General features: G+C 44.6%; 1 protein-coding gene across 1 annotated transcript; it reads left to right on the top strand.

The window, feature by feature from the left end:
• Positions 1–5,765: 5,765 nt before the first annotated feature.
• Positions 5,766–49,210, top strand: SEC14L1 (SEC14 like lipid binding 1). The gene is made up of 16 exons (XM_030961907.1): positions 5,766–5,878; positions 7,702–7,793; positions 29,902–30,051; positions 30,854–30,985; positions 33,383–33,511; positions 33,760–33,994; positions 34,670–34,779; positions 35,508–35,697; positions 38,668–38,756; positions 40,287–40,357; positions 41,854–42,025; positions 42,345–42,479; positions 44,085–44,219; positions 44,695–44,946; positions 45,913–46,091; positions 46,563–49,210. The coding sequence occupies exons 2-16, from the start codon at positions 7,731–7,733 to the stop codon at positions 46,666–46,668; spliced, it is 2,148 nt and encodes a 715-aa protein (XP_030817767.1). The 5' UTR covers positions 5,766–5,878; positions 7,702–7,730; the 3' UTR covers positions 46,669–49,210.
• Positions 49,211–59,461: the final 10,251 nt, after the last annotated feature.

The following is a 59,461-nucleotide window of genomic DNA, read 5'->3' as shown; positions in this document are numbered from 1 at the left end:
CAACTTGTCCTGACAGAGCTCCACTGAAAGGTGCTGTGTTTGCCCACAGGGAGCAGACCCAGCTCTAGTGGAGTCAGCGTGTCCTTTAAATGAAAATAGATTTGTGCAATACTTTTAATATAAATAACTGTTTCTTATTACTCCTCTTGCATTAAAAGAAATAGTAATTATCAACATGTTAGAGGCAAACAGGGACAAAGTCTCTACCTGGTGAGTGACCCAGCAGCTTGATTCAGGGCTTGTTGAAGCAGCTGAGAGTATTTGTACTGTCAGACTCATTAGAAAGAGGGATGGTAAACAGCTTTTGTTTTTATTTTTATAGGAAATTTACTCATCGTTTCTGTGAGCCTTTGGCTGAGACTCCTATTTTTCTAAGAAATGAGTGATCAGATGCTGGCAGTGCTTTAAGTCATTTAAAGAGACAACTGGAAACAGGCTGTTCCCTGGAAGGCAGGTACCAGACAGCTCCCAGGCACACGGACACAAGGGCTGTTTGCAAAGGCAACTAGAAAAGTTGGGCATTCTCAGCAGCCCAGTGAACCCTTCCTCACTCACAACTCCAGCTCCCTGTATTATGAGCTTTACATCTTCAGCATCAATATAACACCTCAGCAAATTAATTATTATCCAAGTGTTTTTCCTTTTATTCCCTTTACTGTAAAAAATGTCTTGGGGATGAGTTCTCTTTAACCTGTGCCACCTCCTGATGTCTACGGGATGAAATAACCCAGTGGGAGCCCCAGAGGGTGTCCCCTGCTTCTCACAAGCCCCCAAGAAAACAGTGCTATCAGGATTTTAGGTGTTAAAAACATCCAACACAGGTATTGCAATAAATGTTGGATCTGATTCTTCACCCAGAGTATCCACTGCACAGCTCCTCACATTTCATTATCTCTGTATGAGCAGCCCCCCCTGCACCACCTGCTCACTTTTGTTTTAACATTGCAGGCTCCTGAACAGCACAGACTCGAGGCAGGGAGCCTTGGATGAGTCCAGGCTTTGCAGGGAGAGCTTGGGAATGAGGGCTGGGACACGTGCCATGCTCATCCCAACTCATCTATTTTATGAATCAGGACTTGGTCCTATTTGCTAATGTTTGTCTGCGTAACCTTTGCTGCCAATGGGCCGGTGCTCTGATGTCAGCTGCTGGACTCCGAGCACTGGCAGCTGGTGTCCCTGGCCAGCTCCCAGGCTACAATTCAATTTTCCTACCAGTCACTTGAGAAGACAGGAAAAAACATGTTTCTGCCTGTTTGTTGCATCAAGAAATAAAGGGCTCCAGTCTACAAGGTCATTTAAGGCTTTTCTATGGGAAAGCTCAGATAAATCAAATAGTGGTATGAAGTTCATACACCTTCACTTATGGTGCAATAAACTACAGTAAACTAAGCCTGGTTTAGTCCTGAATAAAAATCTCATCATGGAATGTAAAACCCTCTAGGTATTGTACATTAACATCCCCTCTCTGAACACAGGCCAGTCTGGAGATATTTTACCCTTATCTCAATCTGGTGAATAGTGGAAAACTACTGCAGAACTAAAAGGCAGGAATACCTGGAAATAAGGGAACCACCCAGGAAGCGAGGAGCTCTGCTCTCCTTTCTCATACTGACTTACTGTGAGACTTATCCTGTGGCATTTTGTGAGCCTCAGTATTTATACTGCATATTGGGATTATTAGTGTCTTCCCTGCCATTATAAAGGGCTTTAAGATCTCCAGAGATAAGTGGAAAAATTTTTCCTGCTGTTCACTGTTTCCCCCGTACGGGCTGTCCAGGGAGCTTACAAAAATATGTACAACTGCAGTGGATGGGCACATCCAGGTCTGTGTCTGGAGGGCTGAACCTGGGGGTCACAGTTACTTTTAAGAGAAGAGGGATGAAGGAGTTCACACATCCTCACACCCAGCTTTACCAGTTTGTCTCTCCCTAGACTGACAAGGGAAAGCAAAAATGGTGACAACTAGTGAAATACCCGTGATGCATTAAATAAAAACTCTGTACAAACCAGAATCAATGTCCCCAGGGCACAGCTCTGTTCCATTAACTGTTTGTCACTTATCATGCTTATTATTATTTCCATCATGCTGGCAGTGTTAGCATTTGGGACCATTTCCATGGCTTTGAAGTTTAGGAAGCAGGTATTTATTTCAATGCAGCCAGTAGTACATAAAAAATTCCACTGACTCAGACGGGACTGATTATGAGGGAATGGCTCTTGAAGCACTTCAGTGTGTCTGAACCCAAACTCTCATCCCTTTTCCACTTATTTTAATAAATGTACAGCTTAGCAGCAAGACCTTGAGTGAACACATTCTTTCTTGTCATGAACTGCTGACAATCTCCTGTCTTTAGTACAGCAGCTCTGAAGATGAGATTTGATGGACAATAAGAAATCAGGATGGCTTCACTTTTCTTCACTGCCTGGGATGTAAACAAAAGAAACCAGAGCAAGTTCCTGCCTGCTGAAATTCCAGGAGCTTGAGCTGCATTCCAGCACGGCTGAGAGGCATTTTGAATATTTTCTCATATGCATCAGCTCCCAAGCAACTGCACTTTCAGTTAGTTCTTATTAATAGTACAGGATGGACTACCAATAGTTGTCATTAATTTCCATGGCAATATTGCCTGAATCAAGATAACTCAGTTGCTTCGAGTTGTGTAACTAAAGCTCATAACGTGAAGGAATGCAGTCCAGGGAAAGTGCTCAGATGGAGGGAAGTGACCGCCCTTGCATAATCTCCCTAAGGCCAAACTTCCCTTCATATCTAGCAGCCTGTGTTCCTAATTTTCTGAAAATATGGAAGGGTTTGCACTTTCAGCCTGTGTCCTCTGAGCTTCAGTCTCCAGCATGCCTCACAGCTTTCCTGAAACATTTCACCCACACATTTATTCATTATATTCCTCCTAACGATGTGTGGCTGGAGCTTCCATAAGAGAAGATGTAACAGGAAAATAAACAACAGTAGAAAAATGTAAACTTATATTACTTTCCTCTTCTTTGTCTATCTTGCTAAGATTGTTGTTTCTGCAGAAAACAGCTGAGACTAAGATTGATTTAGACATTAAATGATGGATTTTCACTCTTATCAATAAACTCCAAATATTTTTAAAAGTCCAAATAAAGCTTTTCTGATTACCTGGTCATTGGGTGAAGTAGAATAGAGACAGTCAGTAAGAATTAAAACATTGCCCAGAATCTAAAGAGGGAAATGTTATGAACAAAAAGGAATCTGAGTGGGCGTAAATTCCTCGCCCTGCTATGCCAGTAGGATTATATCTCAGGCTTTCAGAGCAGGAAAAGGATGTTGCAGGCATAATGGCATGGAATATCAATCAGATAACTAAATCTAATTACAGTTAACTCATTAATTCCAGCTATATGAAGGCAGCTGGCCAAGTGCCACAACAGAAATGAGATTCAGAGGAACAATTTCTCAACATGAAACAACTTCTTGTAAGGACTAGTTCAGATCAGACAAGGGGCTATGCTTGACTAACTTTAAAAGACACAAGGTCTGTATAAGAAAGAATGGCAGCTTAATCCCTCATTTGTGGTAACCACAAATTCAGCTTTCCTAGGGAAAGAATTGCATCAAAATGTCAGGATATGACTCTGAATTCTAGTAGATTTATATTCTAAGGGAGTGAGCCATTAATAAAAGATGTTGTGGGTAAACAACATTTCTCAGTAGTGCTGCTGAAGGGAGCAGAGACACGAGTTCCTAACTTTCAAGTCCTTATTTTAACACCGTTTGTGATACTCTGGTACTGTAAAAAGCACAATTGTACTTCTTGCTTTTAGTACATCACAGCTAAACCACTCATGGTGTGAGACAGAGTTCTTTGAGGCGTCCCAGACTGCAAATACCCTGAGCTGGGTGAATACTGGCTGATTAAGAAGAGGCGGAAAGATGCTCCAGCAGTGACTGAGGTGGGTCCCTGCACTCCCACTGCCCCATGGCCCTGGAGTATCGTCTGTGCCATCGCCCTAAGCTGACCTTGGCCCTGATAGTGCCTCAAACCCACCCAGAACCTCCCAGAGCCCTGCACTGAGGGAGCCACGAGGGGTGTGGGACCACAGGATGCTCAGGGAGCTGAGGGCATGGGAGGTACCTGCAGGAGGTGTCACGTCCTGCTGCCCATGCCCTCCTGCACCCATGGTGTGTGTCTGTGACTCTGTGTGTTTGGGTGTGGGAACCCAGGACATCCCTCTGGCTGTCCAGGACAGCCAGGACCCTGCCAGGGGGCTCAGAAGCCCTGGCACAGAGCCCCAAACACCTGTGGGTTTGATTATGACCCATGGAGCAAATTACCAACCTTAGATGAAGATCAGCAAGCCACAACAGTTTAAGTCGAATAATAGTGAAGTTATCACGGGGTGAAAAAGTAGATTTTGGGGGTTCAGGAGGCAAGATGGAGGGATCTGGGTATGTCCAGCCTTTCTTCTTCTTCTTGTCCTCCATCTTCTGCTGTGATATTGGCACTTTTAGATTGGTTTAGAGTAGAAGCTTACTGTCTAACATAGGTGATAGGTATTGGAAAGGAATTGTAAACATTGTACACGTCGTTTTTAGTATAAAGACATAACACCGCCCCGGGGGCAGGCAGAGTGCCTGGAACTGTCCTGCTGGATGGACCTCGGCAGCACAGGAGAAAAAATTTTTATAAATAAGACAGAGTAAACAACTTTGAGACCAAAAACTGAAGAGCTCTGACTCATTCTTCAAGCGCTCGGGCTGAGAAAAGAGATGTTTAACATTCTCAGGGTCACAGGGACCAGCAAAAGATCCTGAGATTTGGGGGGCACTCTGCCCCTCTGCTCCACCCAGGTGAGACCCCACCTGGAACACTCTGGGGCTCCTGCACAGGACATGGACCTGGGATGATTGGACCATGATGACTGGAGGGTTGGAGTAGTTCTGATACGAGGAAAGGCTGGGAGAATTGGGATTGTTCAGCCTGGAGAAGACTTCAGGATGAGCTAATTGCAGCCTTCCAGTACAGAATCACAGAATCAATCTGCGTAGTTGGAAGGGACCCACCAGGATTATTGAGTCCAACTCTTGGCCCTGGACAGGACACCCCAAGAATCCCACCATGTGACAGCATTGTCCAAATGCTCCTTGAGCTCAAACAGGCTTGGTGCTATGACCAAGGTCCTATAGCCTGTTCAGTGCTCAGCCACCCTTTTGGTGAAAAACTGTTCCTTATATCCAACCTAAGCCTCCCTCACTCAGCTTCCTGCTGTTCATGAAGGGACCCTGCTAGAAAGATGGGGGAAAGAGTATTTACCAGGGCAGGACAAGGGGGAATGGCCCCACACAGACAGAGAGGAGGTTTAGATCTGTTTAGTCATCATTGTTGGAGGTGTTTAGGAAAGGACTGGAAGTGGCATTTAGTGCCATGGTCTAATTGGCAAGGTAGTGTTAGGTCATAGGTTGGACTCAGTGATCTCAAGGGTCTTTTCCATCCTAACTGATCCGGTGATTAGAGATTTGGAAGAAATTCTTTGTGAGGATGGCGAGGTAGTGGAACGGAGCAGCTGTGACTCTGGGAGTGCTCAAGGCCAAGCCGGACAGCGTTGGAACCAACCTCCTCTAGTGCAAGCTGTCCCTTACACCCACGGCAGGGCTGAAAGTCGACGATTTATACGAACCCCCTCGCCCGCACCACTCCTCCCTCACGGCCGCCGGCCGCCCCGCACCGCCCACCGCGCATGCGCTCCGCCCGTCCCCGCCCCCCGGCAGCCCCGCGCAGGCGCCGGGCCCGCCCCCGCCCGGCACCGCGAACGACGGGCGGCGGCGCGCGCGCGCCCCTCCCGCACAGGACTGCGCTGCCCCGGCGGCATGAGGGGAGAGCGCGGCCGGCTCCGAGCGGTAAGCACGGCGCCGAGCCCCCCGGGGCCCCCGCCCTGCCCCGCGTCCCCCTGCCCCGCCGCCCTGCCCCGCGGCAACTTTCCCATTGTCCGCCCGCTCCCCGCCGGTTCCTCTCAGCGCTGGCTGCGGCGAGCCCCGAGGAGCGGTCGGCGCTGCCCGTGGCGGACGAGGGGTGGTGGTGATGATGATGATGGTGGTGGTGATGATGATGATGGTGGTGGTACGGGTGGTGGTGATGGTGATGGTGGGGCGGGGATCGCGGTCCTTCTGTGGGTCACGGCGGCGCCGCGGCCGCTGCGCTCCGGCCGCCCCGGGCAGGCGGCTCTGGCCGGGTCCCTCCGGGGCAGCGCGGGGCTGTCACAGGTGTCCCGTCTCCTCCTGGAGTGTCCCGGGTCTGTCACAGGTGTCCCGTCCTCTCCCGGAGTCTCCCGGAGTGCTACGGGGCAATGCGGGGCTGTCACAGGTGTCCCGTCCCCTCCCGGAGTGTCGCGGGGCTGTCAGCGGTCTCCCTCCATCCCGTCCCCTCCCGGGGTGTCCCGGAGCCCTCCGGGGCGCCGCAAGGCTGTCACCGGTGTCCCTTCTCCTCTCGGGGTGTCCCGGTCGCTGCGGGGCTGTCCCGGATCGCCCCGGGAGCGCTCAGGGCTGTCACCGGTGTCCCCCCATCCCGTCCCCTCCCGGGTCGTCTCGGTTCCGCGGAGTTTCTTTGTTGTGTAACTCTTTTTGTCCGGGGATTAGAGAGGGTTTGCGGCTGTTTGTGCTGATTCAGGTGGTTTTTTATAAAAAGAAAAATTGCGGGGTAATCATGGGTAAATTCTTCTCGGGGCTGGGATGCCGGAGAACTTTCCTGTGGCTCGGGGGGTTGTTCTTGGCTCGGGCCGGGGCCGGGGAGCCGCCGAGCCGCGCTGCCCCAGCCCCGGGGCCGGGAGCGCTCCCGCAGCGCCTTCCGGACAGAAAAGCGAAGCGAACTTGCTGTAGCAAACTCATCTCTTGCTGTAGCAAACTCATTTCTCGCTAAAATGAGGCTGGCTCGCAGCCCGCGATTCATATGCGAGTGCTACTGCCAGGATTTTTCAATAAACGTAATTGCAGTCGAGAGAGTTCGGGTCAAGCACTTTGCTGGGTAGAGCAGGCACGAAGGCTTTGGAGTAATTCCTCTCCGTGTTGCCAGTGAATCTTTTCTGGCTGCATAGTGGAATTTTTCTCGAAGTTTTTTCCCCCAGCTATCTCATAAGTTTTCCTCAAAAGTTTCAGTTTTATTTGAGATGATCAAGGAATGCCGTTGATCCATCAGTGGGCTATTGTAATCCATTTTCTTTCCTTCTTTCTTGCAAACAAGCACTTTTAACACTTATTTTTTTAATTTCTTTTTTTGCTTTCTGTATTTCTTTCTTTTTTTTTTTTGTTTCCCCTAGTCCCTGCTCTGAACAGGGCAGCCCACATACTGTGCTGGGGGACTGGGAAATGCTTCTCTGCCTGTCGCTGGGATGTGTCAGTGTTTGGTTCTCAGCAGCAGCAGCACAGGAAATGTCACCATCCTGACAAAGAGTCATAAAATATGTCGAAGATTTGTTACTAAAAGTGGACTAAAAATGTGCTAATTTTATCTTGTCTTTGGAAGAAGTGATAAGTCATTTCTGACAGAAATATATATATATACATAGAGCTTTTCAGGGCCCCTGTTGGGTCTTAAAAGAGGTTGTCAAGGAATTGTGAAGGATTTCCTGTGGAATTGCTAGCGTGGTACCACGCACAGACTAATTGTAAGAGAAAATTGAAAATGGCTTCCTACGTCTGACAGATGGTTTTTAAAATTTCTTTTTCAGGTTTGAGTTGATCTCACTAAACTGCAGCCATGGTGCAGAAGTACCAGTCCCCCGTACGGGTGTATAAACACCCTTTTGAGTTAATTATGGCTGTAAGTATTAATTTTTGCTGCAATTTCCTTCTTGACAGTTCCTTGTGTTGCTGAGTGCTTGCTGGGTTTTGTTTGATAGGTACTGTAGAACATACAAAGCTGAAAACAAAATGCAAAATATGAGAGCTGTGTGTTTCAATGGTTTCTTCTCTGCCTAGAGTATTTTCTTAACATAATGTGCTCTCCTTTTCTGCCAAAGTTTAGACAGTGATTACAGATGTATTTGGAAGTTAGTGCAAAAGTAGGAGTGAAGTGTGCTGGGAGTTGATTACTGGGGGCAGACTCTTCTAGAACAGGAGGAAATGTCATGTACACTGATTAAAACATTCTTATGGTCGTATCTTCATCAGTGTAGAGTTTATTGGATTAGAGAGCAAAAAGCAAGCCATGAAAGCAAGGATATGCCTGAATGAAAAGGGAGAAAGGACACTGGAAACATTTTGAGGGAAGGGAAGAAAAAACTTGGTAGGGAGGCCAGAGAGATGAACAAAAAGCCTTTTGGGTGCATGTTGCTAATTGGTGTGATAGTGGTACAAATAGTAATGGAAAGAAAGAAATTTAATTAGGTTCCCTTTTTTTTTTCTCTCTCTCCCTCCCTTTCCTTTTAGAAAACAGAGCAGAAGTAGGTATTTGACATTTTAAAGTATATTCAGTTGAAACCACAGCTGTGGGGCTCTTCAGAGTTACAGAGAGCAATTAAGGAGCTTTTCCCTGATAAAAACAGTTAAAAGTGAACCGTAATCTAAATAATAATTGTTTGATTTCACTTGCTGAAAATACTATGTTTAATGGCTTCAGAGAGAGTTTTAATAGTGCTCATAGTGTAAATATTTAGATAGATCACGTGGGTTGGAGTGCAGGGTTCCTTACAGAATTGATCCTTTGCAGTCACAGGGCAAAAAAGGATTAGATCACTCTACAGGGAATACTTGCATTTCTTTTTATCTTACTCCTAAGGCTGCCTCCAGTGTTGCACATGTAGGTCTTGCTCTTGCAGACACTTCAAGGCAGAGCTGTTATTTTGCTGAGCAGTGAAGAAGCCAACTGTGATCTGTGTAAGGTTTTTTATTACTTCAGTAGCTCTGACAGCTGGGCTTCAGGTGGTCTCAGTGAAATTTGATGGTGTCTGTAACTTTAGCCTTCAGTGAAGTTATATTGGCTCTTAGATCAGTCAGCCAAAATTAGTTTCTTAAATGGAATTCCCTGGTTGTTTGCTAAGCTGATGAGTCTTTACCTTGCTGCTGAATTGAAGGCAAAAATTCTTCCCGAGTTATTTCTTCAAGGATATTTTGAGTCAAAATGCTGATATCAGAATTGTCCACAAGGCTTTGCTGGGTTTAATTAGAAACACTTCTGACTATTAGTATTAACTGAGAGTTCTCAAACTGTTCTGTGTCTTGGGGATAATATCTGAAGAATAATATTTAACAAATATAAAGTCTTCCCTTACATTAAAGCTTTTCTTTAGAAAGCCAGAGGCTATAGTAGGTATGTAACTAGGATAAAATAATAGTTAAAAATTAAAAGTGAACTAAGAGGAGAAGAATGCTTATAAAAAGGAGCAGCCAGACAGGATCCTTTCAGAGACTGGAAGTTTAGCTGAGCAATAAGACATCTGATTTATTTAGTCTGTGTCAGAACACTGGGTTATCACTTGTACTTGTTCAGAATGTGAGCACTGGATGAACATCCTCCCTCTGCCATGTTGCTGCTGTTACTGATTTTTAAAACTTGTAAAATTCCTGCTGGTGATCCATCAAAACTGTCCATGCATTTTGTGAAGTGTGTGGAGGAGCCCATGAGCCAAATTCTGTGAGGAGTATAAACAGTAAATGCAAGCTTGATGGTTTTGTTACTGTTTTGTTACTGTTTCCTCTTGGTTGAACAGTGATTGCATAAGTTGATGAAGTGTTTCTGGGAGGAATACTTGTGTCAAATTCTGTGCTCGCTAAAGTGGAAGCACTACATTGCATATTCTCAACAAAAAAAAGTGCTATAATGTTATTTTAACAGTGCCAGCAGCTCTTCTGAAACGAGGAACAGCCTGGCATATACCAGGCTTGAATTTAAAGCACCCACAAAATGACTTAACATTATGTTGTGTTTGATTTTCCTTTGACCCTCTCTTTATTTGCACCTAGCCCTTGAGAGAATGTGTCCTCAAACAGAGGATTAAACCCACACCCAGAGATACTCATCTGTCAGTAAAAAAATCTCTGGAGAAAACTTTGGTCAGTGTGGCAGCAGTGTGCTGAATTGTCTTAACAAAAAATCACCGTTTCAAGCCTGGCTCTTATGTGAGGTCTCTTCTTTGTGTTCAGGTGCTGAGTACTTCTAAAAATTTTCTTTGTCCTCCCTTCCCTGGGCATTCTGTGGAACTCCAGAGGTAATTCTCTCTCTGGCAGTAATGAAGTTCACCAGTGTCAGTGAATCCCATGTGCACTGGGAAGATTCCCTGGATGATACGTGTTGCAATTGCAAATTGGAACTCATTAAGTCAAACTAATATTTAGCCTTCATATAGAGAAATCAGCATGAATTCTTCTGTTCTGGAAGGCACTGGGAGAATGCCACTTGCAGAGTGGGTCATTTATAGTGCAAATATCCGTTTTTCCCACTTCCCCTTTCCTGGGTTTCCAAGAGGTACTTGAGGGAGAATGGAGCACAATCAGCATTCCATTCATGCAGCTCTAGTGTGCTCCCAGGGAACTTTGTTCTCTGCTAAGGGTGACTGCAGCTCTATATTAAGACAAAAAACTAAATTTAATTCCACTTTGATCAAAGCCACGATTGTCAAAACAAAAGTGTTTTGCAGGCAATAATGATACAAAGACTTCTAAAATAGACAAGAGTCAAAATTCTTTTCCTGAGTTAAATTGATGTTGAAGATAAGTTTCTCTGTTATGCTTCCTCCACTGAAATCTAATACTCGTGTGCTGAACCCTAACATGTTTCTATGACAATATCCTTAAGGCATGACCCCTTATCTCCCAGCTGGGGATTGGTGAGGAGCTCTGAGAGAGTTGGACATCCATTGCTTCAAAGCTTCCTACCTTCCCTCAGCATTCAAGTCCAGCTGTGTAAAATCTAATATCAGCTACTTCCCTTGAAAATTTCCTTCTACTGGCAAGTTGTGTGGTTCCAGATAATGCTTAAGATGCAAATCTTTTAATGGAACCATTTCCTAAACTTGAAAAGATTCTAGAATCATAGGCTAGAAATTACCACACTTTAGTCTGACACACCTAACCCAGGCCAGATGATTTCACCAAATAGTTTCCAAAGCTGACATGATGATTTTTGGCTGCTCTGTGGAATATCTGTCATAATTAACGTATTGGAATCTCTGTGTGTTAGTGGATATGTATTTCAAAAAACAACCAGAGCAGCAGCTTGCACAGCTGTTCAGGAGACTGAATAGAATTTTGCTTCTCCTCCTGTTCAGAGTTTACGTAATGCTGGAAGCAGCTGAAATGTGGAAAAATGGCTGTTTACTTAGACTCACTTGTCAAGTTACCAAGGTTAAATATACTGGAGAAAAACTGAGAAGCTGCTTTTATAAAACTTCTAAAGATTACAGATTCAATTTTTTTTTAATATTAGCTTAAAGAGGTTTACATTTAAAGTAATACAGGGACTTTGCTGAATAAGTAGTTCTTAATATTAAAAGGCAGTTAAGAACTTGAATCTTCCCTAACACACATAAGGCTAAAATTAACTTTGGAGATTCACAGCTCATTTTCAGTCTGACATACTTTAGATAATTCCCCTTGAGTTTAATTTCCAAAGTAAATTTAAATAATGAATAATCACTTGCAATGGTATTTCAAGGGTGGAATTTATGCAAATGGAAAATAAATAAGATATTTGAAAAAGCACAGATTGGATTGAACCATTGACCAGCGGGATTTTTCTTTTTAAGTTTCTGAAAGCTCTGTGGAAAATATATTGCTCTTCAGCCCATTTAGAAAATGTCCTATTTACAGTCAAAATCACTTAGCTTCAGAAATAATGTGAATTTTAAAAAAATCGATCTCTCATTTTGCCACTGTTCTGATGGAATATCTGAACTATCTCAAGCATGAATCTTTCCTAGTAAGTATAATGTGTAGTGCCTTTGATTATATTATCATTTTAACGGTTCAAATTTGCTGCTTTGGACATCAGGCTGACTCTCTTTGGCTTTATAGATCTAAAAAATAGTTCTTAAGGTGTATCTCGTGAATTAAAGTATCCCTAAATTACAGGTAAGTAATAAGATTGTAAATTGGATAAATACGCTTCAGTGATAAGAGTAGATTAGAAAAAAAAATCTGTTTTTCCACATTGACAAATCAAAGTATTATCCCTTGATCTAGGTTGTAATGAGCTTCCTGATCAGCAGTTCATTATTATTTCACTATAAAAGTTATTACTTTAAAAAGTCATTTAAAAAAAATTCAAACTGTATCAAGCTAAGTGCCACACCTGCTCATAAACACTCACCATTTTTATTCCTTCCAGTCTCATTTTGTTTTCTTGGAAAAAATGCATTTCACACATCATGTGACGAGCGGTTGAGAGGCTGGTGAGGAAAAGGAAGCTCTTCTGCAAGTGCTTTTGAAAGCACAAAGTAGGCTTTAACTATATAGAGAAGTATTCCATTCCCCTGATGCAGAGTACTTTGCTGAGAATTTGTCCTGGATACTTAAATCCTGGAGAAGGGAATAAACTTGGATGTTTGCTCCCAAAACCTCTGGGCTGTTTTCCCTTGTGCTGTTGAACTCCCTGAGTCTCATCTGCTTTGCTTCCTGTCTTTGAAAAAGCTGAGTTGAAAACTCTGCCTTATTTGCTGTTGGAAATGTGTTGGTAAACTGTGGTGGAGCAGAACCTTGTGTGGAATTTCTGAATTTATATTAAATACCTGCAGTTTCACTGCTGCTTGATGATGGTGCTGTTAGACACAATGTAAGAAGAAATGATTATTTGGTCACTTGTTTGGAATGAGCTGTGGGTAACAAATGGCAGAGTTCACTTAAGTACTATGGAAAAATATTGACTCAGCAGCCAGCTAACAGTGCAATTCATGTGTTATTTTGTGTTATTTTGTGACCTGCTTAGCTATTTCCATGCTTGGCTTCCTGGTTGTTTTTTTGCGGGGGGGCAAGCACATGACCTGACTGTAGCTGACAGCTGCAGTTCTCTTGTTCACCAAAAGCTTTGAGTCAGTTTTTAACAAGTCCTTTACACTTTAAAGGCTAAGCCACCACTGCTGTCACACTCTGAAAGGTGTCAGAGAAAGGAAAATATGTATCAAAACAGTTCTTGTGTTTTGTTCTGAAAGCACTCCAAGCTTTTCACCCCTGCAGGTAGGTGTTTCAGCTCTGCTGTGAAGTGCTGCTTCAGGATCTGTTGATCCATCCAAGTGATGCTGCCTTTGAGTTAAAACTCCTAAATATGTTGGAATCTGGCAGAAAGGAAGTGGTCACACATCCTGCAGAGTCCTGGACACCCAGGGTTCTACAGTTACAGTCTGGAGAAGGTATAATAACTTCATGCTCATAGTCTAATCTGTGGTTAGTACAAAGGATGTGTAAAAGCCTTCAAAACCTTGTGGGAAAGAGATAGGGTGAATTTTTGGGGGATTGATTAAAAAAAAAAACATATCCAGTGAGAAGCCAGAGGTTGCTTAGAGATCAGAATGAGGTGTTTCCATATTGTTGGGCAGTCTGTGCTGCCCAAGGACTTCCCATAAATCACTTTCAGTCAGAGTCCAGAATCTGGAGCCCAGAATTGAGGGGATATTTGTTGTAACCAGGATTGCTTTTGCTTTGAACTTGGTTTGGAGTCAGTATGTTCCTGGAGGGAGGCCAGGGATGGAATCTTTAAGCTCTTGCTTTCTGAATGTAAAATGAATCTTCCGAGAATATGCAAGGAAAGCTGTTAATTAGCTCAAGTTGAAATTAATTACAGGTTGGTCTTAAATGGTCTATTTCCTTTTCTCCCAAGTGAATTTGTCTTGCAGTTTTTTCATGTAGTTTAAAAATACTGTGCATGTATTCTAAATTAAGAACTAGGATGTTGAGCTGAATTATTTAACACTTTATTTCGTTTTTGTGATAGAGTTAAGACAGGTCAGGTTAGCAGCTCATGTAAAATATTAAGTAAGGCCTGTTACAGGTAGTTTAATAATTTGACTTTCTCACAGTCAAACTGCAGCTGGTTTCAGCCATCAGCAGTCAGTCAGTGTGTGAGATCAGAGCCCTGCCAGGGGCCCACTGGTGCTGGTGGCAGCGTGGTTGGGAGGACAGCCTGGCATCCTCTGGGCTCCACTCCAGCAGCGCTGCCAAAAGAGCACCAGCCAGCAGTGGGCCATCACAATTTGAGATCAGCTCTCAAGTTCTTGGCTTTTCTCTGCATGGCTTTTGCTCAAGTTATGCTGATTTCAGCCCAGTTCACAAAGTTTTTCAGCTTGTGACCTTTTTCTTCTAAGGGTCAGAGAAATATCACCAAAATGTGGTTTCCCACTGTAGCTGAGCTGATGCACCAGGCCAGCCTAGGGACACAGGCTGGGCCAGAGCTGTCCTGGAGAAAAGGAAGATAAATTCCTTGTCAAGCCCATTTCCTTACTGGGTGCCCTTAGGTGCTCATCCCCTGTGCTGTGGGTGAGCTGCTGGCAGCTGGCTGCAGGAAACAGGAGTCAGCAGGGCATCTGGCACTGGGGCTGCACTCTGGGAGCCCTCAATTCCGTTGGGAAATAATTAGGGATCTGCAGTTTGAAAAATGCAGAAGCTGCTTGTTGTAACACTGAATGAAGGGGCCATTAGAAACCTGATTCAGCAGCCTTCAGGTATTATTTAGCAGGGCAAAGTACTTGCAGATTGCACTTAATGGTTTGGAGTTGTGCATTCTGTGAGTTGCTTTGGCATAAAGGGGGCTCTATCCTTGCTTCAGAAAAATGAAAATTAAAAATTTCTACGTTGTATGCTGGAACAATCACATGTGAATGGACTGGCTGCCTGTCTTGCTTTGTGTTCATGTATAAAACTTCATGTTTGAGCATTTTCTATCTTGGATTTCTCTTGGATTTTATTTTATTATAATTAGTTTTGGGTTCTATATATATGCAAATTTGAAAATAAAAATATAACTGGGCTACCAGCTTTATCTCTGGCAACAGCAGAGGGATTGTGGGAGGGAGCAAAGAGAAGCTACTCTTTTGCATTAAAAATGAATTTTTATTTAAACTGTTTTAATTATTCTCAATTATACATGTTTGGGCTCTCTTAAATAACTGTTTCAAGGTTTTGTCACAGATTGATGAAGTTAAATATCTAAATCTGTAGGGTTATGGATTACTGGATAATTACAGCTGTTTTCATTTGGTTGGTATTTATGCTCTTATAACTTGAGTACAGTTGCTTTTTGGAATATATGCAGATCAATTTGTGCAGGAGTTGAAAGGTGCACTGCAAACCTCACCATCTCAGCCTGTCTAATAACTTTCTGCCGTGCCCACTGCTGCTGTAGTATTAGATCATATCTCTGTGACAATAACAGATCTCATTTTGTGAAAATCAGTATTTCCCTGGTGATGGTCAGGGTGGCAACGTGCCACTTAGAGTTGTTTATGCCACGGCAGAAGGGAGCAGCTTCCTGATGAGAGCACTTCCTTTCTTGTGTGCATTGTGTCCCTTCGTTTAGTGTAAAATTCAAATGCCACAGACATTAGGTCCAGTTCAGGCATACCAGGCAGCAGGAGCCTTTCCAGAGGATGTTTTTTTCAGGTTATTTCATTCAGTGTGTGAATTATACTGTATAATTTGCAAAACTGTTTTTGCTGTGCAATTCATTGGCTTGTAGATAAGTTCTTCATTACTGAATTCAAGGCACTATGAAATTACTTCTTTCTATTGAAGTGTTTCATGGTGTGTGTGGTGCAGCCACCGAAGTTGTAATGAACAAGATTTAAAGCAATTTCACTTGAACTTGTTTGTTCTGTGTTGACTAAACCAATTCATGCTTTTGTTTGCTTTTCTTTGCTGTAAAGGAGCGTGAAGAACAAAGAACTGATTGTCTATAATCTCTGACATTTAATTTCTTTTTAGGGAAGAATCAAATGACTCTTGACTATTTTTTTATTATTATTATTATTATTATTGGCTTATCTTTTGAAGCTAGGTGGTGTTTTCTGTCTGTGTTTTATTGGGGTGCAGAAGCTGTACCATGCCAGTGATGGATCTTGTGCTGGTATTACCTGGTTATTGAGATATCTGAATGATGAATTTGGATTTTTATTCTGTCTCTTAATGAGAAGCTCGGATCTGGATTGCACCATGAGACCTCTCAAGGTGGTGCTGCCTTTCAGGCAGTGGCCAAGGGCAGTATCTGCCTCCAGGGGAGGGGATAGGAATGAGATAAACATATGGTAACACTCTCTTGGGATACTCTCTCATCCTCCAGCGATGTGTCTTGACAGCCCTTCTGGTCCAGAATGTGCCGTTGTCAGGAATAACATCTCATGTGCTTGATTTCTTGTGCTCCCAATCCTTTCTGGAGCCCCGTGAACTCTGTGCTGACACCCTCCAGCAGGAGCTGGTGCTTCGTGACACTCTGTCAGGAGATGGATCCTTTCCCTGGAGCCTGGCAGAGCGTGCTCAGCCTCGCACCTCCTGCTCCTCGTGTCAGCAGAGGCAGCCCAGCCTGGCTCAGGCCTTCCCAGGTCTGCCAGGTACCTCCCTCAGGTCATAAATTACTCATTTTCATGGTGCTGCTCTTAGTTAGTTCAGTAGTTTATGATTTCACATGAGGAATTGCTGCTCTGTACTCTTGGTTTTCCGCCATCAGTTTTTTTTACCTTTTTGAGAGTCTCCTGATACATCAGACATGGATGGAAGGTATTTTTTGTTACACTTCCTAGCTTGAGATAGCTAGTGTGCAAGCTCCAGACAAAAATCATGCTGCATTTTGCTGGCATTCCATTGACTTTAGTGAACAGTCAAAACTTATTAATTTGTTTGTTTAACATAATATGGCTGCTTTCTACCTGGCTGTTGATATTTTGGTGATCCAAAAGCCAAACCAAGGCATTGCTATTTATCTATTTATTTAATTTTGTGTTCTTCTGCTGAAGCTCACTGTACTGACAGTCCTGGAAGAGGGAGATCACTGGTGCAGTGCTGAGAGGCCGATTGCCTCTGGGCCAAATGAAAACCTGGTGGGTGAAGTCTGAGGCAATGAAGTCAAACCTGTTCCACTGAACCTTCATGGGGGGGGTAAAGTCTGGAGAGTTTTTTCCTTGTGCTGGTACAAGTCTTTAACCTCTCAGGCAATGGTTTAATGAGGAATTCTGCACCCACACTGTAGCAGTGCTGTAGTCATCCTGTCCTCCTCCACTCATAAATTAGATTTTGTCTGCACAGTAATAATTTTATTTAAAATAGCCTAACATACTCCAGATGTTAAACACGTTGTAACAGACCTTCTTATTGAAAGTGTCTGTGATTCTAAGACCAAACAAGTGACGAATACTAATTATAGGACTCATAAAAGTGAGGCTTAAGCGTGGTACAATAGAGCAGCAAGGAATATTTGACTGTTCTAAAAATAGATCCTCAGTGGACACAGTGAGATTGCAGCTGAATTGTAAAAAACTGACTGCAGAGGAACCAAACACGCAATTTTGTTAACTGGAAAAGGAAAAAGGGGAAGCCAAGCACCAAATTCTGCTTTCAGTGTGACAATACCCCGTGCCTGTGAAATGCCTGTTGGCAGCACAGAGCAGTGCTTGTGATTGTTCAGCTGCTGTAGGACAAGGAATGGTAATTAAAGAAACGGTAGGACAAGCTTAATGATTTACAGTTGTTTTTATGTGTGTCTCTTAAAAAAATTTCACAGGGAGATATGTTCCTGTGTTATGTAAAGGGCTGTGTATTGCCAGTGTTGCACAGAATTAGGAAGTGCTTGGGAATAGCTCCCATTCCTCAGTAATCACATGTCAGTCTCCAGGCACTGAAGCTTTCCTGGCCTGTCGCCAGCCTTTGCTGTGATGCTCTTTTGGAGGTCAGGTTCTTCTCCAGAGTGCTTTAACCTTGAGCCAAAACAGTCGTGTCCTGTGCAATTGGGGTCAGAAGCCAAGTTTCCTCTCAGAGGAACTACTGAAGTTGACTTTAATTGCAGGGCACATTCTGTCAGACAAAGTGTTGTGCCCGGAGCTACGTGGCTTCTGGGCCAGACTGATTTCCATCTGTCTTGCTGGGAACACGGGCAGGGCAGGCATTTTTCTCTGAATATAAATAGTGTCACAAATGTGTTTGATACAAACAAGTTACAGTGACATTGCAGGTCCATCTGGGATTGCTGTGGCCCCCACGAGGCCAGGTAAGGGCTCTGTGGGGTGAAGAGGAGCTTGGAGCAGCCCAGCTGTGAAGTCTGTCCTCGGTATTCCACCTTCAGTCTAGACCAGAGCAATGCCAGTTGTTTTCTAACCAGCAATTTGATCTTGGTCTCTCAGTCATAAGCCAGCCTAACCTGAATGGTCAGGCTTTCCCAGCTTACTCCAAAGGAAAGGCAGATTAAAATGATTTTATTTGCATTCAGCATGGTTGTTGGGTTTTCTGTCCTTAACCTTTTGTTTTTCTTGAGGAAGGAGTGGTACTTGCCCAACTTCTCTATTCCAGCTTCTCGTTTTAGAGGTTTGTGTTTCAGGGTTGTGCAGAGGCTGCAGTTGAAGTTTGTCTTGCTCACTCTTCAGTGGAGGGGCACTTGGGCACTTTGGGCTCTCTGGACTTCCCAAAGGGAGGAGGAGAATTAAGGATTCTCTTGTGTGTGCCTGGAAGGCAAAACAGGTGTAACTCAAATTCCTACACAGGCTGTCCACTTTCTCCTCTGTCCTGCCCTCACATTAAGGTGTCTTCTGAAGATGGACATTTAGGTTCCCATACAAGAATCAATTATTACACAATTCCACCCGTGCAAATTTATTTAAGCAAACCACAGATGACTCAGATCTGTTTTAGAGTAACCACTCTTCAAATTAAAGTCATGTTGAGGCATGTCTGTGGTTACTGAAGATCATCTTTTACAGATAGAAGATGGAATGTTAACCCTTTTCTTCAGGTTGCATCCTTTATCCCAAATTTATTCTACCTGCTGAATTGGTGTACCTTTTGCCATCAAAACTTTGAATAAAATTGCATTAAATCATCAAAACTTTAATTTTTATCTGGAAGAAGATGGAATCTGTGTGTAGCAGAGTGGTTTTCAAGTAGTCCTGAGCCAGTTCCTTCCAGTGTCATTCCATGCAACATGAGGCCACTGTAATTTTGCTGGTAAAACTTCTCTGAGCACTTTTCTGAAATGAAAATGCCCAGATGTTGAATGGAAGGGAGCACTGGGGGGGATAGAGTAGAAAGAGCCTGCATGGGTGGCTTGACTGGTCCCACCCTGATGAGAATTGAGGTTTCTGTGTCTGGCTGTTTCCTTCTGCTGCAGAAAGAGGCTCTTTGCTTGTTCTGCTAAGTTGGTGACCACAGCTGAATAACCCAGCAGTGAACTACCAGTAAAATTCCACTTACCTAGAACAGAACCTCTGCTGAATCTCCTGCTTTATTTATAAGGCCTAAATTATTTTAATGAAATATTAAAGTATTAAAATAACTTTAGGCATGCTTGAAAACCCTGAACACTGAGGCTGAGATTCTTTAGCTCTGTAGCCAACACATTTATGCTGCCATACAGAGGGAGTTTGCTGCAGACCTTCCTGTCCCCCAGAAACTCCTTTTTCTGCTCCTGTTTTTGCCTTTGCTTCTATCCCCTTCCTTACTTTTGGTTTTGGGCAGTCTTAAGTGAATCTGTGCTATTTTTAGTATAACTCAGATTTGTCAAGAATGCTTAATGAACATATGTTGTCAAGTATTTCCTTGGACAGGCTGAGAGTTTTACTGATATTTAATTGCAGGTGCTGTCTAAATGGAGCATTTTTTCAATAAGCTGCCTCTGAAATCCTCTTGATTTCTGATTTGTGTGCTGGTAGAAAAACAAGCATTTCTTTGCTTCACATTTATTTTGCAGAGAATGTAATCTAAAATTCTGAAATGTGTGTAAACTTTTTAAATCACTACAAGGAAATGTGCTTTCCCCCCCCTGAAATTGTTACTATCTTTTTGGTAGTAGGCAGGGTTTGATGTTAACTTAACAGCAGTAGAAAATCAGTTCTAAATCCTGCTCCTGAAAGTGAGGCTAATATGCATAATCCCATCTAGTTGATTCTTAGCCTGAATTTTTCCAAAACATTCTGTGCAAACAGAGGTGAATTTGTTGCTGTGTCCTGTAATTGACAACTGAGATAATGTCCCAAAGTCCTCATGGTTTGGGGTCGTGTTTTGTGCAATAAGAATGTTTTGGTTTCAGTAGGACTCCTGCTTTCTCTGTGTGATGACCTTAAAGGAAAGAAGTTTAAACACAAGCAAGACAAACTAAAATGGGTACCAAATTTTGGGAAGATGGTGTGGATGCTGTGCTGAGTTTCCTTGGAGATGTGTCCAGTTTCAGGGACATTTTGCAGTGACCTGGAGGATGCAATGAGCAGTGTGGTATTTTCAGGGCAGTGCTGGGTTAATGGTTGGACTCAATGGTCTTTAAGTCTTTTCCAACCAGAATGAGTTTATGATTCCAAGTGCATTCCACCTCAAAGCCAGGTTACAAGAACTGGCCTGCAGGGTTGCCTTTAGAGCTGTTTAAAATGCCAAGCTATGCATTTGGTCTGGATTTGGAATGTAATTAAAGTCAATAAGTGATCAACACTGTAACCATGGAAATGCTGCCTGAACCACAGAGAGGAACAGAAATGCCAGTATTTGTGTGTTGGTGCAGTTGCTTTCTCTTGGAAGTGCTTTGTAGCAGTTCAACACATGAAAGGTCCTGCTATCAGAAATCCAGGGTGGTGTGTGATGTGTAAGCAGCACTCTGTGAGCTGCAGTTTCCTTTATAACACCATTTCAGTGATATTTCATTATTTTTGTGTGTATCAGCTATGGTTTTGCCTGAAATTTAACATGAAGCTGTTCCTTTTGCACTGCAGAAAACTTGGAAAAGATAAAATAGGTGTGAAGTAGCCTGGATTGTGTCTGCAGAGCTGTGTGGAGATAAAGCTCTGTTCTGGCTCTGTTCTGAAAGGTTGTTTTGCTTCCCCATGCACATCCCTGGTGTTCTGGATGAGTGGTGGTAAGTGCTGTTTGAAGCCAGGAACCGAGAAAAAAATTGTCTCTACATTTTTATGGCCTCAGAGTAACTTAGCGGAGCCAAAGCACAAGGAGAACTTCTGTGCTGTTTCCTGTCTCCATAGAGATTTTAAATTTACTGAATCAAAGCCCTTCATGCAAGATCACAAAGCAGTTATTGAATTTGAGTTTAGTCTGTATACTGGGTTATTTTGTAGTGGTTATGGGCAAAGTCCTCATTGTTTTCAGGAATTTGCAGAGTGGATGTGAAGCTGAGAGGTTTCTTGCTGTGTTTTTCTAGGATTTGAGCAGCAAATTGCCTGCTTGGCACGTGGGTAGGGCTGTTAACCTGTTTGGTAGAAGAAATAGATATTGTTTGTTCAGTGGTGACATCCACTGAAGACAGGATCACTTTAACAGGTAGAGTCTATTTGAAATGTGCAAGAAACTTAACTGGGTATTTACTTAACTTGAAAGTACTGTGGGCTTCTAGTACAGCTTCTAATATGTAAAAATGGACAGAGCAGAGTTACCCTCTTCTTTTTATAGGAAGTAATAAAATCTGAGGCTTTATATAGTTAAGCTAGGGATGAATTTAAATGTGTTGGAATAAATCTGCTCATCCTTTCTTCCTCTTTCTTTATGGACATTCACAAGGCACAAGTGGGTTGTTCATAGCAGTGTAGAGCCTGAAATCCTTTCCAGTGAAACCTGACTATATCAAGAGAACCCCTTAAACAAGTATAGGCACCAAGAGAAGATGAGGACAAGTAGAGATTATGCTTTTCTGTACACTTAATAAAACCTTTTCTTCCATGCAGGACTCTTGAGTGCCAGAGGAGCTGTTGAGGGCAAGAATTAATGGCTTTGGTAAATGCCAGGAAAAGAAATGTTTTCTTATTCACCTCATTTTCCTCAACTCCTGCTTTCATGGAGAATTGCTCAGGAATTTCATTTCCATTCCACAGAAGGAGAGGTGAGCTGAGGAGGCTCAATTTGCTGGCTGCTAAGCCAGTTTTTCTTTCAGATGCTTTCTTGAGACAAGGATTCTGAAAAGAACAAGTCCTTGTAGCACTTCATGATTGAACAAAGCCCAAGGAAGCCCTGGTGGTGTTAACGAAAAGGTTTTGCAATGACCTTCAGTGTTTGTTGGGTGTAAGAGCAGCTTAGAGCACAGGTTATTTAACATCTGTGGGTGTTGGGAGCCCAGGGAGTGCCTAGAGACTCTGCAGGGTTCTGTAAAGCCTGGGAGGTCAGGTCAGGACTCATTCAGTGTGGGAAGTCTCCCTGGATCTTCTGAGAAGAAGAGATGCAAACCTGGGCTGTAAATTTGAGCATCACTTCAGTGCAGTGTCATAAATACAGCGTTTGAAGAATCTGAATATCATGCTGCAGTAAGTTTTTGAACCATTGACAATTTCTCTTCCCAGATACTCAACCTGAAAGCTCTGATCTCTGCCTTGGAGAACATCCAAGGTTGTTTTCAAAGATTGCTTCTCTTGCTGTTTGAGAAATAATTAACCTTCAATTACAACTCATGAACAACATCTGTGCAAAGTAGGTTCTTGTTAGTACTTGTCTGATTTGTATAATAATGTGTTTGTGTGGTATATTAAAAAAAAAAAAAGACAAATCCCAGAACTTCAAAAACAAAAAAGCCATTGTAATTGTAGTCTAAGGATTTGATGCATAATTATATAAAACCTTTACAGCCTCCTTTATGAAAATTTTAGACTAACTCCATTGTTTATGAACTTTAAGGTAGGAAAGCAAAGCAGAAGAAGCTGGGCCATTTTGCCAATTACTTGGGAATGCTTTGCTTTAGAAGACTGGATATGAACAGTGCTGTAAACTTACACTCTTAATGCACTAAAAATCAATTAGAAAGTTCCAGGTCACTTCTTACACTCATGTAGTAAATAGGAACTCTTTAGCCTCTAAAACGGAGCAGAATGTTTGTCTTACTGATATTGACTTGTCCTATTGATTTTTCGGTGTAACTTAGAGAAGCGTTATTTATTTTATCTTGGGTACACTTAATAGGCATCATTAATACTGAGATGGCCAAATTTCATTGTACCAGGGAGCAGAACAGAGGGTGGAGACAATCTATTGTGTGTTTGAATGACTTGTGCCATTCCAGAATAAAATGCTTGTTTTGGACTGTAATGGAGGGGAGGATACAAGAGGAGCAAAGTAAAATAAGCTCAGGATGCAGTTGTAGAAAAGTGTGATGGGAAGAAAGGAGAATTGTGCAAATTTTGTTTTCCTGTAGCTTAGAGTAAGGGTCCACTCTCATTTGCCAGGAGAATGTCAGCTCTCATTTTGGGAATCCTTTGGAATGCATCCCAGCACACGGAGCAGCTGTGCCCTCAGATCTGCCTGCAGAGCCAGCTCTCTGCTCCTCACACCCTGCCCAAGGACAGCTCTGCTTGGAAAGGCAGGATTTTCCTCTCTTCTGTGGAATTCTGCTCTGCATGGAGTGGAAGAGCTTTTTCCTGTTGCAAAATGAATGTATTTAAACAAAGGTATATTTGAGTGTGGGGCATTGGGATTTAGTTTCTCTTTTAACAAACCAAGATGAAACAGAGCCTTCCTTTTTAATGAATGCTTACTGCCTGCTTCATCTGTCTTAATCCTTAAAATCTCTGCAGTAGCTCTCCTTCAGGTGAAGAGTTATAATTTTTAATTCAAATTGCTTCCACACAAGGTATTTCCTGATGTACTTTCTAATTGCTTATTCCAGTTCAGTGATAAATTGTTAAGCAAACATTTTGTTTGTTGATCTTGCTCTGATAGCCAGCAGTTCACCATTGGTGAATCTTGCTGGAAAAGCTATAGTGTATTTGTTCTAGTTCTATTTGAACACTTTTAAAGTAGAAATTGCAATGGAAGGCTTAAATTCTTTTTTTTTTCCCTTTTAAAGTAAGTCATAGTGTTCTTTACACTCTGACTGGTCATATCTTGATGGCATAGACTGTGCTGAGATGTACAGAGAAGTCAAAGGACTGTTAAACAACCTCATATTTGTTGAGGACCAGAAATGGTACATAAAGGAAATTTTTGTTTAGATGATAGCCAACCATTCATGGACAGGTTGTCTGTAGTCCCCACAAGCCTCAGCTGTGGTCTGTGTAACTAAAGCCTTCTCCATCTTTTCCAGAGAGAGTTCTAGAACTGAGTGCTTGCCAAGCAGCCTTTGTTTCCCAGCAATAAGAGAATAACTCCTCTCTTTGTAAATGAGAACATTTAATGAAGTGAAAACACAACAGAGAGAAAAACCACTTAAGCCTCCTGAGCAAGGGCTGCTGTGGAGAGCTGCTCTGAGGGGAAGGTCCCTGCACCAAGGCAAGGGGAGCAGGGCCTGCCTGGGACCCTGAATGTGTCCTTGGAGTGTGGAGGTGTTTGAGGGTCCCCAGGATGAGGGAAGAGATGAGAATCTTGACTCCATGTTTCAGAAGGCTGTATTTTATGATATTATATTATATTAAAAGAAAATGATATACTAAAACGATACTAAAGAAAGAGAAAGGAGACATCAGAAGGCTAGAAGAGAATGAATAACAAAATCTTGTGACTGACCAGAGAGTCTGACACAGCTGGACCAAGTAAAAATAATCCACATGGAACCAATCAAAGATGCACCTGTTGGTAAACCACCTTCAGACCACATTCCACAGCAATCAGATAGTTATTGTTTACATTTCTTTTTTTTTTCCTGAGGCTTTGCAGCTTCTCAGGAGAAAAATCCTCGCGAAAGGATTTTCATGAACTATGTCAGTGACACTTGGAGGACTTGTCCCTGCAGAGCTGGTTTCATAGAGGAGTCTCTTTCCAGAGAGCTGACTGCCTGTGTGTTAAAGATGTTTGTGCTTCCCCAACGTGCAGTTTGCTTCACGTTCCCTCTTCCCAGTGCCTGGGAGTGTTACCTTACCAAAACCCCTATTTCTGGAGCTCTTTGAGGTGTATCCACTGGAACCATCTGCTCTCTTGCCTGCACGCCCCCGAGCTGATCACTCCCATGTGAGCTAACATCCCTCAGAGCCATGGAGATCACACTGCTTTGTTCAAGTCTCACGATTTTTATGCTGCTTTGAACAAGTGTCATGATTTTTATACATATGTATGGCTTGTGAAGGGAGTGATGGAGAGCTCTGAACAGCAGAATACAGGGCATGAGAAGTTATTTGCTGATCTGTGAGAGTTCATCCAGAATTGTTTCTTTTCAAGTTCAGCTGCCAAGAATTTGAAAGCTCTTGGTTGTCCTGCTGTGGGTTACTGCTTTTCCTATTGATCTGCAGTGCTCTAATGCAAAGGGAGGAGGGGATACAGTGATATAGAGATATAATCTCTATGTGCAGCATCCCAAAAAACTCCCTTCCTTTTCAAACCAGGACATGCAGGAATCATCAGGCTCCGGGCATGCAGCCTCTGGAGCCAGGGCAGCATCCTGCCTGAGTGACCCTTCTTGTTTCTTGTGTTTGTGAATAATTCAGAAACTCCACACACTGGAAGTGGATAGGGGAGCACAGTGAACTTTGCTATGCACTTGGATGTTGGTACCCACACATGGTTAGGCTCTGCAGGCAGAAATTAAAATTAGAACTGAGTGCTGCAGAAGAGATTGGACTGCCAGGATGAATCTGTTCATGGCTTGAGGTGCCCTTGGAGAATGTGCTGCTGCTCTTGGAATGTTGCTTGGCCAGTAATTTTGGACAGAAAGCATCAAAAAGAAATAAAACATCTTAACGGCTTGATTCATGCCATTGAGCTGTTAAAGCACTCAATATGCTTAATTTCCTAAATGGTAATTGAAATTCCTCTCTATTTCACCAGGTTAAAATTTCTGTTTGGAGGATTCACCTACTAGAGCAGCACAGCATAAGATTACTTGGAATAATTTTTTTTTTCCTCTTTAAAGTGTACAAGTTAGTTTTGAGTTATTTAATGGAAATACTAAATAATCTCTGTCCTGGAAGGCAGGAGACTGGGAATATATTAATCTGGCCAGAGAAGCTGAGTAATTTTATTTGCATGAATGACTGACTCTCCCTACTGAGGACTGAGCACATGCTTATTATCAAGGTATTTTATTAACCCTAGGCATGGTTTGAGAAGCAAAAAGCCAGAAATCTTTGAAAACTGGGTTGGGGGTCATACCTAAGTGCTGTTTTAAAGGTGGTATTTTGAAAGGAACTTGTTATTCCTGATACTAGAATTCCAAAATCTAAGACTGTGGCAGCAAGTACAATTCCCTTGGCTATGAACAACGACTGCAATGGGTTTAAAATAGTCTGACTTCTGAATTGCTTTCATGTCTTCACACTCAGCTGAAATACTAGCAAGGATAAAAGTGGAATAAATCCTGTTATTTTGACTCTACTCTGAGCATGAGTTGCTAAGGGAAGCAGTTGGAAAAGCAGCTTTATTACAGTGCTATTTTGGTTGAAATTATGCTTGTCAGTGCTCTTGCTGTTAACGTGCATTAAGAAAGTTAAATTTGTGGTTCAAGCTGCTTCACCAGACTGTTTTTCTTGATGCACAATGCAGCTTCTAATGGATCAGAGTACACAAATGCTCCAGAGGCTGGTGGGAAATGTAAAAGTACATTATTGAGAAACTGCAGAATTGCAGGCTCAAAATCACTTTTTATAAGGTCTGTACACAGGTGTCTCAGCCACAGAGGTGTTGTGACTTCATGTCAAGCCCAGCAGCAGCTGCAGAGTTTTGGGGACGAGCACATCTGTGCTTTTGATTTGTGCTCTGTGTCAGTCTCCACACACCCTGTGTGTTAAATGTGACAGTGACAGTGTCATGCCCTTGAAACTCCATTCCTGGGTGCATTTAGTGCTACAGCAGCAGGACTTCACTCCTGCATGGAGCCCTTCAGGATTTTCTGCAGCTGCTCCTCTTTTGAGGAACTAATTGTCTTTGATTGTATCTGTACAGTGAAATTGGAACACTGAGACAAAGGTATGGAATATCTGATTTTATTTGTGAAGAGAGACCTATCTGTCCAGGCTTCACCACAGTGCTGTCATACAAGGAAGGAGCAATATTTTATAATAAACTCTGCTTTATCAGCCTGCTGGAGGAACACTGCATAATGCAGTTCAGTTATTTCCTGTCTGCAAAGCTGGATTTGAGACAAAATTTCTGGTTCAAAACACTTCAATAATGCAGCAAAATCCCTTCAGTTCTCTTGGAAAATAAAAGCAGTGTTTGATCTTTCTTTAATTTTCTCGTGCTCCTTGAATAGCTCCAGTCCTGGCCATGCATGTGCTGCTCTGACTCACGTGGCTCTTGCTGTGTTGTACCACAAATTACAGGTTTTCTTCCTGTGCTGTGTAGGTTTGTGGTGAAAGATCTGTCAGTGTCCTGTAGCCTTTTGCAGCTTTTTCCTGCCCACTCTGCACTGTGAAAGTGCAGTTTGTCCCTGGTGGAAGGCAGAGTTGTGCTTGAATCAGATTGAATCTTTTGACGTGGCCGTGGTTTGCTCTGATCACCTTTTATTCCGTCCAGGCTGTGCTGAGAAATGGTGCATTACAAGGATGTGTTGGCAGTGGGACATAAAGAAATAAAATCTGATTTAAGAGCCCAGTAAATTTGACTGTGAACAGTTTTCTGTGTGTATGTTCTTTAGAGAGAAAGAATCCTGAGTTGCTGTTAATCTCTTGGAAACCTTCAAGTTTTGTGGTTTTTTTGCTTTTCTGTGATTATTCAGCTTGCCAGCTTTTGGCAGATAATTATTTCATTTTCTTCTGAATTAAACATTCAATTCAGTCTTGCCATTTAAAACAACATATTCTTCTTGGGCATTTTTTTGTTCACAGTTCAGGAGCAGGTAATGCTCTGAATTGCAAACATTCACAGGGCAAACATGAAGTGTTTAAGAGGACTGAGACGAGAAAAGTGTCAATGTGTGCAATGAAGGAGAATTGCAAAAGCTTTGGCTGTTCAGATGGGGGAAACTCATCATCCTAAGATAAAAAAGACTGAAAAAAGTGAGAAAAATAGACACCTACCTATTAGATACCTGCCTGTTAGATACCTACTGCCCTTGCTGTCCTGTCTATAAAATAATTGTAACATAAGGTCCTCAAAATAAAAGTATTAAATGAAGCAATCTGAAAATGAGAAATGCTTCTAAATTCTGCTTCTTCTAGAAGTGTTTTCTTTTTCTGACTTCAACTACAGTCATTGCAGTTAAAATAGGGATTAATTGATGAAGAATGCTGAGATTTTTTCAGGGAGAGGGCTGAGATACTCATGAGCAACTAAAATGTATAGCCTTCTGTCCAGAACAAGAGCCTTGTAAAAGAAATAAAGCTTCTTTGCCATCCCAACAGTGCTGACTATTGTGTTACAGCACCAATGCTCTGTCCCTGCTGTTGTGCCCCCATCTCAGAGCCCAGGAATGATTGCTGTCCTTCAGTCAGACCCAGGCAGCTGTGCACAGATGGGCTCTGCAGCAGGGACTGCGTGTGACCCCTTCTCTGGCTGCACTTCTCTGCCTTTCACAGCAGCTTTATGAACTTGGGACAGTCATGCTGCAAAAATGGTTTAAAAATATGCACAAGGGGGAAAAAAGCTGACACTGTTCTAGTGCCTTACACCACTGTCACCATAGAAACACTGCCTTCAAACTAGGTTTGAACACTGGTAATAAACGGAAGTATTTTAATTGTTCTAAAGGGAGAATTAAGAGACCTTTTCTGTTCCAGCCCCACCACTGCATACTTTGTGCAGCTGCTGCTTGTTTTGTTCCCCACCCTCTCCCTCGTGGTGCTGCAGCTGTTTTCAGAGTAGTTGAAATCATCTAAAAGGACAGAGTGGATATTTTACCTCTTTAAAAGAGTTGTTTCATGATGCTCTCTCAGATTTACTTTATCTAAGCTTCTTTCTTCTGCATTGGGACATCTTGCAAAATCCTACCTCTTCATCAAAGCCAATGAGATTCTGATAGTAGCAAAAATTGAGGGAAAGCAGGCTAAAGAATTAGTTGCTTCACTACTACTCCATGAGGAAAAAAAAAAGCCAAAGAGAAGCAGAGATACATCAGAGACTCTGGAAGAAAAAGAAAAAAATGAGAGCTCTCTTGTATTCTCCAGCCACAGTGGTTTTAAAATTAAAATTCAACAAGTTTACTAGTGGGGATAACACCCATTTTCCTCTTATTTGTTTTACTGATCCCAAATCCTTAACTCTCCTGTCTGATTTAATACCATCTTCTCTGTGTGTCAAGTATTTAAGGGATGAAGTTATTTACATGACTGTGTTTTTTAACCAAAATCAAAGCTGTTGCTAGCTCTGCATTATTACAAAAAGTTTTACATTTTCAGAAGTGTGAAATGAGCTCATTGTATTAGACTGACTGTTGTTGGACAAAACTGGGAACTGATAAACTGCAGTGAAATCATTAGGAACACTCTGTGCCCAGGGAGCTTGAGAGCTCTATTAGCTTAAGAAATAGCTTTTGAATGTTTTTATTAGACCTTGGGGAGCTGTATGAAATCCCTCTAGACAGCTTGGTGAAACACCGGTAATTAGTAAGTGGGTTTTTTTAATCCAAGACATAATTGTTTTGTCTTGTGGTATTTTAAGACTGGAGGGTCTGATTTTCCTGTTATCAAGGGGGTTGTCATGGTACAGAATGAATAACTTCCTTTCCAGAGGGAGGGGAGGAATGGGTTATTTTGTGTGGTTTAAAAATTGCCTTACTGGCAAGGAACATATTAATAAATGGATTGTTTGGAATGCACTGGGACTCTTTGAGCTGTCATGTGGGTTCAGGAAGGCTCAGCCCCTTCCACGGAAGCTCTGAAGGGCACTGGGCCTCCAAATGCTGGAGGAGCTCTGCACACCCTCAGGAATTAATGGTGATGATTGTTCTCTTTCCATCGTGACAGGCATATGAAAGGAGGTTTCCTACGTGCCCTCTGATCCCCATGTTTGTAGCCAGTGACACTGTAAGTGAGTACAAGAGTGAGGATGAGGCCATCCACGTGATCGAGCGGCGCTGCAAGCTGGACATCGATGCACCACGGCTGCTGAAAAAGGTGAGGAGCTCTGAAGTGCCTGCTTTGTGCTTCTGGATACCCCTTCACCTGAATGCTGTGCTGTCTTGGTTTGACAAGACAGGTATCTGCTAAGGAAGGCAGGAACCTCCCCTGAAATGAAAAATGTAAACCTCCTCCCTCTGAATTATTGTAATTTTGAAATTAAAAGGTTCTCAGGCAAAGTTATGGGAATAGGAATAACAGTTCTTTACTAGAAAAACTAAAAATAAAAATGTAATAGTACAAACAAAAAAATTACTGATGGAGTGAGAACAGGAGCTGCCCCCCTGTGTGTCAGGGGGTGGCACAGCCCCATCCCATGGGGGCTCAGCCCTCCTGCAGTGCCAGCTGTGCTGCTGCTGGAGCAGGGATCCTGCACAAGGGGGGAGTTTTCCTCTGCAGCTCCAGGGCTGCTGCAGATGGGCCTGGGCTCCCTCTGGCAATGCAGGGCAGCAGAAAGCTGCTCCTCTGGCAATGCAGTGGGCAAAGGCTGCTGTGCTGTTCCAGGCTCAGATTGGATCCAGGTAGGAATGCTTGGCTCCTCCCCTGGGCGCAGCATCTCCCCATGGGATGATGGAATTGGATCAGCCATGCAGGGACACTCACTGGCCATGGACAGAAGATAATTAATAGTTAATGGCCCATTAAACAAAGAGATCTCCTGGAAGGAGGGTTGGTTGTGGAAGAGATAAAGAAAAAACTGCCCAATGAACAGCAGATAACTGTTCCTCCTCTAACAGATAGGAATAGAATACCCCAACATAAAACATGTACCTTAACAGAATCTGTGCCTCTTCCCCAGATTGCAGGAGTGGACTATGTCTACTTTGTCCAGAAGAACTCTCTGAACAGGAGAGAAAGGACTCTGCACATAGAAGCCTACAATGAAACCTTCTCCAACAGAGTCATCATCAATGAGCACTGCTCCTACACAGTGAGTAACAACAGGCCCTTGCTGGGGCTGCAGATGGAGCCAAGGTTCAGGTTGTTCCTGACTTTTGCCTTGCAAGAAAAAATAACCAACATGTGGGAAATGAATTTGTAGAGAATGTATGCAAACCTTGAGATAAGAAATGCTGACTTAGAAATGCCATGGAATAGGACAGACATTGTTGAGAGAGAAATGGAACTAGCAACAAGTTTCAAAGGATGGCCTTGCAAATAAAACTGGATACTTTGGTGAAATAGAACTATGAAAGATGCATTGTAGTAGGACTCACAAAGGGTAATTTTAGATCGGCTTTAAAGCATTTACAGCATGGTGTGGCAAAAGCTGATAGGCCAAGAAATGCTTATAGTGTATTGCAATTAGAAAAGAGTTGGCTTCTGATTGTGATGGTATGAATTATAACATTTGTATTGTCTCACCCTTCACATGAGACTGAAAATAAGTAAAAGTTTTTAAAGCATCTCTCAGTTACCTCATCTCTGGGTCAGAAAAGAGCTTAATCCAGCACCAACACACTGCCCTGAGTGATAATTGTTAGTCTTAAATGTAAAACACTTGCCTCAAAAACTGAGACATGTTTGGCACCCTCTTGCATGAGCATCTTCTCAGAGAGCAGAACACAACATAATTTGCTGTGTTTGACAGCTCTGTTTAGGCAAATCTGTGCTTTGTAGCAGCAGTGTGGGACTTGGTGAGGCTGTTGACACCCTGACAGAACTGCCAGAGGAAAGTTCAGCTGATTTGCCTTCTTCTCAGCTCAGACAGGAGTTCACTGAGTCAGCTCTGTGTTTTAACCTACCTTTTTTCATTGTTCTTGGTCTTCGGTGCAAATGTTGATGCAGAGGAGTCTGGTGGCAGGCCTGTTGCTCTGCTCTGCTCATGGTTTATTTCTGAATGGCTCAGCCCACCCTCATGGGCTCTTACAACATGTACTGTAGCTGTAGAATTTCAAATTGATGTTAAAGGTCGGATCAGAGCTAACAAATGTGACTGATTTATCTGTATTGTAGCACTTTTTCTAGGTCATAACATTTTCTGTTGTGTTTAACCTGTGGTTAAAATATCACTTGGTGCCAAACCCACTTGACACTATTATCTAATATTTTTATAATTATTTCTGCTGTAACTTACAGAGTAAATTTAAGAGTACTCTTCCACTTAGCTGCAGTTTTTATGTGAAAGCTCTGTTTAAACAGGGGAAATGCTGTACAGAAAAGTGCATGTGGTAAATATGTACAAAACACAGCACTTCTCTATGCCCATTTGCTCTACTCAATTGAGAAATTAGGTAAATACAAAACCAGGTTTTTAATGGAAGAATAAATTATTTCTTAAAGTTCATTTTTATTAAAGGTTACTTATAACTGAATTTATGAAAATACAGGAAGATTCTTAAATGATGAGTTGTACTTACTGAGGCTGTACAAGCTATTCTTGTATCTCCCATTCCCTAATGCAGAAACAGAAAATGAAGGTAAAAGGTTTTTTTTTGCAGCTGTCTCCTCATAAAGTGTTAAATCTGTTCTTAGCCAAATTTAGCATGTTTTGAGGGGGAAGGGAACCCTAAGGCGTCAGGCCAGTTACATGCTCAGAAATCCAGCCTTTTGTGATGTTTTTGTAATGACAAATTCAAAGCCCAGCCTAGAAATTGCTTGAGCAAATCCATTTCAGCTGAAGAGAGTTTAAAGAACAGCTTTTTTGTATCAGTATCAGTCATAGAATTGTTTAGCTTGGAAAAGCCCTTTAAAATTGAGTCCAACTAAAAGTCTGTTTCAGGATCGTGTCAGTAAAGCAAGAGATAAGCTGAGAGGGAAGGTGTCAGCTGAGTGAGGAGTGTGCACATCTGTCTGTGGCATTATCATGGGAGAGCAAACTAAAACGGTTTTCATTCTACAGAATGCTGAAATACCTCCTAGGTCAGTGTGAGAACAGTGCTTTGGCTGTCCCTTGGGAACATGTTGGGGGTGCTGCCCCTGCCCTTGCTGCAGGGCTCAGCCTGGCTGAGCTGGCCCTGGGCTGTCAGCCACAGCAGAATTCCCTGTGGAGGTTTTTACTCTGTTCCACACACACCCTGCAGTCCCAGCCCTTATCTGGACTGAGGGACTGTAGAAATGTGCACTCCTCTGGCTCTTGGCTGGTGCACTTGTGCTTCTCCACCCTCCCCTTTCTTGTTAAGACCAAAAAAAAATGGCTGTGGGACCAAAAGCTTCTCAGCTTTTTGTCCTTTGGTGTTGCCTCTTCCCAACTGTGAAGCAAGTGAAGCAAAATCCACTTTAATGTTTTTGATTGTGTGAACCTGTAAAACAAGAAACATTTCAAATATTGTAAGGGAGAAAAAAACCCTAAATGGATAACTGAACTGTATGATCTTCTGACTTGCAGGTTCATCCTGACAATGAAGATTGGACCTGTTTTGAACAGTCAGCAAGTCTAGATATCAAATCTTTTTTTGGTTTTGAAAGCACAGTGGAAAAGATTGCCATGAAGCAATACACCAGCAATATTAAAAAGGTGAGCCTGCAGTTGGGAAGGATGTGCCTGGCTCCAAGTTACCAAAAGTCAATGAGACTGCTGCTAAGTAACAGGCTGCTCTGCTCAGAAACCTGGGCTGCTTTGCTGAGGGCCTGGGGCACTGTGTCTGTGTAGGGCTGTTCCACATGAAACCTTCAGAGATCTGGTCACTTAATTTTCAGGACAATCCTTTCTGTGTCTAAATGTGTGGGTTTTTCAGTAGCTGAAGTAAATTTTCTTTTTTGAAGGGAAAAGAAATAATAGAGTACTACCTGAAGCAGCTGGAGGAAGAAGGAATAACCTTTGTCCCTCGCTGGACTCCTCCTGTTGCATGTAAATCAGAGAGCAGCACATGCCACCCAAGGAGACCAGTGTCACCTGCCATTAATATCCCAGAGTCTGCCACAAAGGAGGGCTTGAGCAGCAAGGAGATCCTCAACACCTCCAGCAGCCCCTCGGAGCCCACGGCAGGAACACCCGATGGTATGGGGGGTCTGATGTGTTCTACTGGGAAGCTTTGGACTGGAGTGGCTCTCAGCACTGGGCACTTCTGGGCAGCTGAGGAGCTCCACATTGCTCCTGAGTTGGGGACATGCAGTGTTCAAGGGTGGGCTCACCAAGCAGTGACTCATGGCAGGGCTCAGGCAGCTGTTATGGGCTGAACTCGTGAGTAGAGATCAGGTATGAGCAGAAAAACTCTTTGCTGTTCATTGGGTTGCAAATGAACAGTCTGCTCTTATCCTGAAATTCAGGGGTGGGTGTAATTATAGGAATGATGGGGAGGAAACAGCTGGAACTTCCCTAGATAGTCTTCTGGGAATTTGGGAAAATTCTTGCACTGGGAGATCAAAACTTCTCTAAGTATTTCTAGAAGCAGCAATCCCAGTGGTGCTGTGGATTGATGAATCTGAGTAAACTGGCCAAATGCTTTTAACAAATGCCTGCTTTTGCTCCTTCCTTAGCTGCAGAAAGAGAATTTTATCTTCTTCTTGAAGATGACTGTGTTTGTTGCCTTGCTCATCTTTTCATTGATTCAAAGGAACCTTACTCAGTTCTGACTGTGCCGAACACAGCAGCCACTTTGGGACAGCAGCAAATCAAATCACGTGGTGTTTGGTCAGGTCAGGACCACTCTGATCACCTGTAATCTCTTTTTAGATAAGCTGGATGCAGACTACATCAAGAGGTACCTGGGGGACCTGACCCCGATGCAGGAGAGCTGCCTCATCCGCCTGCGGCAGTGGCTCCAGGAGACACACAAAGGCAAGGTGAGCTCCTGGGGTGTCCCCTGGCTCAGAGAGAGTGACACACGGTGGGCCTGAGGAAATGCCCTGCCACACCCTCCTGGGGCTGACTCTTTCTGCTAAGTGGCTCTCTATCATCAAAACCTACATTTAAGCAGTGGCAATAGGAGGAGTTCATTGTGACTGTCCAGCTGACTTTGCAGCTGTGGTGCTTCAATAATTAGCTGGAAAACCTCTCAGACTGTCAGTTAAACTGCCTCAGGGGAATAGCATCAGTTTTATAAGTCTTCCTGGTTTCTACAATGACCTTATTTTTATATTTGTTTGTTTGGGCCAAAGATCATAGTCTTAAATACTGAAACACTGGTAGGAGTGGAGCACTGATAGCAAGGCTGGGGTTTTTCCAGTGCCTTGTGATTTGCATGTGTGTCTCAGCTTCCTCTAACTTAACAATAAAACACAGTCTGTGTTCTGTCCTGATTTATTTAAATTGGACTGGCTTGGTATGGTCATGCAGGTGGAATTGATTACATTAGAGTTCATGAAATTTTTATATCCCTTATGGAGGTAGCTGCAGTGCCTGACAGGGCTCATGATTTTGTTTCAAAGGCTGATTTTCTTGAGTAACTCCCAGTGTTACACACCATCCTCATGCATTGGCACAGGGCTGCACATTTTTCAGCTTCAATTGTTCGGCTTTCTGTTCTTGTTTCAAACCTTGAATACAAAATTTGGTTTGGTTTTGTTAATAGATCCCAAAGGATGAGCACATTTTAAGATTCCTGCGTGCCAGGGACTTCAACATCGACAAAGCAAGAGAGATCCTTTGCCAGTCACTGACGTGGCGTAAGCAGCACCAGGTGGATTATATTCTGGACACCTGGAATCCTCCCCAGGTGCTCCAGGATTACTATGCAGGAGGCTGGCATCACCATGATAAAGGTATGGTTTCAGTACAAAACATGTATTGAGCAGCCTTTTTACCCTTTGAATCAAAGGTGATAGTTGTCCCTCTCTTAACTAGAGGTGGCTGGTTAGAACTTCTAGAGACATTTAAATTGATAGAATGTTTTGAGTTGAAAGGGAATTTAAAATAATCTTGTTCCATCTCCCTGCAATGAGCAGGGACACCTTCCACTAGACCAGGTTGCTCAGAGCCCTGTCCAACCTGGCCTTGAACATTTCAGGGGCATCCACAGCTTCTTTGGGCAGCCTGTTCCAGTGCCTTGCCAGCCCTTAGGGGCTGGAGGCAGAGTCCTGGATCAGAGTCTTTCTGACTAATACTGACATACTTAAATCTGCTTTGCCAGGAGCTTAAAAAAAGTGATTAATTGCACTTCTGTAGTGCTCTGAGATACTTAGAAGGGTGTTAGGCAAATGCTGAGTGTGCTCTTTCAGTGATTAAAAGGTGTTTGTAAATAAGTATATCTTCGTAATCAATTTATTTCTGATGTTGCATAAGTCTGCTGATGGCATAAATGAATATTTATTTGGTATTACAATCAGCTTAATGATGAGAAGTGGAATGTTGCAAAAACATCAAATAGAGCAGGTTTGTTTAAGAAGAGAAGCAGCTTTGGCTGAATTCCCTTTGTGCTGTGAGCCACAGCCTGCCACACTCCCCTGTCCCTCTGCTTTATCGTGCACTGATCTCATCCTAATACATACACAGAAATGAAACACGTTGGAATTTGTGCCTTGAGGCAAGCTGGGCTCTTCAGATAAGGAAATGATCTCTTACTGTGAGCGATCTGGGCTCTGATTGAGTCTTTTCCCACCAGGCACCATTGTTTCTGCTCAGCTCTTCCTTTTCCAAGCAGCATATGAAACAGGGCAGGATGCTGTCAGCAGTGGTGGCCAGGAGACAGGGAGAACACAGCAGAAGTTTAATCACAGAGCTTGAATGGCTCTTCCCTGCTGCTCTGGGTTTGACAGACCTCAAACTGAGAAAATGGAAAATGAGAATGTGCTTGTAAAGATTGTAGGGAAAAAGACCTGTTAATAAGTTCTCGCTTTCAGCGTGTTCCTTGTCTGTCCTTTGCAAAGACTTCCTCCGTCGATTGCACACAACTGGGTCCTGCCAGTGAGGAGAAAGGTGCAGAATGCATCAAAGGCTTGTTTAATGTTCTTCTGAGAAGTTCTGCAGTCTTGTGGTGAACTTCATGCCCCCTCCCTTCCCCTGCAGTTCCTTTGATCTCTCTTGCAGCATGCCCACAAGTGAAGCATGGCTTTGTCAATAATGGAAACACCATTTCAGAACTGAGCAGTTCTCTATAATTTAAAACTTTACAGTGGTAGGTTCTTTTTTTACACCCTCTTTTCTAGTATTGCTCCTTTCCTCCTACATATGTTAAACGTGCCAAACTTAAGCTGGCTGAATGCTGTGTGACTTTTAGTGCTACAGCAAGGGCAGCAATGATAATGAAGCATGTTGTCTAGAATGAGCTATCAGTGCTAAAGAAAGAAGTTATTATTTTGGCTTGCAATTAGCACAGATTTCTATACATCTGAATGGCTCTTATTTTGACAGGAATGCTTCAATCTAATGTCTTTTTAAAACCACAAAGCTCTAATGGAATATAAATTGTACAGTGATAACAGAGCACTGTCAACTGAGAGTCTCCTTCATGTGTCATTTGGGTGGACCAGGGTTACTGAGCTGTTAGTTTGGGTTTGGAGGAATCTGGATCTGGGAGGGAGACCTGCTATGAAGCTTAATAGCAGTTTTTGTTTAGTGTTTCAAAAGCTAAACATTACATTCCAAGATAAGTGTGTGCTGATGTTAAAATAACATTTTCTTTTAGTCCACCTGATAAAACATAAAACACTGTGAACTTTCATGGGGGCAGTGTCTTTGTCAAATAAATAACTGGCCTTGACTCTGCAGTTTTGGTTGTTTGTTGGTTTTCTTAATAGTATGTTTTTTGCAGTTTCTCTCCTTGTGTCCCAAAGGGCTTAATGCTAATTTGATAACCTCTCTTGCAGCTATGGAGTGGAGTGAAGCTGCACAGACAACAAGACTTGAGGAAGGTTTTATGTAGAAAGCTTCCTCTTTTTCTTCTTTTTATATTGAATGCTACCATATTCCCTTTTATAAGCAGATGATTGTTTAGCCTGTGTATTAAAATAGATGAAGTAAAGCCTAACAACTTTAGAGGGAGGCTGGGAGCTGTTTTGTACAACTAAGAGCTAAAAATGCAAACTTTGATTCTCAATTTCAGCCAACACAGTAATTCACCTTAATGCCTGAGTATCCTGCCAGTGTCAGGCTGCCTGTGGATGGGCAGGGCTCTAATGCAGAAGGTCCAGCAGAAGCTGATCTCTGGAGCAGAGTCTGTTCTCACCAGGCTAACCTGCATTAGCAGGGCTGTGTGCCAGTTCTGCACAGTGTGCAGTGGCAGAGCTGAGTGTGGCTTCACCCAGCAGACTCTGCAGAGGGCAGGCTCTGAGTGAACACTTGGTTTCATTAGTTCCCAGATCTCAGGATGGCTATTTTTTTAAACTCTCCAGAGCACTATTGCATCACATGTGATAAAAGCCTTGGAGCCTTCCTTGCAGCTCTGCAGTTACAGGGAAGCTTCAGTTCGTTGGTGTACCTGAGCTGTCCTGGAAGCTAAGAATAGTCTGTGTCATTAATTGTGTATACCAAGGTCTGGAGTGAACTGATGCACTCAAAGTCCTTTGAACTTTCCATGAAGGTCAGGGAGCTATTTCTGAATCAGGATATGATCATTTTGCAGCTCATTTACAGATAATCTGTTGGTGTGGCTGCAAGGAGTGATGTTTATGTTGCCGCCTGCTCTTGATTCTTCCTCGTACAGGGGAGGTTTAACTGTTATGGTTTGTTTCCATCTGAATTTTTTAGAAGAGCTCTCTCAAATGTCTCCTGCTGTGTTTTTTGTCTCTGTGCAGACGGGCGCCCTCTGTACGTGCTGAGGCTGGGCCAGATGGACACCAAGGGCCTGGTGCGAGCGCTGGGGGAGGAGGCCCTGCTGCGCTACGTGAGTGTTCCCAAAACAACACAGGATTGCAGCCAGAACCCCCCATGTGGACAATGCCAGTCACTTGGGTTTAAAATTTTAAAAGTTTAACAGTAATAAAATGGTTATAAAAATAGTAATACAATTAGAGTAATAATAATTTGGACAATTTGGATTAGGACAATATAAGACAATAGAAACAAAGAGTTATGGATGTCCGGGTACCTTTTCTGGGCAAAATAAGGCCAAAAAAGGACCCACGTTAACAGAGGATCAACCCTTAAAAACAATAGCCTGTTGCATATTCATACATCTCATACATGATGCATAAATTCCATTCAAATACAGGATTCTGTCTGGTCAGTGTCAGCTTCTTACTCTTAATCCTAACGGCGTCATGCTGTTTGAGTGAGGCAGGAAGAAGTTCAGTTCTCCTGATAACAAAAATTCTTTTTCTCTGAAAGATTTAGGCGTCCTGTGGCTGCTCTCTCACTGCAAGTCCTTTCTTTAGAAAAAAGAAGTATCTTACATAGCATAGCTTCTATTTTAACATTTTGTTATAACCTAAAACTATATTTAACACACTACTTAAGAGAATTAATACAGCATTGCTTTCTAGCACAACATATACAATATTCATTTTAATATTTGCAAAAAGACAATCATAAAATACGAATTTTTCACACCCAAGATGTTTTCATAATGCTTCTCTTGGGGCTGTTTCTCTTCTGCTCCCTTCATCTGCAGAGCAGTGCAGCCTAACTCCCCAATCTGTTTGGGGGGAAGATTTTCCAGGCACTGGGCATTGGTGCAGGCTGCCAAAAAATCAGCCCATGATAGTGTCATGGGTAACATTTCCATCAGTTTTTGGTTGGAATACCTCTGAAAGCCCCTCTTAGCTGTTCCTGGTGTGTTCTAATGGAAAGGTGGAGTTCCTGGCAGCTCCCATGGTTACTGATGGGCATTTGCACAGATTCTTCTGCACTTGTGCAGGGTTTCAGACTGCAGTCTCTGCTCTTGTACAGAAGGGAAAATGCCACACTCAGCATTTTGTCAAGTCTGTACTCCAGGGATAAGAATCATTTATTTTTAAAGAGAAAGTGCTTGCCTGTACTTCTGCCTTCTTCTCTAAAGTCATCACTCAGACTGTTACTGTGGATCTGCTCAGCTTCCAAGCAGAAAGCTGGCAGAATTCCAGGTTTGCACTAACTTTTTTTGACTCCCAGTAATGACAGGAGTAGCCATAGTGACTGTTAAAAACAGGGAGTGGGTTTTATTTTTCTCTCCTAGTAGCGTTTCCAAGCAGACACTAACTTTTGTTTGCTTGCCCTAGTTCTGTTTCAAGGTTGCTTTCTGTGATTTCAAAAGGGACTTTAATTTCTGAGCAATTAAGGGTATTTGTAATGATTTTAATGAATTCTTTGGTGGGGGGAAAGTTTATGCTGGTTTGATCTTGTAGTTTCAATTAATCTTTGGATATAAACATATTTTCTTTATCCTATCTACTGAGTTTGAGACTGTCTTTTCTAAACCCCACTTTTTTTTGTGCAGGTTCTTTCAATAAATGAAGAAGGGCTGAGGAGATGTGAGGAGAATACAAAAGTATTTGGCAGGCCAATAAGGTAAAGTCTGCTCTGTGGGAATGAGCTGCTTTCCTGGGATGTGGGGGGGAATGTCAGGCAGTGGAACAAGCAGAGGGTAGGTTGTGTCTCACATGCAGGTACAATCATATGGTTAATTAAGAGCCTCCCCAATTAGTGGGGCTGGAGGGAGTGTGCCTGGGGAAGCCTGAGGGACACACATCACCTGCCCCAGCAGCCTTGGCCTTGTGCTCATAATGCTTCTGTTGGGGCTGTTTCTCTTCTGCTCCCTTCTGCTGCAGAGCAGTGCAGCCTAACTCCCCAATCTGTCTGTGGGGGAGATTTTACAGGCACTGGGCATTGATGCAGGCTGCCAAAAAATCAGGCCATGATAGTGTCATGAGTAACAGTTCCAGTAGTTTAAGGTGTGGCTTCCATGTCACTTGTTCATCCATGACTCCAAGGCTCAGTACACAGTTCTGGTTTGCATTCTCCATTTATTATGTGTGGCTACTCAGCTGTTGATCCAAGGTGAGGTCATGAGGCTCCTGTAAAACCTGGGATCTAGTTTTCCATGTTCTGGCATGACTTCATGTGAAGTTCAGTCAAAAGTGGTTTTCTAACCCATCTTGAAGTCATTCTAGGGGTCACTTGTGAAAGTGGTAACTGCAAAATGGATTTAAGGGCATGGAATGAAGGCAGGACCAGCCCTGAAAAGATGCCATGTTTTTTGAACTCTCTCCAGTTTCCTTCCCCTAATCTGTAAGGTCCAGGGTGTGGGGTGTGCCTGCTTATCATTTCCCTGTTACAGACCTTGCTGCCCCAGCTCCCCAGGGGAGGTCAAACCCAAGGGAGAGGTCTCATATGTTTAACAGTTGAATGGTGCTGCCTCCTGCATCTTCATTTGTAGCCATAATCCTAAAGGGCTGTGTATTAAACATTTAAAGTGAAACAAAGAAGGGTTTGGTGTTTCATAGGAGCCTTATGCATAATGTAATGGCTGCTGGCTGGTGCAGCACAGCTGTAAATCTTGAATTCCTGCCCAGGGCAGGACCTGAACTTGGAAGGAAACTGAAACACATGCTGCAGCTCAGTGGTTAGTATTAAGAACATATCTCTTCCTATAGAAAAAGCTTCCTTCCCTGAGATGTGACAACAGAATTAGCTTTGACATGTACTGGCACTGTTGTGCAGTAGAAAATCTGCTCTGTGAATGTCAAATTGCTTCAGAGCAGCATTGTGGCCACTTAAATGATCTCCCAGTAAAACCAATGGTTTAATCTTTGGGCTGACTGTTGACAGGATCTTTTTTTGGCTTCATATGAACTGAACTTTTATCTAAAATGTCTGTATGGGAGTGTGCAGAGTGATCACTGCACACCCCTTAAACTCAGTGTCTACAGGCAGCACAAAGGAGGTAAAACAGAATAAACTAAAACATGCAGAGGGTCCCCACCTTTCAGTGTGTTGGGTACTTGCATAAGCAAAGAGAATTTTGATGTTATTGAGATTTTTCTTTTTATCTCTCTCAAATTCAGCTCTTGGACCTGCCTAGTAGATCTGGAAGGCTTGAACATGAGGCATTTATGGAGACCTGGTGTCAAGGCTTTGCTGAGAATCATCGAGGTGGTTGAAGCCAATTACCCTGAGACCTTGGGTCGTCTGCTTATCCTAAGAGCACCTCGAGTATTCCCAGTTCTCTGGACACTGGTATGTGTGTAATCCAAGGTGTTCCTCAGTTCTCTCAGTTTGGAAAAGCACTTCAGAGATCAGGCTGCACATGCAGCAAATATTGCCATTTGGAAGAATGTCCTTTATGTAGGATTCCTGGAATGGATTAAAACCACCACCTAAGAGCCTGATTACAGAGTTGGTTAATTTGGCTTCTTTGTGGTGTGGACTTTGCATAACCACGGGGAAATACTCAGTGTGATCAAAACTGATTCCTTCAAAATTGACTTGAAAACAATGTAAATTGACTTGAGGAAAATGTGAGGGCCTAATCTGTTCTGTTTTTCTTTCTTTGTAGGTCAGTCCATTCATTGATGACAACACCAGAAAGAAATTCCTTATTTATGCTGGAAATGACTACCAGGGTCCTGGGGGACTGCTGGATTACATAGATAAAGAAATTATCCCTGATTTCCTCGGTGGAGAGTGCATGGTATGAATATAAACTATTGCATATAGCAACTTACTTGTGGGGTTTTTTTAATTATTATTTTTCCTCTCCTCTAAGCAAAGAAGTCTGTAAGCACAGAGTGATTCCTGGTGTAGTTTGGAGGTGGGAGCTATGGTGTAGGATTCCAGGCACAGTGCTGTTTTCTGGATCCACTTTAAAAAGAACAGTACAGTGCTTCTCTTGGATGAGTATCTTGATCAAATACCTCATCAAAACAGCCAAGCACAGCTAAAAACCACAGTCTGTTCTCTGGAAAGTTCAGGCAAACATGGTAGCAGAGCTCTGAGCAAGAGCTGTCACCACCAGCTGATCCAGAGAGTCTGTGTCACCTTAAAATCTGATCCCATAAGGAGCCCAAGGAACATGAGGCACATCTGCTAAGAGGGCTCAGCAAACAGCCCAGTCTCCCCACACAGAGTGTGCAGTTACCCCCAACAAACCAGAAAAGTGGTTTCACTGCAGGATACTGTAATTTCTCTGTCCCTTGTCACATGCCTGTGACAATGCAGCAGTTTGCTGCCTGGACCTTGGGTGTCAGTTGGACCTGGCATTTAACATCTCACTGATAATGTAAGATTTGTTTCACATGTAATGCTTTTGACAACACAGGCTGGGTGTGTTCTCAGCCCCTGTACACTCTCTAGATTAATTTCTGTACCATTCTTGAAAATTCAGCTGTGTCAGTTCCAATAGAGTCTCAAATGATAATGAAGTACAGTTGGATGTGTTGGAGTAGAGCATATGTTTATCTCCAGTGGGCTGGTTTTTGTTGCAGCAGTAGCTTTCACTGTTATCTAATTTGGAGCTTAAAGCTGGCAAAATCCACTGTTTATGTAAGCAAAAGTGAATGTTACCAGAAAGCAAATTGCTACAATACTTCCTGCTAGTTACAGGCAGTCTCTCTTCTTCTTTACTTCTGGGTATTTGAACAAAAATGACTTCTCTGAGATCTTTCCAATTCTCTGTTGTAATTCAATTACCAAACATTTCTACTTCCCCAGACACTTCTGTGGAACCTCCTGTCAACTTCATTGCTACAGGCTTCTTAAAACAGAAATTTGCTTAGGGAAGTTGTGTAATCACTTCCAGTTCTGAGCTGTCAGACAGATGTAACTTCAAAACTGTTAATTTTCCTGGCTGCAGTATATTTTTACCTGCTTGGAAACTTTGTATCTGCCCACTATCCATCCTTAAATTTAGCTACCACTGTTCTTTCAGGTCACTGTAGCTCTGTTTTTCAGACTTAGTCACTGTTGCCACTTCCCTCAGGATTCTGAAGTGCCTCCCATTTTTCTTCAGTGTTAGGTGGTGTAAATGATAATTACAGCCTTTGCACAGTCCCTTTTTGGGGTGCTGGCTGTTGTGTATGTACAAGATCTGTTCCCCTGGTGTGCAGTTCTGCAAACACCTCACCCAGATAATTTGAAAAAGAATTACCTATGTATCATGTACAAGCTATAAAATTACTTTCAGACTGTTCCTTCTCCAGATTATTGCTGAATGTTTCCTGAAGCTGGAAGGCAGAGAACAGAATGGGATGGTCACAGGAGATAATTTTAATGGGTTTTTTTTGTTTGTTTGTTTTAGTGTGAAGTACCAGAGGGTGGGCTGGTTCCCAAGTCCCTCTACCGAACAGCAGAAGAGTTGGAAAATGAAGACATCAAGCTTTGGACTGAAACAATCTACCAGTCTGCAAGTGTCTTCAAAGGAGCTCCACACGAGGTACAGCTCCAGCTGCCCTTTGCTTTCATTTTCATCTGAGCCCTCTGCTCTGAGCTCAGTCTCTTGGCCTGAGAGTGCTTTATTGCTTGTTTATTTACTTCATGTGCTTCCACCTTCTGGAGCATGGTGATGCTTTTATAGCTGAAGTTTGTGATTGTTCCCCCTGTTATTTTGTTGCCATTTAGAGAATATCACTGGTTTTCATTCTATTCAAAGCCATATTCTTCTAAGCAAAGCAAGCAAACTTCTCAGAAGCTGCTTGAAAACTTCTGAAAGTAAGAAGAATAGGCACCCCCATCAGGGGGGAATTTGTATCTGCAGTGCCTTTTTTTGGATTGTTAAAAAGCCTTTTTAAGAGTAGAAACTAAGCCCAGCAACAAAAAAGCTCTGTTCCTTGTTGTGTTTTTTTCTTTTCCTGTAGGAGTTTGTTTTAGTGAGCAAATTGCTGTTGTCTAATGTGTCTTTCCTGCCTCAGGTTCTCATCCAGATCGTGGACGCCTCGTCGGTGATCACGTGGGATTTTGACGTGTGCAAGGGCGACATTGTTTTTAACATCTTCCATTCCAAAAGAGCCCCACAGCCTCCCAAAAAGGACTCTCTGGGAGCTCACAGCATTACATCTCCTGGTGGGAACAACGTCCAGTTGATAGACAAAGTGTGGCAGCTGGGGCGTGACTACAGCATGGTAGAGTCTCCTCTGATCTGCAAAGAAGGGGAGAGTGTGCAGGTGAGGCAGGCAGAGCCCTGTGGGGGCAGATGGAGCCCAAACTGCCTGTTCTTACTCACAGCACTGGTGACTGAGTGCTGGTGACTCAGTGCTGGGCTTGCTTTTGGCCAGCATTCAGTGCTGTTCCAGGCTGGGTGCTGCAAGGAGCAGGGATGGGATTTATGTGGGATCTGCTGGGAGGGGAAGTTGGATCAGGTCTGCTAGGGACTGAGATGGATCAGCAAGGAACATGGGGAGGAACACGTAAAATGCACATCCAGAAAGTAACAAAACTTGCTTTGGGCTGTAATTCTGACAGTTATTTACTGAAGCAAATATTCTGTGTTTGAGGAATATCACAGTGCCTGTCCTCAGTGATAAGAGAAGGCTGGAAATCAAGGTTGAGCTTCTGTGTGTTTGCCCTCTCATGGCCAGTGTAAGAGCTCCTGATGGCCAAAGCACCTCAAGGATTTTTTATGCCATTTACAACGTGTCCTTTAATTCCAAGTTTGATATAACACGCAGCATGTTTATAGTCACACACTGCCACTGCTGTTCCTGTTGATTTGAAATGAGTCAAACAGCCTCTGAAAACGCAGCTCCTTAAGTCACCAAGATGGAAATGTTAAACTGGAAATGTGGGCAGTGACCTCTTAAACTGTGAGGCAGAAGCCTTGACTGCTCTTTTCACAGTCTCAAAGGACAGCTATGAATGAAAATAAATTGAAAAATTGATATTGTTTTAAAGCAGAACTTGTCCTTTCAGCATATTAAATCCTAACCCCTCGACACTGTCGAACTGCTGGTGTTCCATCCCAGATTTGATAAGGATGTTGTGTGGAGGGAGTCTCCCAGCACTGCCAATATTAGCATTGGGCAAAAATTCTGGGCATGTAGGCACTTTTTCTAGGCTTAGAAAAGTAAAGTCAAGCCTACAAATCTCTGTTAACCAAGCTAATTTTTGATTTTTGTTGTGTCTGCTTGCAGGGCTCTCATGTGACCAGGTGGCCTGGCTTCTACATTTTACAGTGGAAATTCCACAGCATGCCTGCCTGTGCTACAACCAACCTGCCTCGTGTGGATGATGTGCTGGCATCTCTACAGGTGTCCTCTCACAAATGTAAAGTCATGTACTATACAGAAGTGATAGGATCTGAAGATTTCAGGTATGTCTGGCCAAGGGCAGCCAATGTCAAACCTTCACTGAAATACAAGTAAATTATGAGGGCCTTAGAAAGTGGCACTGAGGGCAACTAATTTATAAAAGGGATTAATTACTTGTCTGGTGGCAATATCACTGGTCATTTGGCTTTGAGAGCTTGTTGGGCTTGGCAGGTTGTCCTGTAGAAGGAAGTGCAATTCAAATTCCAGTTGTTGAATTTCATTTTCTGCCAGTGGATAAACTTGACTGAAATGAAATCTCTGTCTCTTTGAACAGCATCTGGTTTTTGAAAGGGGTGTAGTGTCCTCATTGCTTTATGTGGTGAGGCAGAAAAGCTTTCGAGTATCTGCACCAAAGCTGTTACTTGCTTTTTATTCAGTGTGCAAACAAATACAGTATAGATACAGAGCAGAAATCAAAATCTTTGTGAGTTCTGAAGCTTAAAACTGCTTTCTTCTTTTTTATTTTTCTGCAGGGGATCTATGACCAGCCTTGAATCAAGCCACAGTGGATTCTCCCAGCTCAGTGCTGCCACCACCTCCTCTAGCCAGTCCCATTCCAGCTCCATGATTTCCAGGTAGTGCCACAACACCTGAAAAGCAAATGTGATGGCTGGACCCTCGCCCGTGGCAGCTGACTGCAATACAGCATATTCAACTGGCAATTGTGCAAAAAAAAACCCCACCCCAAAAAGCCTTTTATAGATAGTAAAGTAGCTGTTTGAATTTTACAGTTAGTGGTTTTGATCTTTGTTAGATCCAACAGCTTGTCTCTTAACTTTAACCCTTTTTCCGAAATCAGCCATAAATATTTTTGCAAGTGTGCTTGCACAAATCCTAACTCTGAACACAAGGGCTCTTACTGAAAAGGAAAAACAACCAGTGCATCAGTTAAGAATGATTTCTTTTTTTAACTGTGTAGATGTTAAAAAGGGAAAAAGAAAAACCCTACCAAAAATGCTCCGTAGTGCATTGGAGATCAACTGCAAATCTCCTGTCAGGACATTTCTTGCCATCCTGAGAAATCCCCTGTGATATTCCAGTGCTGCAAACTGTTCTCCTGTTGCCACTAATGATGTCCAAGACAAAGAACAGCAGTTGCTGGATACTTGACTTTGTGAGTCCGTTTTTTTCAAAGCATGCCCACAGAGCTGTGGCCAGGCTGTAACACTGAATATATCTTTTGTATGAGCACATTTCTGGGGAATTTGAGCTCTGGGTCTTGCTGGATGAAAGCAATTTGTTCTTTCCTTGGATTTGTGCATGGAGCACTGTGGAGAGAGAGGTGGAGAGCAGGCTCTCCCTCACTGTGTCACTCTGGGCTCATCCAGAGCAGCTCTGAGCTTCTGTTCCCAGCCCTGTGCTGGAGCTTCACTCTGCTTCCTTTGTGCATTCCAAGCAAATGGATTTTACTGAGATTCTCTTTTTGTCAGGAATTTATGCAGAGCTTCAGCGTGCTGCTTAAAGCAGTCTGAAGGAGGTGTGGCTTCCATCCTTCCTGAGCACTTGTCCCTCCCTGGGGCCTCCTGTCCTTCCCTGTGCCTGGCAGAAATAGAGCACCTCAGGTGTGGTCAGCCTTGCTGTGAGCAGGGAGCACAGGGATCTTCCCTCTGAGTGATACAGGAGAGGATATTGAAGGATTTTTCTCCACCATTTTCACTATTGCCACTGCTAGAGGTGATCTGCCATTTGGGATTCTGTCCCTGTTGGTCAAGGATTTGGGACTCTGTCCCTGTTCCAGGCCCAAGCTAGACCCTTGCTGAACTCTGTTCAGCTGTTCTTCCCTCTCTAGCTCTCTCTCTATGCACAGCAAAAGGCCCCAAAGACTGAACTGTCAGACCACACCTGGCAGTGGAGCAGAGAACATTTTGGTCTGAAATGCAGCAGGATTTGCACAGTTAGACCCTTCTTGATCTTTCCTTACCCTTGCTAGAGCTAAAATGTCCATGCAGGCACAAGGAGCTTCTGTGCTCACTGCAGTCCCTGCTGGGAAGTGGGAGAGGGTCTGGCTTGGGTAGGTGGTGGAGGAGCTTCAGGAGGTGCTGCACTTGGAAAGCAGAGCTCACTCGAGATTCTGGATCCTCTGCCTGAGGAATGCTGGTTCTGAACTCAGTGTGAAGCTTTTTTATGCCTGCAGAGCTCTGGAGAGGCAGGTGGCAGACCCCTGCCAGCAGCTCTGCTGCAGCCCCGTTCTGGCTGTGGCACGTGCCAGAGCTGACAGAAATTTTAGTAACAGAGGTGCTCAGAGACCAACCTCCTAAAACTGAACCAAGTGGATCTGTTCTGGAGCTCTTTAAGGACTCTGAAGCTGAAGATGGAGGTCAGGCTGTTACTGCTTTGGTGTCACACAGCTCCCACCACTGCACAGCAGCCTGCACAGGCTGTGACTCCAGGGCTGCTCCCAGAGCTCTGCCCCAATTCCTGACCCCAGGAGCCAGGCTTGCCTGCACAGGGAGAGCAGCTGGAGCACAGTGAGGTTCACCTGCTGACACTGATGACATTCACGTTCCCATTCACCAGGCTGTAAGGGCTGAAGATGGTCCCTTTCTCTCTCTCTCTCTCTCTCAGATGGTGATTTTGCTGACAACTCTATAGAATCTGCTCCATTCAATACTCCACATCTTGTCCAGGTGTCTGCCTTTGTAGACTTTTTTGAGTTGCAGTCCCTTTTCAAGTCTGAAGATCTATATTTTTGTTTTTCACTTGAGCTGGCTCAAAAGTGGCACTTTGGGTTTTTCCTGCTTTTGATCTTAACACATCATTTAGAGCTCAAAGCACATTACAGCACAAACAACCAGGGAGATAAAATTCCAGAAAAACAATAGTTAATCTTCCTGTAAGCAAAGTGCTGTGGCAATATGACTTCATCACTGCAGTCTAACTAAATTTCTCATACCCTGGTCTTTCTTTGTGTGATACTGCTCTTCCTTCTCTCAGCCAGTGACTCTTCTGTTGGCACCTTTCCTGTTATCAGTGTCCTTCACTTCCCTGTCCCTCCTCATGAACTGCATATCAAATTCTGTAAATGTTTTGTATACATAATACCTCATTCTTGGTAATAAAATACAGATAGTCTTTAAAAGATTTTTTTATTGTTATCAATAAATGTTAACTGTTTGGAAAAAAAAAAGGGAGGGAACTGTCTTTATTTCATTCATCTGCTGCAAAGCTGCTGGGTTATTTTACGTGCTGGATTCAGGTCTGCCAGTGCTGGGTGAGGGAGGGGCTCCTTGGCTGCCCTCACCACTGCCACCTCAGGCAGGAGGCCCAGACAGTCACACTCAGGAAATTATGGTTTCTAATTAGTAGAAGTAGAATAAGCTTCAGCTATTCTAGAAACAGGAGCCAATAAACATCAAACTGGATTTTCTAATTCCTGGAGCTGGAGCAGAGGCTACAGCATGTTAATGGTTGGTCTTTCAAATTTGATCCAAGCTGTGAAGTTTCTCTAAATGAGAATCTTTGACCATGGTCATGGAGGTCTGTCAGCAAGACCAGATGGCTGCCTGACCTACTAAAGGCTTTAGCATGTGGTCAATATTTCTACGCCAGCACATGGTGATGGACCAGCTCTCAGCTGCTCAGGGGCTTGCTGAGTGCAGCAGCCCTTGAGAAGCTGCTGTACAAGGAGGTGGCTTTGCTGGGCTGTGCCTGGAGAGGAGAGGGAGCTGCCTTTGTGCCCTCTGAAACGCCAACTAAATAAACCTGAGCCTCAGCCCCTGCTTGAGCTGGGCAGGGGATAATGGTGCAGGCCAGGGCTGCATCAAACAGCTCCTCTGGGAGAGGTGTCAGTCTGAAGTGTGTGGTTTGGGATTATTTTATTTTATTTTATTTTATATATAGATTTTTATGGGACAAAGCAAAACTGAAAGAAATTTCACCTCTCTTTTTTTTTCCACATCAGCATCCCCTGCCCCACAAAGCTGAGGGCTCCCTGTTCTTCAGGTGTCTCCATTTTGCAGCTTTGGTTTGCCATGGAGCTGTAAATTCCCAGGGAAGGATGCTGACCTGCGTTCCCGAGTGTCCCTGCAGGAGTGACAAAACAATCCTTTGTCCCCTTAAAAGGAAAGAAGTTTAGAAGCTTCTCTCCTCGATTAAGTGAAAAGACACCTCATAAGACTTAGGAGACTTCACCTCAAACTTAAGGATAGCTAATTGGACAGAAGCCAAAAAGTCTCCCAAGCAATTAACTAGAAAAAGGAGTGAACAAAGCAACTAATGGCTTTTGTGAGGTGTTTTAGGAGGAGCAAGGACGTCTGGCACATAGCTCCGTTTTTCTGTTTGTTATTTTGCCTTTTATTACACCTTTTTGTTCCCAACACTGCAACAGAAGCCATCCCGCTGACTGTTGTGCCTCCAAGGGTAGCTGAGCTATCTGGGGTGTGTTTTAGGCCTCCTGGAGCTCATTAGACCAGGCTCGAAGAAGTTTCTGTGACATGTCCCCAGCGTGTCCCGCTGGAGCAGGAGCTGGCCCTGCCCAAACAGCCGCACCCGGGCCCTGCAGGAGCCCCTAGGGATGGCTGCTCCCAGTGAAAAACGCCAATCACTTGTTTTTAAAGTGTTAAAAGTTTAATAGTAATGAAATGGTTATAAAAATAGTAATACAATTAGAGTAATAATAATTTGGACCATTTGAATTAGGACAATATGAGACAATAAATACAAAGAGTTACGGACATCCGGGTACCTTTTCTGGGCAACAGAAGCCTGAAAAAGGACACACATTAAGAGAGGATTAACCCTTAAAACAATAACCTGTTACATATTCATACATCTCATACACGATGCATAAATTCCATTCAAACACAGGATTCTGTCTGGTCAGTGTCAACTTCTTCCTCTGAATCCTGATAGCGCCTTCGAGGCGGGAAGAGTTTAGTTTCTTCAGATAAGAGGGCAATAAATTCTTTTTCTCTGAAAGATTTTTTAAGTGTCCTGTGGCTGCTATCTTGCTGCGAGTCCTTTCTTTAAAAAAAAGTATCCTACATAGCATCGTTTCTATTTAAACATTTTTTTTATAACTTAAACTATATTTAACACACTACTTAAGAGAATTAATACAGCATTACTTTCTAACACAACACATATAATATTCATTTTAATATTTGCAAAAAGCCAATCATAAAATAGGCATTTTTCACAGGGAGAAGGTGCAAGCCCAGCCCAGCATCCCAGAAGCTGCTTCCCAGGGTGAGGCTGCTCCGTGCTGCAGGAAGAGACAAAGCCTTCCAAAGGTGGAAGTGTTGGGTTTTGGCTGGCTTTCCAAAGTCATCAGCAGCCAGCTCTATTATTCAGGCTCTGAAAGAAAAAATTGCCATCTCCTGGGTTCTCTTGGAAGGGCAGGAAGGCATTTAGGTTATTTCACTAACTCATGCTGGTGTAAGGGTTTGGATGGTGAGGAATTTAAGGTTGGGATTTTGCAACTGGTTTTATTCCCTTCCCTACGAGCACTGCTGAGCTCCTCCTACTTTGTGCCATCAGCCTTGGTGCCCTGTGGTCCCCTGGCAGCCACAGGCCAAGGGGAGCAGGGAAGGGACCCTGCATTTGGGGCCTTTCCCCTGTGCACAGGAGGAGAACCAGGGGCTAAGAGAGAGCTGGGGCTCCCCCAGCCCTCCTCCTGGCCTAACAAACCCACAAAGAAATAAATCTCAAGCTTTTCTTGGTGCTGATGGAGCCTTCCCTTGTGCCATGGGTGACCTTAGCAGGGCACTCCTGCTGGGGTGGGGAGCCTGACGTGACTCCTGGATCCCAACATCCCTCAGGTGGGGCTTGGGATTTGCTGTGACCCCAGCACTGCCCCACACCTGGGGACTGTGCTTTGAAATGTTAGCAAAGAAAAGGGGAAATGAAGGAGAGGAAGGAAAGAAAGCGGAACAGGGGAATTAAAAAAGGAAAAAGAGCTAATGTCACACAGCGTGCAGCAAAAAAAGGTGCAGGGCTGCCCTAGCCCCTGGTTTGCACACTCCCACTTCTCCTAAAGGCATTTTGTGCAGGAAACATCCAGCTGGGTGTTGAAGAGCAAGTGCAGGGGGGACCCTGGGTGACACCCCCAGAAGATCCATAGCCCAGCCTGGGACCAGGTTCTGGATCTGTGTGGGGTCAGTGGCTCACCCGGCTGTCACCCCACAGCCCAGTGTCCCCACTGACCCCTCAGACCCCCATGGGGGGTGAACAGGGTGAGGCCAGGGCCATGCTGAGCCCACCCAGGGGGGTCCCAGCTCTGCCCTGTGCCCCCAAACCCACCGTGGGGCACCCCCGGGGGACAGCGGGCACAAACCCACCCACAAACCCACCCAGCCAAGCCCGGCGTGTAGCACGGACGGTAACGGGCTGGGGGAGACCCCGAGGGGGAACTGGGGCCGTGCTGGTGCCCAGGGACAGCGCAGGGACACGGGGCTGTCCCCGCAGCAGCCCCACTAGATGGTGCCAGCAGCCCGCGCACGGCCCCGGGCGCCCGCACGGCCACCGGGGACACCGGCTCTGCTGTCCCCACTGTCCCTGCTGTCCCTGCTGCCACCGGGGACACTGTCCCTGCTGTCCCTGCTGTCCCCACTGTCCCTGCTGTCCCTGCTGTCCCCGCTGTCCCTGCTGCCACCGGGGACACTGTCCCTGCTGTCCCTGCTGTCCCCGCTGTCCCTGCTGCCACCGGGGACACTTCCTGCTACAAAGCAGGGACAGTCCCCACTGTCTCTATTGCCACTGGGGACACCCTCCCTGCTAGAAGGGAGGGACACTGTCCCCACAGTCCCCACAGTCCCTGCTGCTATGGGGACACTGTCCCTGCTACACTGTCCCTTGTGTCACAACAGATAATGTAATGGTTGCCGGACATATTATTAATTTTACCATTTACTAGGTAATTAATTATTTTACCATTTACTAGGAACTCATATTTAAATTCCATTTTGCACATTCATTTTTTTTTATCTTGACATTTTTTATTTTTTTATCAAATAATTAAACCATATATCCCTACATTATCCAAATCATTTGTCATCAGTACATTTTCAATACACTCACTTTGGAGCTGGGGCTGGTCAATACTGGGAGTCACAAACAGGGCAGGGGACCCCTGTGTGACACCCTGCCCACCCCCCCAATGCCTTGAGAAGGCTGGCCTAGAACAGAGGCTGGACAGAGTTACAGAATAAAGCAGGGATTTATTCAAAGGATCTCCTCCATGGATCCACCTTGGGCAGCACAAGAGCCCAGCCAGGGCTGCACCCAAGATGAACCAAAATGGTCCCAAAATGCACGGCCGGGCACGGGGTCTCTCATTTTCATCAGTTCTGCTCCATTTGCATCTTGCAGTTCATTGTCCAATTCCAGCTTTAGCCCCTGCAGTCCCACCCTGCTTGTTTTTCTCTCTCCAGCCCACGGTGTTTGTGCTCTTGGGCTGAGATTTGGATCATTTGTCCTTGGTGCCCAGCTGGAGAAGGAATTGTTTTGTCTCCCTGCTCTGTGAAGAGAGCTCAGCATCCCCTCATATGAAGCTCAGACCCACACACTAAAGCAGCACAAAGTCTGAAAAATAGAAAAGCCAGAACCTGAGGCATCACCCCCAGCAAGGACAGCACATCATTCATGGAGCAGCTGCCACTCCAGACCCACGGGGTGCTGGGCTGGGACACTCCCAGTCCCCCAGCCCTGTCCCTGTGCCCTGCACATCCAGAGGATCCTGCATTCACCTCCAGGCACCATCCTGGCTGTGGGTTTGCCCTCCCACTGCTGAGAACCTTCCTGAGCAGTCAACATCTCCCAAGAGTCCTGAGAAACTTAATCACCACTGGAGAAAACCCTTGAGGATCTGCTGGGAGAAATGCTGTAGAAGTGAAAAAAATATCCTGCTAATTTCTTGGCTCCAGTATGGATTGGCCCACGAGCTGCAGTGGGCTGTATCCAAACACTGAATTTTAATTATGAGCAGGATACCACCAGGGACAGTGAGATGAGAAGAGGAGCAAGCCAGTGAAAAAGATGGAAACTGAAAATGCAAGTTCTCACAAAAAAAGAGCCTTGAAGCTCTTTTTTTGAAGCCTTTGTTCAGCAAAACAAAATTTATCTGAAGCATTTTTGCCTTTGCATAGTTATTTATTATAATAATATTTATTGCTGTAACATACTGCCTCTTCCTGGAGGTGCTGACACAGCAACAAAGGGCAGGGAGGACCCTCAGGTCCCAAATGTGTGTGGCAGAGCAGGGAGGGCAGGACCTGCTCCTGTCCCCATGGCTGGCACTGGCACTGCCAGCTCCCCGGGGCTTTTCCAGCCTGGGGAGCGATGGGCAGGGCAGGGCAGGGCATCCCTCTGTGGCATTCACATTGTCTGAAAAATCCCTTTGCCCAGGAGTTTTCTCCTGGGAAGCTGAGAAGCCTCAGAGAAAAGGAAAACAATTCTTATCTCATTTGCTTCTCCTGTGTTGTGCTCACATGGAATGTGTTTGGAGATTGTTTACCCACAGGTGATTGTTCCATTGGATTCTGCTGTGAGTTGTTTTCACTCTTTGGCCAATCAGGGCCAAGCTGTGTCAGGACTCTGGAGAGAGTCACGAGTTTTCATTATTATCTTTTTAGCATTGTGTAAGTATCCTTTCTGTATTCTTTAGTATATACTATAGTATTCTTTAATATAATATAGTATCATAAAATAATAAATTAGCCTTCTGAGAACAGATTCATCATTCCTGCCTTCCTTGGGACATTCCCAGCAATACAATATCCCTCCTTGGAGTTTCTGCCATTCCCTGCAGTCTGGAGAGGCCACACAGCCCCAGCTGCTCTGGCCACATCCCAGCAGAGCTGCAGAGCCCATCTGTGTGCAGGAAGGGGCTACATCCACTGCATCCCTGAAGGGGCTGTGCTTGCTCCGGAGATTTCCCTGAAATCCTCCCCAGGCACTGATGGATGTTCACAGCAGCTCCCAGAGACCTCCTGCCATCACAGTTTGTGCCAGCAGAGCTCTGCCAGGCTCACACTGAGTGTGCAGCCCCTGCCCAGGAGCTGCCAGGATGAGGTGCCCATGCCAGGCTGTGCCCACACTTGGCACTGGCACAGCCCAAAGCCACATCCCCACCCTGGGCTCAGCACCCCCACAGAGCTGGCACATTTGGGGTGGGTGGGGGGCCCTGCAGGACCCCAGCACCCATCAACACCCAGAGCAGACCCAGGCAGAGCAGCCTGAGGATTTTACTTGCTGGACAGGAGTCACTCTGGGGACAAAGGCTCCCAGGGCAGTTCTGACCCCACAGAGGAGCCAGGTGCAAATGGACGCTGCCTCCACACGGTTTCCCCTAAAAATCCCTATTTCCTGAGCATTCCTGGGGCCCATTTCTCCATCAGCCATGCCAGCAGCCCCTCTGCAGCCTTGCCCAAGAGCAGCAGGGACACAGTGGCACGATGACACTGCCGGCCTGAGGCAGCCTTGGGCAGCCACAGCCCCGGGTGTTTATTCATCCTTCACAAGAACTTAAAAAGAAAGGAAGCAGGGAAGGATCATGTGAGGCGCCCCCAGGAAGGCTGGCACTGCCAGGGACATCACCCAGAGCAAGGTCACTGGGTCCCTGCAGTGCACTCAGTAACTCTGCCCTGTCAGAACCCAGGACATTGCTCTGGCTGCTCTGGAGGGCTCCAGACCCTGGCAGGGGGCTCAGAGACCTTGGCACGGGGTCAAAAACACCCGTGCATTTGATTTTAACCCATGGAAACAGTGACCAACTTTGTGTGAAGAGTTACAAGCCACAGGAGTTTGAGTAGAATGATAGTGAATTTGTCACAGGGTGAAAATGTAGAATTTTGGGGATTTAGAATGGGGGTTCAAGAGGCAAGATGGAGGAATCTCGGGATGTCCTGTCCTTCTTCTCCTTCTTCTCCTTTTTCTTCTTCTTCTCCTTTTTCTTCTTCCTTCATCTTCTTCCTTCTTCTTCTTCTTGTCCTCCATCTTCTGCTGGGATGGTGGCACTTCTGGGTTGGTTTAGAGTAGAGACAGACTGTCTAACACAGGTGATAGGTATTGGAAAATTATTGTAAATAAAGCACACGTAGTTCTTAGTATAAAAAGCCAACACCACCCCAAGGGCAGGGACTGTGCCACAACCCGACCTGCTGGACAGATCTCAGCAGGTCAGAGAAAGAATGAAATAGATAAGAGAAAACAAACAACCTTGAAAAGCAGAACTGACAAATTTCAACTTCTCCTTCGGTCGCGGGGCTGGGAAAAAAAGACTTTTTAATACCTTGGGGGTCATCTCAACCACAGAAACCTGAGGTCTGCCCTGCTCACCCCAACAGAGCTGCAGCCTCTGGGCTCCACAGAACCATCAGCATCCCAGGGGTGCAGCAGCCTGAGTTCTCTCTGAAGATATTTGATGCTGTGCTGTGCCTCAGAGAGGAGGGGGCCTGTTCTCCACCTGGGCCCTGATGCTGCTGAGAGGAGCTGCAAAGAGCTGAGAATGGCCTCTCCCTTTATTCAAATGAAGCCAGAAAAGACTCCTCTGTCTCCTTTTTGGACATAAACCTCTGGTGTTTGTGGATTAATTTTCTTAACGGTTTGAACAGACAGGTGTCTGCTAAGGAAGGCAGGAGCCTCCCTTGAAATGAAAAATGCGAACTCCCTCCCTCCAAATTATTATAATTTTGAAATTAAGGGGCTCTCAGGCAAAGATATGGGAGTAGGAAAAACAGTTCTTTATTTGGGAAGAAAATGTTAAAAAAATTCAGTAATATAAAGTAACACTGCCAGAGTCAGAGCAGGAGCTGCCCCTCTGTGTGTCAGGGGGTGGCACAGCCCCATCCCATGGGGGCTCAGCCCTCCTGCAGTGCCAGCTGTGCTGCTGCTGGAGCAGGGATCCTGCACAAGGGGGGAGTTTTCCTCTGCAGCTCCAGGGCTGCTGCAGATGGGCCTGGGCTCCCCAGCCCTGCAGCCAGACTGCCTGGGGGGAGGACAGCAGCCATGCCATCAAACATGAGCTTTACAGAGCTCCTGTACCTGCCCCGTGTATGAAAACGCATTTACAGGGGGGAAATGGAGGGAGTGGGCTTTACACAAGGCAGGAGCAGGCAGCAGGGAGAAGCTCTCTGCACACCCTGAGCTCAGCAGGGCCTTGCCCTTTGCTCGGTGCTGGCCCCGTGGCTCTGCCGTCAGGGTTCTGTTCTGCACAAACAACCCCAGGTGTGTGCAAAGCCCTCACTCCAGGTGAGCACAGCCCCCCTGTACCCCAGCCCCTGCCTGAGGCTCAGCCCTGGCCCCCGGGGCACACATTCTGTGCCATTCTGTGCCATTCTGTGCCATTCTGTGCCATCTGGAGGTGCAGCCAGTCCCTGTGATGAGGCAGTGTCGGAACTCAGTACATCCCTCTGGGTGTCCAGAGTTGCTGGGACCCTGCCGGGGGCCTCAGAGACCCTGGCACACAGCCCAGAACACCTGGGGATTTGATTTTGACCCCTGGAGCAAGTAACCAGCTTTGTATGAGGACCTGAAAGTCACAGAGGTTTGAATGGTGTAATAATAAAATTATCACAGAGTGAAAATGTAGATTTTAGGATTTTTGATATGGGGGTTATGGGGACAAGATGGAGGAATCTGGGCGTGTCCAGCCTTTCTTCTTCTTCTTCTTGTTCTTGTTCTCCATTTTCTGCAGTGATGTTGACACTTGGGGATTGGTTTAGAGTAGAAGCTCAGTGTCTAACACAGGTGATGGGTATTGGGAATTAAGTGTAAATATGTTATACATAGTTTGTAGTATAAAAAGACAACACCACCTCAGAGGCGGTCAGAGTGCCTGTGGCTGCCCTGCTGAGCAGATCTCGGCTGGGCAGAGAGAAAATTTTATAGATAAGAATTAACAAACAACCTCAAGACCAAAAAGTGAAGAGTCCAGACTCGTTCTTCAGCTGCGTGGGCCGAAGCAGAGACATCCTGCACATCTTGGGGTGTTGGGGAAGATGGAACAGGAAAGCCTTATCAATATGATTGCCTGGAAAAAGATTTTGAGAATATGGAAACTATAAGCAAGATTGAAATGAAAGCAAGCTTTGAGATACCTCAGTTACTGAACAACTGGAAAACAATGGTGTGGCCGGCTGAAGGTGATCCCCTTTTGATGGAACAACACCCTCTGCTTGCAGACAGGCCCAAGGGTCAGAGCAGACCCTACAGCTTGGCAGAAGGGGCCCAAAGAGGAGTTTTTAGGGTTTAAAATGTAACACAGTATGGTAATGTAGTGATTTTTATAGGCTGTATGTAAATGCTGTAGGATTTGTACTAGATTGGTTAGTGAGAATTAGAATATTCAACACAGAAGAAGATTTATTGTATTGTAATGGGAACCTCACTCTCTCAGCTCTTACCTCTTACTTTTCTACGTTCTTACCCCTTTTGCTCTCTCACCCTGTTACTCTCTCACCCCCTCATCCTCTCTCCCCCTCTCTTCTCTCAGCCTGCTCTGAGCAGTGGCTGGCAGCTCCCAGCAGGGCCCTGCACCCAGGCCCTTTGCAATAAACCCCAAGTTCTGTCCTGGCTGCAGAGATCTCTCATCTCTGTCCATCCCGACCATGCTACCCCCGTCAATCCTACATCGGGGCAGCAATTAACAACCATCCACCCGAGAAGGCAGAGGATTGCCACACACGTGTGGCAGTGCCAGGTCACCCTGCCCGGGACAAAGCCTCGCCTTTGTTTGCTGCTCCTTGGGCGCCGCAGCAGCTCCTGGGCAGCATGAGCTCACCCCAGGCTCGGTTTGTCTTCATGCTAAACCCTTCCTGGAGATGTCAGCTGCCAGAACGTGTCATTTCTGCTTCACAGCGCTGCCTGGGCGCCGCACGGCTGTGACAGAGTGACAAACAGACAAACAGCAGCAGCATCCTTGGGGAATGGCTCCGGCACAGGCTCTGCTCTGAAACGAGCTGGGCTGGGCTGGGCTGGGCTGGGCTGGGCTGAGCTGGGCTGGGCCGGGCTGAGCTGGACAGGGCTGGGCTGGGCTGGGCTGGGCTGGGTCGGGCTGGGCTGAGCTGGACAGGGCTGGGCTGGGCTCCGGGCTGGGCTGGGCTGGGCTGGGCTGAGCTGGACAGGGCTGGGCTGGGCTGGGCTGGGCTGGGCTGGGCTGGGCTGGGCTGGGCTGGGCTGGACTGGGCTGGGCTGGGCTGGGTTGGGCTGGGCTGGGCTGGGCTGGGCTGGGCTGGGTTGGGCTGGGCTGGGCTGGGCTGGGCTGGGCTGGGTTGGGCTGGGCTGGGTTGGGCTGGGCTGGGTTGGGTCGGGCTGAGCTGGACAGGGCTGGGCTGGGCTGGGCTGGGCTGGGCCGGACTGGGCTGGGCTGGGTTGGGCTGGGCTGGGCTGGGCTGGGCCAGCCATGGTCACCCTGCAGGGGCTGGGGGTGCCCGTG

Source organism: Camarhynchus parvulus, chromosome 18 (assembly GCF_901933205.1).
Source record: "Camarhynchus parvulus chromosome 18, STF_HiC, whole genome shotgun sequence".
Lineage (NCBI taxonomy): Eukaryota > Metazoa > Chordata > Aves > Passeriformes > Thraupidae > Camarhynchus > Camarhynchus parvulus.
Note: the sequence above shows the minus strand (reverse complement) of the source record. Positions and strands in the feature narration are given on the sequence as shown.

Excerpts from the sequence above, each read along its gene's own strand:
- SEC14L1 (XM_030961907.1), top strand. The coding sequence starts at position 7,731 with ATGGTGCAGAAGTACCAGTCCCCCGTACGGGTGTATAAACACCCTTTT. Across the intron at positions 42,480-44,084 it reads TCCTCGGTGGAGAGTGCATG|TGTGAAGTACCAGAGGGTGG; the intron begins GTATGAATATAA and ends TGTTTGTTTTAG. Across the intron at positions 44,947-45,912 it reads AAGAAGGGGAGAGTGTGCAG|GGCTCTCATGTGACCAGGTG; the intron begins GTGAGGCAGGCA and ends GTCTGCTTGCAG.